The sequence below is a fragment of the Carex rostrata genome, chromosome 33 (assembly GCF_964058835.1).
Source record: "Carex rostrata chromosome 33, lpCarRost1.2, whole genome shotgun sequence".
NCBI lineage: Eukaryota > Viridiplantae > Streptophyta > Magnoliopsida > Poales > Cyperaceae > Carex > Carex rostrata.
In genome coordinates this window covers 1,668,504-1,739,580 of record NC_135950.1, presented here as the reverse complement: position 1 = coordinate 1,739,580, position 71,077 = coordinate 1,668,504, and the positions used below count along the sequence as shown (strand labels likewise).

The following is a 71,077-nucleotide window of genomic DNA, read 5'->3' as shown; positions in this document are numbered from 1 at the left end:
AGACCAAACGATCCTTGCTGACTGGATTTCTCTCCTCAAATTAGAGCCCAGTGTCCCAGTCTGGTCTAAAACTTTACATGCTTCTTACCGAGCTGGAACCAATTTGGGCTGAAGCACAAGTTTCCTTCAGGCCCAATATATTTCTATTGCTCATCCGCAATCTACTAGACGTCACACAACTACACAAGTACAACATAACCACTATCTAATTATATGCTAATCTAATCTTGCAAATAAGTTCAAGTATCAACATATAATTAAAAATATCACTAAAAGTATCAACATATCAACATCGTCTTTGATTGAGAAAAGATGCGGTTTTCATTACAGCCTAGATACATTTATTTATGGTGCTCCATCTCATTTCTTGTAACTAACTTCTAAGTAAGACTACTTAAATTAGATCTCAGCTTTTTATAATAATTCCCAAATTAGTAGAAAATTTAGGTTCCAGTTTGGAATGCATTGAGAAAGGTATTTGGCAGCTGGGTCCCAGCTTTTTATAATAATTCTCATAATGGTCTGAACTGCACCAGGGGCATTTTGGTCCGAGCAAAGGTCAGACAACAAGCTGTTATTGACTTATTGTATCTATTTCTATAATGGATAAAATGGAAGGAGTTGTATGAGTTGAGGGATATATTAGATAAATTTAAGAGTTAAGGGGTATATAAGAAATTAGAGAAGTTTTTATTAAAACACTTGTTTTGTATAATAAAAATAGGAAAAATGTAATTATAATGTCTATTCTCTTATCTTTGTCATTTTTAGCCATTTTTCCTAATTAAGAATTATTTATTAATATTCTTTTAACCTAATGATGCTCGTACTTTTCGACATCCTTCAATTTTCACTGACTTACAACCATATTTTGTTCCTTTTTTAATTTTTAATTATAAGGATTATATTGGAGTCTCAAGTAAATAAAGATTTTTCACATAAAATCAGACAATTAAAGTGATAATTCTGAACAAGGGTCTTAAGATTCTGAGTAAAGCTACCAATTAAATCTGATACCACATTAAATCTGAAGGAGAATCTGACACCAATTAATTCTGAGCAAGGATCTTAAGGATTTTGTAACGACATTTCTAAAAAAAAAATACAGGCCCAACAAAATTCAGCCCATTAAGGCATTAACTTTCATTATTCTTATTGGGTCCCACCTGTCAGAGTATCGTCGCTCTCCCAATTTCTTTTGCTTTTTAGTTTTCCCGCGAGCAGTCGCCTGTTACTCAAATCTCAAACCGTAAATCACAGATCCAGAAAAAAAAAAAATACCAAAATCGGCAGCGAAACAATTCGAATTGGACAAAAACTCAGTTGAGTCAGTCCGATTTCACCGCTTTTTCTGACAAAAAATGTCCGACCGTTTGAATCTGTCAAAACTCCGAACGGCATCGGCTGATCCCCTTCCAACTCGGCCGATTCTGTTCCCAATCTGTCAAAACTCGGAACGGTAGACGGTTGTTTTTAAATGAACCATGTTTCTATATAGTAAAATGATTTACACGGTTTCTTGGATTTAACCTTGTATGGATATAAGGTTTACGGTTTTTTGGAAAAACATATGTAATTTTTTTGTACACATTTATTTTTACCAATTTTTTTATTAATAGAAAAATAAATAAATAAATAAATAATGAGAAATATGAAAGATTTCAGAAATTTTCAAAATATAAGAAGATTGTGATAATTTATAACGTTGACGGGACGTTATGGACTATAACATTCAGATCATCCACTAATCTTCCAATATTGTTAATTAAAAAAAAGAAAAGAGTTGGACGTTATTGTGCATAACGTCCATAAATGGTTGGTCTAAAATATCCATTTATTTGATGGCGGCACAAGATCTGAACCTCCACAATAATAAACACTAAGCAAATGTAGATGGTCCAGCTTTACTTATTAGTTATTACAGAACAAAACCAATTTCTAACTTAGGAGGCAAGATCAAATTTAAAAAAAAAAAATGGGTGGACGTTATGCACAATAACGTTCAGCTTTTTTTTTTTTTTTTTTTATAATTAACGATATACGGAGATTAGTGGTTGGATTATCTGGATTTTATAGTTCATAATGTCCCGTGAATGTTATAAACTATCACGTTTTTCTTAGATTTTGAAATTTTCTGAAATCATTCACCTTTCTCGATATTTATTTATTTATTTTCTTATTAACAAAAAAAAGGGTTTATTTTTATGTGAACTGTGTGTGAATGTGTATTTGTTCTACTGTATAAGTCAATAAACTTAGTACACGGTTGATTCGTGGGAAAAAATTTCGTGGATAAGAATGGCATGAGGTCAATAAATTTACCAGATTCTAGTAGTGCAGACCAAATTTGTGGCAAAAAATTACTCAATAAACTTATCAGAAACGGCATGAGGCTTCCGGAAGAATCAAAACATGCGCAGTGAAAGCCCTTTATTGATCTCCAAGTCATGAGTCTTTCAGAGAAAATCTTTTGGTTCCACCTTCCTCGGACCGCTGTATGAAAATTCATGGATGTAGGCATGTAGCGAACTTTTCGTTAACAGTAAATTTAGCAGTTATGAATTTAATTAATGTTACTAAGATTTTTCAGGACATGATAACAGTCTTGCAGTCTCAATCTTCAGTAAAATTATCTAACTAGTGACTTTTGAATGGAACCACATTCCAAGAAAGCGTTGTCCCTAGCTAGCATATCAAGTCTTAATATATTAAATTTTTAAAATGTTTAAAATACATGTATTTATAATTTTATATATCAGTTAACAACCCAAAAAGGTGAACGGTTGCAAAAGGTAAAACAGTTAATCCGCTATAATTTTCGGAATTCAAGTGTCGAACAACCTTGCTATTTTTCTTTTGCCAAAAAATAAAATCTTCATTAATTTATTATTTTTTCAAAAGTTTCTTACAATTAATGAATGAAAATGAGGGGTCAAAGGTACACAAGTCCAGCTAGCTTAAAGCTTTTCTCCTCGTAACTTTATTGAAGCATATTGTGGATCGAACTTTCTATTTACAAATTTTGTGAACTTAGAAGGCTTATTATGTAAATGTGACATTATTCCTTGTCAGAAGGACTAAGACGCAAATATAATATCTGAGCATTTGTATTATAAGTAATAATTATTTAAAAAGAAAATCAACAATTGAGCCAGTTAAATCTGTTAGTTTGTAATAATCTAGAAGTCAATGATACGATAATTTATCATAAAGCTTTATTCATGAATTGAATGTTTATTTATATATCATTTTGTTGCCTTGAGTTTTATTGAATTTATGGATCATTTCGAATTCATGACTGAAATTGTGAAACTCCATAATATAGATGATATATACTCTTAAAAAGTCACTGACCAAGATAATTAGTAGGAACACTAATTACCGCGATAAGGTTAGTATGTCGATTAAAATATGGTTAAGTTTTACAAACCACCTGACACGAGATGTCATTTTAATCACATAGATACATGTTCTAGAAACATGGTATTTGACAGACCCCGAATGAAACATTAAATAGAATTGTGTTCGTGTCATTTATGTTTTCATTCAGTGTCAAGTTCTACAGTATGAGGTATTTATCGTTCCTACTAAGAAATATGTATGTTTGAGTGTTATCTAACGCTGTCCGTAAAAAGCAGTCATAATGGTAGCATTTCCATATGTATAACTTAGCTGAGGAAGTGATAGTTTACCAATAATACTATTTGTCCCTCGTATCTCTATACGAGCTATAGCATCACTAGGCCCCTTGATAGAGTAAGATTATCTGCTAGCGGTATAATTACAAGAGTAATTATATTTGATAATCTGCTCAAGATCAAGAAAAGATTCAGTTAGCAAGGATGACACACATCTACCTTGAAACTAATCTGATAGCTATGAGACAGAAGAACAGACACAAGTAAATTGTTTACTGGATCGTAATATTGTACTGTACAGCATCATCTGTGTAATTGGATGGTCATGATGTGTTGCCAGATGCCGCTCATGATTATAGAAATTAAAACAGTTTTAACTCTATTTACCAACATAACACAGATCCTATTAGGTCACACCATATAGGAGTTAATCGGAGAATCTTATTGTGATTGATTATAAATTGATTATGATCAATAGTAAGATGGTTATAATTAATTATACGTGTTATAATTCAATTATAAATGTTATGTAAAAATAACAAGCAAAAATATTGGTTAATTTATAAACGTGTGTGACACGTTGTATAAATTTAACCGGTTAATTTATAAATGTGCAGGACACGTTGTATAAATTACCGAAACAACAACCGCAAGAAATATAATTATTCATAATAATTATACGAATATTATTTGTATTCGGGCCGAGGGCATTCGGGTCTTTTTAGATTCGTCCTTATCCGCATGACGTGTCATCGATCCTATCCAGATGACACGTCATCAATCTTATCCACATGTCATCATCCTTATCCATTCAATTGCATATCTTGTAAATAGGCCGAACTTGGAGGGCATTTTGGTCTTTTGGCAACCGACCCTAAACCTTATAAATAGGGGTGGAGGGGTAGAGAGAAAAACTTACTAATTCACACGTATTGTTTCGTGCATAATCGAATCGGTATTTTCTCTCTTTCTCGGTTTCTCTCCTAAATAGTCTTTCGGTTGAGAAAAGAAAGTTATACGTAGTTGACGTATAATCTTGCAGGTTGTTGTGGAGTATATTTATGGGATTGATGAATAGTGTTTTACCAAATTTCGCGGTATGTCAGTTTTTCTCATTGATGAAATTGAGTAACCGAAAATTCGTGTTTACGGGTTTTCGTCTTTTTCCCCGTGAATAGTATTTTTGCATAATTCCGCGGTTTGTATTATTTCTAGCAAAAGAAATAAACCACTCTCCGGTTAGTCTTGGTGGATAACTAATAGAGGTATCACACGTGTGATACTCCGAGTCGATTCCTTCCCTGGTGAGGCTCTACTCGCTCGGTCTACATTCCAACTATGATTTGGAAATAAAGTATAAATATGTTATATTAATCTATTTAATTGTTTAGTAGATTAAAGTTTTAGAAATCAATCATGGAGTAGATCTGTAAAATGATTAAATTGGGTTTTGATGCCAAAGGAATACTGAAGGTGGACCGCCTTGGAAAGTTTCCTGACATACCCCGTTTAATCCTGAGCTTAAGTTGGCCATAGAAATTTTTGTTCTACGGTCATTCCGCAGCTTAAGCCTAAACGGGTTTTGGTTACCCTGAAACCCAACAAATTCAACGGTCCAACCAATAAACTATCAACCCTAAGTTGTAATCATTTAAGAAAATTAACAATTTAACCAGTTAAATCAACAGTCCAACCAATAAATTAACCGTCGATCTGAAGTTTTAGTGGATCATTATCTGGTTCAGTTATGATAATATTGAATCCGAAATTTGGTGCTTGAATGAGAGGGAGAAAATGAGGGAGATGAGGTGGCGAAAAAGAAGTTCAAAAATGAGGGGAAAAAAGACAGTTTGAAAATTAGTTAGCGACTTAATTGGGCTTATTGTTTCTGAAATTTTTTTAGTTACCACTCTAATAAATCGAATTAAATGATTACCACTTGATTAACCATAATTTCATTTCTACCACCCTCGCAGACTGGGTTTGCGCACGTATTTCAATCGGTTTGCAGACCCAATTTGCACATTGAATCCATTCGCAGACCCAGTCTATGCACGGATTGTAAATTACTTTTCCGTTTTACAATTCAGGTTAATTCCAGTTCTTAATGTTTGTCAGTTTAATGTTAAGCTTGATGTTTTTGATAAAAACCACACTCTATCTCCTTAAACCGGGATTGGAGGACTTCGACATAGTTTTGATTCCCTCTTTGAAACGCACTTTTGGCCTGGAGTTTATGGTCCTTTAATTCTGACAAGTCCAATGTATAGATCAATGTTCTAAATAGCGCGCTATAGCACCGCTATAGCGTTTTTCTTCCATAAAAGCTATGGCGCTATGTCCAAATAGCGCCGCTATAGCGCGCTATTTCGCGCTATAGCGCCATTATTTGGGTATAGCGCAATTTTTTTAACCCGGCCGCTATAACGCGATAAACGCTATTTAAAACATTGGTATAGATACAGACTTTTGCCTTACAATAACTATAAAATTCAAAGTTGATATAATATTATTTCTCCTTTAATTTATTCATTAAAATCAGTGGCGCAAAATGACGGTGCATGTCTTAGTCTTGATCGAAGCTTTTCTTAATATTTGAATTTTCTGTTCACTTTATTTCAAAACGACCAAACAGTGCAAAAAAACAAATAGCAAAAAATGAGCAATGATTGAGCGGTGAAAAAATAAATGGTTACTAGAAGAAGAAAATTGGCGGTTCTTAATAAAATTTCTCTGTTTTATATATATATATAAAATGATGTATCATATCTGTTATATAAAAGTGATTCTTTCAATTACTAAATGTGAAAAACGATGTCGATATATGTGACTTGGAATTCCTATGACTTGGACTAGGAATTCATGTACGGTGTCCAAAATTATACATGGATGTCTTCTAGGAACCATGTATATAGCCCTTCTTAATTATTGTGCATAGTTACTTTAATCGGGTAGAAATCAATATTATCAGTGCATTTTTTTACAAGTTTAGACATAGTTGAGTTTTATTAACCGTGTATAATAGTCCAATAAAGACACGGTTCGGTAATCATGTATTCTCACCGAACGTCATATCTACATTACCCTCACCTGAATGTGTCATCTTTCTTTCTACAATCTACAAAATTAGTCTGGACAATTTACAAAATCAAAAATTTTGTTATTTTTAGGAAAAATGTAAATGAAAGTCTAAAATACATGCTTGTCAAGTCCAAAATACATGCTTACCAAGATACAATCAGCATTGAAACTTTGAGAGAGAGAGAGAACCTGAGATAGAGAGGAGCGATCGAGCGAGAGGAGCTTAGAGGTTCAGGCGAGATGAGAGGAGAGCAACAGAGAGTGGAAATAGAGAGCGAAACACCAACAGTGGAAGCACCAAGAGAGAGGAACCACGGAAAGAGAGAGGAGGAGACGTGTGGGTTTAGGGTTTTAGAGGAGACGAAGGGATTTTGAAAAGAATGTGACCAGGTCAACCCAGCGCGCATTTTATTTTGCGCAAACCATTTCTACACGGATATTTAATTAAAAATCCGTGAAGGAAGACATTTCTACACAGTTATTTCATTAATAATCCATGTATAAATTCTATATATATGCGGAAAAAAATGCGCGCCTTGGGAAGTTCGAAATATAAAGACATCTTTTTATATTTTTTTATATTTTTAAGCTTTGCATCTAAACTCAAATATTTATAAATAATAAAATTTCAGAGTTTGAAGCGACGTCGTTCCGACTTCCATTAGATAATTATTTAAAAAGCACATTTTCAGTTTAAATAGCAAATCTTTTAACTTTCGTACACGGATGTTTAAGTAGAAAACCGTTTAGAAATGATAGAGAATGTCTCCACGGATATTTCATTAAACGTCCGTGTGCAAATCTTTATTAATTAAAAATTCTTAGAAGACGAAATGGCTCTTCAAAATTCTATTTGCAAGTAGTTAAAACTAGTTCGATCAAGATATTTATATAAATTTTATTTGCAAGTAGAAATGGCCGAAGTCCCTCCGGCCGGCAGTGCTCACCCCTCAAATGTGCCATGGCCATTGCCCTCCGGCTACGTCCCGCCCGAAGAGGTTGATGTTAATTTCGAACTCCCTCCCGGTTTCGAAGTCCCTCCCGGCTATCTCATGCCTCCTCCCAACTACAGGAGGACATGGCCGTGGCCGCCTTCAAATGTGCCACGCTGAAGCCCAACTCTTCATTCGCTCTTCATCCGGTTCTGACGGTCCTTCTCCAACTCTTCATCCAACTCTTCATCCGGCCGGCTCTGAAATTATCCAGTAGGGTGACCTTCAGAGCAGGTGAAGATACAAATTTTAATAAAGAAAGAGCTAGCTAAAACCAAAAAGTTGGATGGACCTTCAAAAAAAAAGGGAAAGAGATGGATGAAGAACCTTCAGAGTCGGATTAAGAGTCGTCCGACTCTTCATTCGACTCTTCATCCGCTCTGAAGGTCCTTCATCTCACCTCTTCCTCTTTTTATGCCGTAAATCTTCATCCGACTCTTTATTTGATCCGCTCTTTCTTTATTAAAACATGATCTTTATCTGCCTCCGAAGTGATCAGATCACACAGAGAGAGAGAATTGATCAAATCGGCACTGGAAGGAGAAGGCCTTTCATATAACCAACTTGGTGATGGAAAAGGCGCGCCCTTTAATAACCAAAACCCTAAAATAACCTTTCTACATGGCTTTTTTTATTAAACGTCCATGTAGCTCTCTAACAGCTTTCCACACTATTAATTAAACAAAAAACCGTGTATAATTGACACCTTTCTACACGGCTTTTTATGAAACGGCCGTGTAGCTCTCACAAGCTTTCTACACTTTAATTTAAACAAACATCCGTGTACAATGCCGACCTTTCTTCACGGTTCTTTAATTAAATATCCGTGTAGCTCTCTCAAGACTTTCTACACTGTTATTTAAATAATAATCCGTGTACATTTCCTAATAAACGTCCGTGTAGCTAATTGTATGTTTAATCACTAGCAAATAAATATGGGTGTTAGCCTATTATAAATCATTTAAAAACACACACATGTGGTTCTAAATAACAATTCATGTACGGTGTCCAAAATAATACACGGATGTCCTGTAGGAACGTTGTATATAGCCCTTCTTAATTATTGTGCATAGTTACTTTAATCGGGTAGAAATCAATATTATCAGTGCATTTTTTTACAAGATTAGACATAGTTGAGTTTTATTAACCGTGTATAATAGTCCAATACAGACACGGTTCGGTAATCATGTACAACATACCACCTACTCATACACGATGCCCGATCCCTGACACGGTCGTAACTGTGTTCATTAACTTTTCAGACAATGTATGGTCGCATTTTCTGTACTGGTGGTTATAGGAACAAAATTACCTTTTGGAAATTTTAATGGTGTGACCATGAGGCAAATTAATGAAAGAATATACAGGCCGAATAATTATGAAACCTATAATACAATAAATTAATGATATTTCTATATAACTAATACATTAAAATCCTTATATAGTATATTGAGTAAGCCGGATATACATTATATTACGATCTGTATGTATAATTTTTTTGAAATGTGAATATGCAGTGCATTCCTGTTTGTTACATTCGAAATTTTATTAATCTCACGAAATTTATTTTATTGATTAATTTCTATTTATGCTAACAAAACTAGTGCATATAGGCATAACAGTGTTGGAATATATCATCGCGGATACTTCTGTCGATAATATATAGTAAAAAACGATGTCGATATATGTGACCTGGACTAGGAAGTCTACGTAGGCTCCACAGCCATATGATTTGATCGACATTCTCTGGTTCCAAAAATTGAGATGAAAAGTATATTGTCATATTTTTTAATTAACAAAAGAAGTCTGAGAACATTGCTTTCTATTGATTTGATTTTGTAATATTACAAAACTGCGGACAGTGATTCAAAGTCTGAGATGAAAAGTACCTTATCTTTATGTTTTATTTTATCCTCATATGTGTACCTCCCAGGTCATAAATTAAAAGTTCTTCTTAGCACAAGTTGATAGGCGCTCTTTTTCCAACAGAAATTTTGAACGTACACTTGTTGATTGAATATGTCTGCAACAAGAAGGCTAGCTTGGATCGAGTCAATCAGAGAAAAATCAACATAGCGAGCTAGGGGCCAATTATATAATGAGATCTTCATTATAACCAATCGTTCACATTATTGATAAAGAAATTGACAATCCATATGATATTTTTACATTTAGAAAGTTAATATTCTCCACAAACTTCTCATCCACGGGAACATTCGTGTTGGTTGGTTTTGGAAAATTGTGCATCTCCTTAATTATGTTGGTGTTATCTGATCTCGTGCCTTTCAAGACAAGCAATTGTAAGTATCAAGAAATTTACATTCAGGTAAAACATGTTTTAAATTATGACACAATTATAACTCGAAAGTTATACTTCATGGAGCTCATTTGAAAGATAAAATCAGGTAAAAAATATTTGTATTTTTAGATTCGCAAAATTCATCCCGGGTCGTTGGAAAAATGGATGAGAATGATAAAAAAAAATGAAAAAAAGGTGAATGAAATGAATATTGTCGTTTTTGACTTGAAACCAAAAGTAGTTAAAAATTAAAACTATACATATTTAAAATTTTAATACTTGTAGATAGAGGTTTAAATACTTGCGAGTAGAATTGTAAAATAATTTAATATTTTAAATACTTTGATATTAGCGCTAGAAATAAAAGTTAGATAAAATTGGAAGTTTTTTTTGTTAAATTATTAGGAGGACGTACTCGGGGAGTTTGTTTGGATACAATTATCAGGCTCATATCATAATATCACTTCCAATTTGAAATAAATGATGACCTAACATTAAAAATAAGTATCTGTGTGTATATATTGTTTGTAATTTTCAACCGACTTAGATCAGATGAATAGTAGCGCTCCAAAAAAAATATTGGACGGAATGAACAATTACGTTCCAAAAAAAACAATGGACTGAATAAATCAATTTTTTTTAATAATTTCTTCGCTAAATATTGTTGCGAATTAAACATTTTCTTCGCTAAATATTATTGCAAATTTAACATTTTCTTTCCCAAAAATGTTCTTTCAAATAACATTATTAATGCGCAATCATTAGTTTCCAAAAAAAATGCATATAATAAAAAAAATCTGTATATATTAAAATTAAATAAAATATTAGAGCCCAAACTTTGAATATTTAAATGGTCCAAACTTTTCTATAAATAGGTATGATCTATAAATAACAAATTGTATATATCAGTATTATAAATAACGATATGCGCTTGTCGAACGGACGGGTACCGTCAAGTGATTAATCGGTATTCGGCCGATTAATCAAAATTATGCGGACAATTTTGTATTTTTATGAAAATTATGTGTATAAATCATAATTTATTTAACTCATCAAACTTATCAAATAAACTTAATTTAACGTAGTTTTATTATTATAACATGATACTACACTTAACAACACTACACGTATTTTAATGTGTAAGTAACGCATTTATTTAATAAAAAAATAAGTTTGAGAATTAAGCGTTTTCAAATACTAATAATATATTATTTGAAAGACATGAAACATTTCAATATAAAATCACTAAATTTAGTTTGTAATAACAACTTAATTTAATATATGAAGATGATGTACTAATTAAAAAATTAGTAAGAAAATTATATGGTATATAATAATAGAGAAATTAATGAATTAATTCAAATAAGTAAGAAGAAAAAACATATATAAAAAGAAATTGGATGTATAACCAAGCACAAATAAAACTGCAATACATAATTTATGAAACTTATTATTACAAAGTCACAGAACAAACAATGCAAAAATAAATATTCACTGGAATAGACTAAAATAAATGGAAATAAATGGATGATTAAACGAGAATAAACAGAAAAATTGAGAATAATCAAGAATTATCGGCCAACAGAATAATTCACTATAGACATCTAATAAGTGAATTCATAACGGTTTGACCGCAGTTAACGATAAAACAGAAATATAATTGGTTGTTAAAACTGTATTATACAACATTGATATATATAAAGAGCTCAAAATTTTCTTCTGCTCCGAACTCTTCAGGACCAGCCTTGATGTGGAGTTTCTTTCTCCCAGCGGTTAGACACAAACCACGAAAAAAAATTGTAATTTGGCGCGGAATCACGTAACTGCACCAAAAATAAAGGATATGAAAAATATTGCGGAAATATATATATATATAGTCTTTGTTGCCATAAATTATCCTCCTTATTGTTCTTCTCCCAGCAGCAAGTACTAATAGGCATGTTAGTCCAGCATTTTTTTTTTTTTGTTAGTTAGAATTGCTCAATCATGATTAATTATTGACTTGATTTGACACACAAAACGGTCATAATTACTGAAAAGAAAAAAAATCCGTGCGCAGATTGGGTTTGTGAACGGATTGTAATTTTTTTCGGTTTTTTACAATTTAGATTACTGAAAACAAAAATATAATCCGTGCGCAGACTAGGTCTACAAACGGATTCAGAGTGGAAACTGGGTATGCGAACGGATTCGGTGCGCAGACTGGATCTACGTACCGATTAAGATCCGTACGCGAACCCAGTCTGCAAGGGTGATAGAATAAAATTCTGACTAACTGGATGCTAATCATTTAGTTTCAATTTATTCGGGTCGCAACTAAAAAAAAGAATTGTTTGGAGAATTAGGTCCCTTATTTCTCTTTTTTCATTAGTACAATATTATCTAATATTTTACTCTGTCGACAATTTTAACATCCATTAATTACTTTCCTTAAATTACTTCATTTTCATACATTAATTATTATAGGATTTACTTTTTTTTACCACTGCAAAAATAGGCCACTATTTCTGAGAATAAAAAGTAACTATTCCTAATAATACAACAACAGAAATTGCTATATTTTTAAATATATTAGTATTACCGATAGAAATATCTACGAAAATACTTTTGACAAAAAAATATTTGTACCCTCACAAATAGAATACACTTACCTTATTTTTTTAGAAACTTTGATTGATGTATATTCTTGTAAACTTATGCTCCGCTATTATTATTATTTTGGGCTTTTAGATTATTATATGTCGTTTGGAAGAAATACCTATTTTGGACAAAATCAAAAGACAAGACAAAAGAACATCTAACACTTATAAAAATTAAATAATTAATAAATGATCACACATTAATTATATTACGAGAAGTTATGACAGTTCTGACACGTGCTGATATTTAATCATATGCTTGTGTAAGCATTGGAACTAGAGAATGTCTCATTTGTCATCGGAAACTAACTAATTAGAAGGCTAATATATTTTTTGAAACCCGCTACATATTTTTTACATTTATTAATAAAGAGTGAAATGGATACTTTGTAAATTTAAATGAATTTTAATAGAAAAGACAACAAAATGGGTAAATTTGTGTCTTTGAAATTAGAAGGGTAAATATGATATTATGAATATTAGAGTGGCAAGTACATAATTTTGAAGTTTTTGAGGTGTATGCATGAAATTCTCCTTTATTTTTATGCTCAAATCATACCTCACACTCTTATCTTTGTTTTCAAAGTTCAATAGTCGATATAAACTACTCAGTGCTTTTCAGAAGATTGTGAACCAAAGGCAATGATTTTGTACCAATAAAAAAAAAGAGTAAAGATGTTGTCTCCCTTGAATCTGTCCCCTATCTGTCCCCCTAACAACCTTCCTTTTTTGTTCCCTCACGTGATCAAAACCCATCATTTTCAATTTTCTCTTAGAAAGAAAAACAAAATTCAACAAAATTCAAAACTCACCCTGTTCTCCTCCTCTACTGCTCACCACCAGTTACCCATACTGATGGTTGTGATGGTGGTCGAGATCCGACGAGGGGAGCGTGGTGCATTGTCGAGATCCGGGGAGTAGAGCGTGGTGCACCGTCGAGATTCGACAAGGAGAGCATGGTGCATGGTCGAGATCCGGCGAGGAGAGAGTGGTGCACCGTCGAGATTCGGCGGGGAGAGCGTGGTGCATCATTTGAGGGGATCCATGCTAACCTAGCAAAGGTTGTCACAGTGGAACATATGAATATTTTATTAGTTAGATATGAATACTTTATTTGTTAGATATGCATACTTCATGTTAGATATGAATACTTCTTGGAAGAGGTGGGGTGAGAGAGATGAATCTGACTTTTGAATGTTCTATTGTATAAATTATTTCGAACATGTATGAATACTTCGTAATCGTCAGTATGAATAATTCTTTAGTTAGATATGAATACTTCATTGTTTTAGATATGCATACTAGTCTGTTGAGAATATTTCTTGGTCCCAATCTGGGCAGGTGTGAATATTATTAGTGTCAGATGTGAATATTGTTAGTGTTATGTGTGAATACTTCATTAGTTAGATATGAATAGTTATATATGTGAATATTTCATTTGTTAGATATTGAGTATTTCATTAGTTAGATATGAATACTTCATTTGTTAGATATGCATACTTCATGTTAGATATGAATACTTTTTGGAAGAGGTGGGATGAGAGAGATGAATTTGACAATGAATTTTGAATTGTATAAATTATTTCAAATATGTATAAATTATTTCAAATATGTATGAATACTTCGTAATCGTCAGTATGAATACTTCGTAATCGTCAGTATGAATACTTCTTGGAAGAGGTGGGGTGAGAGAGATGAATCTGACTTTGAATTTTGAATTGTATAAATTATTTCAAACATGTATGAATACTTCGTAATCGTCAGTATGAATACTTCATTTGTTTAGATATGAATACTTCTTTATTTAGATATGAATAATATATAGATTTACTGTAGTGGTCCCCAATCTTGACAAATGTCGCTTTCAGACGATTGCGGTCCCCAATCCAGGCTGTCACAAGACGTCAACTGTCCCCCTGGTCGTTACTGGTCCCCTCCAGCTTGTGTTTACATATGACGAATGGTTCTGATAATAAGTATGAATACTATAAATTCGTAGGTATGAATACTGTACGTTTTGACTATTAATAAAATAGCATTAATCTTGCTCTTTGGTGGTAGTTAGCACATTTTAACTATTTTTTTGTCTTTTAGTGCGGGGGACAGATAGGGGACTGTTAGTCGATCCCTAAAAAAAAAAATAGTAAAAAACTTTGAAAAATAGAAAATTTGGTCTCCAAACACATTTTAATATGAAGATCATACTGAGCAATTTGAATAGGCTGTTTGGATTTTAAAATAAAGATAATATTATAAGACATGATTGGGACATAGAAATAATGAGGCATTTTAATCCTACTCTACTGTCATTGCTGTAATTATTGGGAGTATGTAAAATGAGAAGTATATATATACCACTTATTTGGGCATCGTTATTGTTGTCAGTATTTTAAATGAAGTGTATATATCACTTATATGGTATGCACATTTATTGTGCAAAATTGTTATGTATAAAAGGATACACAACATATGGTATGCACATTTATTGTGCAAAATTGTATGTATAAAAGGATACACAACATATATTCAATAAAACACTGCTAGTATAAAGATGTAATGCGTGACATGCGTACAAGAAAGGTTTTTATTATTAAGATGGAATAAATAGAAATAAGTATAAACTGCATATTTTTATTTATATAATTCTATCTTATATCTTTTGCTTAATTATTCGTCATTTCAAAGTAGGCCCCGCAAAAATAATCCTAATCAAAAACCATTTTTGCAAGGTTTCACATATGTAGCAGATCTACTTAAAGAGATTTTTTGCTCTTGGGCCGTGCTAGGCCGGATTTGTCTTTATGTGAACCGTGTATTACAAAATTAATTGGACTCTCCCTTGAGATTTTATTTTCTTCCTCAAAATTTATTAACAAGAAATGGTTGTTGGGTCCCACTTTACATATACTATTGACTAAACGATCGCCATGAATTTTGAGTCGACAAATGCTCTCGATCCTTGACTTAGCAATCAGATACTATTGACTAGCGATCAGATTTTTTATTTTTTTATTTTTTACGGTCTATAGGAGTCTATTGACTAGTTCTGGACATTATCACAGCATCAATGGACAATGTGTATTCCTTTTTCTTAACGAATGTTAATTAGCACTAAGATTAACTTGGTGAAAATCGGAAATCTTCTGTATGTAACTTTCGAAAACTTATAAGGTCCCAAAATAAAAACATGCATGAATGACACTTTAACGGCCTATCATGTACTTTTAAAGTTATATAAAAATGTAGCTAGCTAAACGACACCGGTTACTATTAAAAAAATATGGTTAATTAATGTATGAAGCAATACGGATCTTGAAAAAAATGTTTTAGAATTAGGGACCCAAATTGCTAGCATTCTCCTCTTGCCTGGGAAAGAATGTTTTAGAATTAGTGCTCCAAATTGCTAGCATTCTCCTGTTGTAAGAATATTTTAGAATTAGTGCTAAAAAATTTGACTGGTCATACTTCATATTGTCTTTTTGAATGGTCCAGAATTAATTTTCTGAAAGCCAATGGTTTTCAAATTCTAAAAAAAAAAAAGAGTAAATAAACTCCAATAAAATGTAAAATTTAGTCTCCAAGCACATTTAATAATATGGATATCATGTTGAGTGATTCAGAACGATATTTGAACTTTAAAAATGGAGATAATATCGTAAAGCACAAGCTAGAGGGTGTGTGCTTTATAAAACACCTTAACCCATCCCTATATATACTTAGTTGAACTAAGAGATATACTTAAAACATAATTAGTTCAACTAAGAGATATACTTAACCGAAATAAATAATTAGTAAAATGATTTAAATGAACCATATTTCTATATGGTAATTAAAATGATTTACAACGTTTTTTGAATTTAACCGTGTATGAGTAAGATTTAGGATTTTTCAGAAAAATATGTGTTAATTTTTTTGTACACGTTTGCCTTTATGTGAACTGTGCAGGTGTGAATGTGTATTTGTTCTACTATATAAGTCGATAACCTTTGATTCGGGGCAAAAAATTTCGTGGATAAGAATGACACATGAGGTCAATAAATTTATCAGATTCTAGTAGCCAGTAAGTGCAGACAAAATTTGTGGCAAGAAAATAGTCAATAAACTTATCAGAAACGGCATGAGGTTCCCGGAAGAATCAAAACATGCGCAGTCAAAGCTCGTTATTGATCTCCAAGTCATGAGTCTTTCAGAGAAAATCTTTTGGTTCCATCTTCCTCGGACCGCTGTATGCAAATTCATGGATGCAGCGAAGTTTTCGTTAACAGTAAATATAGCAGTTATGAATTTAATTAATATTATTAAGATTTTTCAGGACATGATAACAGTCTTGCAGGCTCGATCTTCAGTCAAATTATCTAATTAGTGATTTTTGAATGGAACCACATCCTAAGAGAGTGTTGTTGCTAGCATATTAACTCTTTATATCCAGTATTAGTATATTAAGCAATATATACTAATATTCTGTCTATTCGACATAATATTCAGTCGAATATTTCTATTTGATTGCAATTCAAATAGAAAATTTATATTCAGTCCAAGTATGCAGTTTAGAGCATATTACCGGTTTATAGTATATTAACAGTGATAACTACAGTTTATAGTATATTAACAGTAATTTATACCACATATTACTGGTTTAGAGTATAGTAACAGTGATAAAAGTACCGGTTTAGAGTATGTTAACTGTAGTTTATACCACATATTACCGTATACTTGTTTATATATATGTATAGCATGGCTAATTTGCTGCCGGCAGCACTTCAACCGAAGTGCTTATGGAGCCATAATTTAGTATTTGATGTTCAAACAATAAATGCAAACCGTTAGATGTTCAATCTATATTAAAATCTGATTGGAGACCAAATTTTACATTTTTTGAATTTTTTTTGCTATTTATTAAGCTGATTTGAAAACTGCTGTTTTCAATGCTGGAATCGTTTAATAAAAACAACGGTTTTCAAATTAGCTTAATAAATAGCAAAAAAATTTCAAAAAATATAAAATTTGGTCTCCAAGCAGATTTTAATATAAATTGAAGAGTGAGTCTATGGTACTATGCATATTACAATTTGGCACCGTACTACAGCTCAATATTTGAGTTTTCAAATTTTAACGGTCGATCCGAACCGTTCATCTTGTTCTCCATATTAATATGTGTTTGAAGACCAAATTTTACATTTTTTAAAAAAATTTTACTATTTTTTTAGATATTTAGAAAATCACTTGATCTGAAAATCACTTATTCAATGTTTGCATCCTCTTTACCCCTCCTATTACATAAAAACTCTTCCTAGCCCCACCTATTACAATGAAAACATTGAATTAGTAAAATCAATATAATTTATCCTTCCATCCTAATATCCTATCCATTTTTTGTAGACCAGATCTGTCAATTCATTTTGGAAACTGTCTCTGTGTTTACATTAGAAATCTTCACCCCCCAAGTTATTGAAAACAGAGAGTCAAGACTTGAATATCTTTTATTTTATTAGCAAGGACAATGAAAAGTTTATTTATTCTATTTATATCTTTTATTTTTGCCGATGAATAAGAAACAAGGGCCACGTATCTAATATACTTGAACCCCACAAATATTATATGTATCTATAGCTAGCATAGAAATAGTCAAAGTTCTTCAGTATAAGTAGCTATCCAGATGAACTCCACAACAGCTAGCAACATGGTAACATTTAACACAATTCTTATCTTCCTCTTGTTTCTGTCATCATTCTTTGTTAAAACCAGTGAGCTCACTCTTTCGATCGGAGCTATCTTGGATACGAACTCCAGGGTTGGCAGAGAGCAAAAGATTGCCATTGATGTTGCAATCAGATGGTTCAACTCCTCCTCACAAGTCATCATCCTCAACGCTATCGACCTAAGAAGCAACAATCCTCGACAAGCAGCTTCATACGGTATATATATATCACTATACTTATTTTGAGTTCCACGTATTTTTTTCATTAATCTCCGCAACTTGTATTAAGCGCCTTCTTGGTATAATTTTGAGTTCCACTTTATTTTTTCATTATTCCATTTCATTCATGAAATGTTAAATACATTGCTGATAGAAAAGAAAAAGGAAAAACTGATCATTAAAAATGAAACCAATCTCCTTTCCCAAGCACTGCACCTCTTCTTCTCCAAAATACTTGCGATATTTTGTCCCAAATCGAAAACCTATACAAATTTCTAACATAATTCCTTCTTCAATCTTTACATGCTCGGTGAGAATCATTAAAATTGATGAAAAACGGGTGCTAATTAACTCGGTTGAACTGACCGAGTCAAACAAATTTTACTGAAATTCGACTCAATAATTACCATATCTGAGTAACTCGGCCATAACTTGTCTCGGCCCCTGCCGATTCCGTTTCAACCCGGTCGAGTCAACTCAAAATCAGCCGAGTTTTGGAACCATGGATAATTCCATGTTGTACATGAGAAACCATCAATAAATATAATAAAATATTTAAAATTATCTATTGCGGCTGAGTCCCACATATCGCAGTGCAAAAAGTTACAAAGAAGTACTAGTTTTATATTGAGAATTTGACAAAGAAAATCTCGTTTGTTTTGCATAACAACAAACATCACAACTTAAATTTAAATTAAAGAATCACTCTTTAATCTAGTGGTAAAATTACATGACTCTCATGTGGGAAATCATGAATTCAAAATCTACCAAGTGAAGAAATCCTCCGTAATATAAACATGCAACCCACAATTTCAAAATAAAAATTGAATTTAAATTAAGTAATATGAACCATTTTTTTAATACATTATCTGATAGATATTCCAATCTAGAATACCATAATTTATCTTTATTATAATATTTTGTATAACATAAGCTTGATTTAATGACTACTATATATGGCCCATCTTCAAAAGAACGCCAACTTTTGTTTTTTTTCCGTGACTATGTCTTGAAATATATATTGTTTGACGTGAATATTATGTTGCAAACTTGCAATTCAATCTCTTTGGAGACATTGATGCACTCTGCTTATAGTACATATTTTTAATAAATTTCCTCATTTAATCACAGCACAAGGATTGATCCAACAAGGTGCACAAGTTATCATATCAACCGGCACATGGCCTCAACTGCTCAGCATCTCAGATGTCAGCGAAGAAACGAAAGTTCTCACAGTCTCTTTGATACCTTCTACTTCTTTTAGAAAGCCTTTCTTAATTCAACTGTCGTATCCAGATAGTGCTATCATAAATTGTCTAGTTGATCTTGTGAAGTCCTATAAATGGCGTCAAGTCATAGCAGTGTATGAAGACGATATTTATGGAACTGTATCGGGCACTGCACAAAAGTTAGCCTTTGCGCTTGAGGAAGTCGGGACCCTGCTAGAATACTCTGCGGTGTTTCCATCCATGGACTCAATTTCAGATCCACAAACTACCATTCTAGCAGAACTGGATCGAATGAGACAATGTCTGTCAACGGTATATATCATTCTTAGAAGCTCTGAAAACCTCACGTTGTCTCTCTTTCGAGAGGCAAGTACACATGGCATGATTAGGAAGGGCTCTGTATGGATTTGCGGACCCGATATCATAACTCTCCTTGATTCCACCCTCAACACTTCCTTCATCTCGAACCACATGCAAGGCATCATAGGTATCGATCCATATATAAAGGAATCAGAACCTGAGTACGGAAAATTTTTCACTGAGTTCCAGCAAGCATTCAGGAGTGAATACGAAAAGAATAGAGAAACACGCTTTACTCCTGGTGCATATGCAGTCAGAGCGTTTGACGGGTTACATGCCGTCAGTTTAGCTGCAAATAGATCCCAGTTAAATGGCAATACTTTCATGGATAACTTGCAAATAAGCAATTTTGTGGGACTAAGTGGTCTTGTTAGGCCTGGAACGGATCAGAGAATGAAAGAGGAAGGTGCTTATTCGATTTTCCGGGTTATTAATGTAGTTGGAAAGAGTTATAAGGAGATTGGATATTGGTCAGAGGGTTTTGGGTTTTATAAGGACGAGTCTCAGTTGAGTCTACGTGGATCAACATTACCGCAACTTACTGTAGTACATTGGCCAGGAGAACTAAATAAGATCCCTGGTGGATTGAGGGAGCTAAAAGTAGGTGTACCAGTAAATTTTCCACCAGGTTATGGATATGTGACATATGATAATACAACAAATAATTATAGTGGCTTTTGCATTGCTGTATTTAATGCTGCTATAGATAGGCTGAACTCTTGGATCCCCTTCAAGTTTGTTAATTTCACAATTAACGGAAGTAAAACTTATGATGATCTTATTGACCAAGTGTATTCCAAGGTATCTCACATAGGCTTCTCTTAGCACAAATTCAGTACATATAATTTGATCCTATCATTATTTTATCATATATATATAATGCACAACAAGATATTTGACAATGTAATCTATATGCATTCAAACAGAATTACGATATGGCCATCGGTGACATAACAATAACCAGCTCTCGCTCCGAGAAGGTATCATTCACTGAGCCATTTATAGAATCCGGTTTTGTGATGATTGTTCCCTTGAAGCACAAAAATCCTAGTCTTTTGCTCTTTAAGCCTTTTCACTGGACACTCTGGATTTCCTTTGCCATCGTGTTCATTTGTAACGTTGTTGCCATTTTGTTGTTGGAGAAAGACCATAATCTCCAAGCTGGATTCCATGGCCCTTTGTATAGACAGCTTGGCGCAACATTTTGGATAGTCGGGAACACTATCTTCCAAAACCATGGTGAAAGTAAGTTTCTACTCCAACTAAAAGTTAATTATACTTCACTACCATTTTCACCATATTGGCTTTTTCTTCCATTGGATCATTGAAATCTAGATTATTTTCATGTCAAGTATAATTAACAGAGGATGGCCATGAGTATATGACGGTAAAACATAAATAAGCCTTTCCTGCTCCTGAGCGTTCACAAAATAATTCCCATAATCACTACTATTTTCTTTTCTTTTCACAGGGATTGGGAGTTATTATACAAAGGTTGTAATCATTTCATGGCTTTTGGTTGTTTTAATTGTGAGTAATTGCTTCACGGCTAATCTAAGTTCCATTCTAGTAACAGAGAAGCTAACGCCAGTTGTCGACAAGTCTAAGGTTGGCTGTCAGAATGTTTCATTTGTTGTTAATTATGTCAAAAATGTGCTCAATTTCAAGGATGTTGTGCCGACCAAAGGTCCAGAGGAACTTGCACACGCATTTAAGAAAGGAACTATAACATCCGCAATAGTGGAGTTGCCATATGCTCAAATTTTTTTATCTAAGTATAAAAACTATGCTGTCCATGGAGACACACAGATGCATGGAGGATTTGGATTTGTGAGTTAAATTCATAATTTTTTTTTTATTTTGCTTTTGTTCTTGGAAGATTTGGCTTTTGATATGAAATGTTCAGCCCTTGTGTTACCTTTTGTGTTTGATACCTTAATAGGTAGTCAGTGGCCACGTCAAATTATGTCATTTGTTTCTTGGAGCAGGGCATCCATCTGATTTAATTGCATTGAGATTCATGCGGACGGATTTAGTTTCGCATGAATCTCAACGTGAATTAGACGATTTAGACCGGACATCACATTAAATTTAGTTTGATGCCCATCAAAATCCCCCTCCCCCTCTCCCTATTTAAATTTTTGTTTGAACAACAATTTTTTATAGTCCCCGTTACTAATTGATGATTTAGTTTACCTTTCTTGAAGTTACTATGCTTGTTTACCTTCTTCTCAATTCCTCTATCTTGTCTTGAATCTGACAAATGTACACTATATCTATGTATTAATTAGGCACTTCAGAAAAGCAATCCATTGACAGCTGAATTATCAAGAGTAATACTGGAGTTGCAAGAAGATGGCACAGTAAAAGATCTGGGGAGGCAATTGTTTCTCCCTCCCTTTTACGGATCTGACGCAACAGCAAACAGCCTTGATGCCCAGCAGAGCTTGCGGGCTGATGCATTTTTGGTCCTCTTTGTTTTAAATGCCGTAGTAGTCATTATTGTAGTAGCAGCTCGATGCTTTTTTGATCCTGGAGAAAGTGAAGGTGGTGATGTTCATCACAGACCAGATGCAGAAATTGGTGTTCATCACAGACAAGAAGCAGCAGTTGATATTCCTCCCGGACCAAACCCAGTAATTGATGTTACTCACAGACCAGACCCAATAGTTGTTGTTCCTCTCGGACCAGACCCAGCAGTTGGTGTTAATCATGGACCAAACCCAGCAGTTGGTGTTTATGAAATGACGAGACGCAGAAGAGTCAGGTCATCACCTGAGAATGAAATATCCAGAGAAAATTGGGATGCTGGCACTGCACCATTGTTTCTTTCCTAAATGTTTTTTTTTTTTTTTTTTTTCATTTGTTCTTCTTGTTTGTTTATATTCTCTGTGTATTCACATGAATATGTCACCGTCGGACAAGGTATAGACTAGATGGAATTTTCAAATTAAGGGCATGCCCCCCTAGAATTAATCAACTTAAAAGTAACTAATTTTGTATGTGACAGACTGTAAAACTGTAAAACTGAAGTGGTTGGATGATAACTATTTAGATACAACTTAATAGTTGTAGGGTTTTAAAAAAATGGAGATTGATAGAAGAGGTTTGATACTTTTCTTCAAAACAGTTACGGTTTCTTTAATAAAATCGATGCACAAAAAAGAGAGAGAGAGAATCCTAATACCCAACAACTTAACACATATGCTTACAGATTTGTCAACAAAAAAAGCGAAATCTAACATCTATTACTACTTGCAATTTAATTTTCTTATTCAACATTAAATTATTTTCTAGTAGTTATAATCTAGACTTTCAAACCATAGAGGTCAATCATACCTCATATTTACTCTAAATTATATAGAAAATTATTGCTAAATACAATTTAAAAAAAAAAAAAAGTTAACTTCAAGTGACCCATTTCTCCTTAAATCGTCTCTGTTATAATAGTGGCAGTACACTTGTGCTTGTGCTTGACTTTTGTGGCATCTGTTAGCTTTCTGTGATTCTGTGAATGACATAATTTAATGTTGCATGCTTGTAGCCAGGAAAAAAGAGTAGAATGTAAGCATTCTGCGGAACGTTTTTAGATTTTGAAACTAAGGCCCAATTTATTAATTGCTAAAACCTTTGTGAAATTCAGGAAGATTTGCATGGTACCAAATTTGAAATTTGGAATTCAAATGTTAATGCAAGTTGGCTCCCCAAACACCAGCTTTATACGGCTTAAGATTAAGGGCCAGTAGTGGAGTAGCTGCTGGTACTGGTACATTAATTGTACCTGGTAAGTACTTGATCAGCAAGTTGGATGTAACACGACTGCAAGTGAAAAACAATGAAATCACACAGAAAAATAAAACTAAATGCAGAATGAGCAAATAAAACATTACAAATTATAACAGAAAAGAACAGTGAAACAAGTAAAGAAAACATTACAAAAACATCAGTTAATGGCGCAACAAGCTGCCCCAAGAATAATAATTGATTATCTACATTAGAAAAAGCCATCTTCAACCCGATTTAGCACATCAATCATTTGTCTTACCACTTGTCCAGTCCATGAGATCTCTCGCATCGTCATCTCGTCCCATTTCCAAAAGCAGTTCTAATATAGGTGCACAAGCAGCTAAATCGGGTTTCACCCCTTCTTGCTTCATTCTGTTCAGCACACACATAGCCTTGTTGACTTTTCTCTTCTTAACATATGCTTTCAGCAAGGAAGTGTAAGTTGAGAGATCTAGCGCTAGATGATTGAGATGCATTTTATCTAGGATAGTCATCACATCATCAATATTACCATCATTTACATATCCGAGAAGTAAAAATCGATATGATAGAACACCTGGTTTTATACCTCCCCTTACCATTAAATCAAGCAACTTTTGAGCCTCCTTTGTTTGTCCTTGTTTGCACAAAGAATCCATCATTGATCCATAAGTAACCTCATCTGGAAAAAAGCCTCGATCAATCATATCCTTGAAAACTCTAATCGACTCTTTCCAACAGCCTAGTTTCGAATACCCATTTATAACAATATTATATGTGATAATATTAGGTGTGACACCTTTATCAAACATATCATACAATAGTTTCTCTGCCCTGTCAGGTTCCCCCCTCTTGCAAAGCGACTTCACAATTATAGTGCAAGTCACGGGGTTAGGCAATATTCCCTTTGAAACCATCTCGTTCAGCACCTTCTTTGCCTTTTCTAGTTTGTTCATCTTGCAGAGCCCATCTATAAGAATACTATAGGTAAAAACATCAGGATGCTTACCTCTAGAAATCATATTACATAGCACCTCCTCTGCTTTTTCAGCTTTCCCCTCCTTGCATACTGCATCAATTATGGTATTATAGGTCACAACATTGGGATCATGCCCTTTAGAAACCATGGACTGAAACAATTCCACTGCTTTGTCGAATAGCCCTTTCTTGCACAACCCATCTATGAGAGTAGTATACGTCACAACATCAGGTTGAATTCCCTGAGAAACCATGTAGCACAACAATTCCTGTGCCTTCTCAGTTTCGCCTTCCTTGCACAGGCCATTAATCAGTGAGCTGTATGTGACAACATCTGACACAATACCCTCTGAAAGCATTTGCTCAAACAAACTAAATGCTTTACTAATTGCACCTTCTTTACAAAGGCCATCAATCAGTGAGCTGTATGTTACTACATCTGGTGCAATACCCTCCGAAAGCATTCGCTCAAACAAACTAAACGCTTTACTAATTGCACCTTCTTTACAAAGGCCATCAAAAATAGTGTTGTAGGAGATGACGTTAGGTGCGCACTGCAGCTTAGGCATTTTATGTAACACCATGGCAACAGCCTCACTAATCCTATTCTCATAACAGAGGCCCTTGAGTAGTGGATTGAAGATTCTAGGATCAGCTCTCTGCCCACCCTTGATATACTGCCCCAAGAAAACCAAGGCTAGTTTCAGCCGATTCATTCGGATACAGTAGGAAATCAAGATACAATAGGTGCAGTTATCGGGTGAGGTTGAGACCCTTTTAGGTTGGGTCCAGCGGTTAAAAAGTGAAAAGACAGTTGCATAATGGTTGTTTGAGTTCTTCATACGAGTTAAGGCTGTAAAGAGATGATTAAAGGAATAGATGGACGGTGCCGGGCTCTTAGCAGCCAGCAAGCAATCAAAAAGTTGAAGAGCATCTTTAATAGTAAGAGTACCTGACCGGTAACGTTCTTGTACAAGTAATTCCAGCTGGCGGGTCCCCATGGCCTTGGGATGAAATGGTTACAACTTCACCTTTTGTGCTATACTCTTCCAGAAGGGCTTTTGGGTCAATGAGTAATCCAAGGAATCAATAAGCATTAAGAGACTGCAAAACCTAAAAAAAAAATACAAATTATGCTAAATAAAGCAAAAGGCTAAATAGAGAACTCATATTTACTTCATTAATGTTTTCAGTTCAGTACTCACAAACCAGTTGTTACAGAGCTGTAGTAATATGCATCAAACCAACTTAAACTTTTAAGGACCGGAGTTTAGTTGTTAATTGGGGCTGTTTTTGTTTGCTTTTTGTTCACTTTACACATTGGTTCTATGGTTAAGAATCTAAAATATAATTCCTATTACCATAGTAAGAAGCTCAGGCCTCTACAATGGCAGACGTACAGCATTGCCAAACTTGATGGGTACAATAGCTTAAAAACCAGAGCTGGTGATCCTAGGTTGGAACTTGAACTGTAACATGCTTATAGAATAATAGTAATCATTATGCTTAAGAGATATGTGATCTATTAAAGTATACAGTTTCACCACTATGCCTGTAACCTCGAAATAAGTTTAGCTCCCAGGTGATAACCACCACAAATCCTAATTACTTTCAGAACAATAATTAGCTCATACAACTTGTAAATATGCGAATAGCATTAACTAGTAACTAATAAAAAATATAGTTCACAATGGTATCCCTAGTGTACTCTCATTGTCCTAAATTAAACATGACTAAATTGATTTCGTATTTCAATTTTGCTCTAACCCAACTTTTCAAATAAATACTAGAGAATGATGCATAATTACCATCCTAAGTGTAGTAATTTGGTTTTATTCCTTGTTACCAAGTACCTATTTGACAAAAAGAAGCAAAGGACACTTTTCATGAAAAGATTTGACAAATTGAATTCCAGACTGTACCATCTCTGGACATTTTTCCAAGCAACTTACATCCACAGTCACCACGATCTACCAAATTGCTAAATTATAGGCCTAAATGCAAAGCACCTGAAGAAACTGGCACAAGAGCGAAGAGCACTTACCACAGTTAGAGAGAGAGAGAGAGAGCCTAGTCACAGTCTGTCTTCTATAATTTAAAAGAAGAGGTAGAGCGCTTCTTAGGCAACAAGTATGAAGCGTGGCTACAGAAAACTGGTGGTTGGAGTGACAATAATTCTCAGGAGCATTTTGACAAACAGCTGAAGTGCAAGAGAGAGTTGAGAGAGGAGGTAAGATGAGAGTAGAGAAAGACAGGAGAATGAGGCGGCAGTGTAGCGTTAGGAGTGATTTATTTGAGTGGGGAAGAAGTAAATCCGATTTTAAACCCCTTCCTTTTCCTTTAATCCTTTTATCGGAATGAAAGAAGGTAAAGCCAATTTGGTCGGTGGGATTTAAGGTTGCGTCGTTTTCATAAAAGATGCTCTAAATTAAGGAGAAGGAATTGAAATAAACGACAAGTTAGGCTTTTTAGAAGGCTTTGGAGCTCCATACAGATATTGTTACGAAGCCTGGTAACGGGCCTCCAATATTAGAAATTCATATCATCTCCATTATCTGAAAAGGAAACTTTTACAATTAGAACTTGGCACGAATCTCAAAGCCCAATAATACTGTCTGCACTAGCTCGAATCCCAAACCAGCTGGGATTAATTTCAAACCGTAAAGTGAGGAAAATCGTCTAAGCTACTTGGGAGGACACTTGCCCCAATATTGGGAATTCGTATCCTCTGCGTTAACTCAAAAAGAGAATCTTTTGAGTTAATGCATCAGGACCATCCGATCTGCTTTAAAATATGTGCGGACTAGATCCGCACTAATATTAAAGAATCCCTGTGATAAAATAGACGTTTGGATTGGTTCCGTTTAAAATCAGATGGCCAAAAATCATTAACTCAAAAGATTCCTTTTTGAGTTAATGTAGAGGATATGTGTTCCAATATTGGTACCAGGGCTCTATTGGTGAATTTTAACCTCTTTTAAAGGGATCCGATATTATAAAAACAATTTTTTGTGCAATTCTGTTGTAGACTTTCCTTACCTGATAAATAAAAACAATTCATAAAATTTATCTAATTTACAAGAACAAAATATTAATTGTCAATTTATGCATTTTGAAAATATAACATATAATTTTTTTTTTTGGGTTGATGTAGGCAACAAGATCCGACGGATCGATGCAAAGCTCCGGTAGATGAACATACATTTTTACCTGAACTAGCACACGGCGAACTCGAGTCCCTTATGCTTGTTGCAGCAGAAGTATTGCGAAAAGCACATTTTGAAGTCACTAGAGCCATCGAATGCACTTGAGGTTCTTGATGCATTGGATGTTTGTCAAAACATGTATGTTGTTGAAAGAGTAAACAATGGAGATATGGTTGTAAAGAATGCTGAAACAGTTGTTTTTTCTGATTTTCTATACGAATTAAGCTGATTTTGTGCTTAAGAATGCGCATTAATTTGTGTATGAGAATTGTTAGTAAGGATGAGAGATGGCAAAATCGAATATTTTATTAAGGAATAAGAGGGGTTATGGTATTTCATTTTTATTTTTATTTTTAATTATCAGCCTTTTAGTTTCATTTCATTTCAGTCTTGAACTCACATATCCATAGAAAATTCACATACCCGCCTCAATCATGGCTGAACCAGTTCTAAATCAAGCAGTACAATTAATGCAGGGCTCTCGTACATGTCACATGGATTGTACAGCTCGAAAGGTGATAGCAGCAGTGCTTAGAGTATTGATTATACCCGCTGCGGGTAGCCCGTGCCCTGCCCGCCTGTACCCTATGCCCGGGGTGCCCGAGTCCGGGTATAGGTCGGGTAAACGGGTACACGGGTACGGGCAAAAAACGGGCCGGTCACCCTTTTTTGGACAAAAACCCGACCATACCTGGACTGACCATATCCGTACTTGACCATACCCGTACCCGCGTACCCCTGTACCCGTACCCGTGCCCTGCCCCTATACCCGACCCACTTTAATTTAAAAATCAAAATTCGAAATTCCCCCTTCCCTCCATCTGGCACTGTTAAAAAAAAAAAAAAACCGGACCGGACCGGACTGCCCTACCCGGACCGCCCTGCCCCTCAAGGGTACAATGGGCACGGGTATAGAACGGGCAGGGCACGGTTTTTGAAAAAAAATACCCGGGATATCCTACCCGAGATACCCGTCATACCCGTGCCCAACCTCTACCCGTGCTGTAACAAACAGCCATTTAGGCTGATTAGTCATTGCCGGCGATCAAACTGTCATGGATTTTTTTCGACTAATCGGTTGATTATTCTCGATTATGACCAATTGTTTCCGATTATTCTCAATTAATCGCTTGGCGGTACTCTATCCGTCCGACAAGCGCATACCGTTTTTTATAACACTGTACTGCTAGTTAGGGAAAGCATGTGCCAGTTAAGGATGGTGTTAATGGAGATAAAATAAGGGGTGTCAAGAGGCGATACCAGTGGCTGAATGTTTTACAAATGAACATGCAAGGCTTGGTGAAAAACATTGATTCTTAGAAGGAATCCGGAGTTTCTAAGCAAGTTGCAACTACACAAGAATCTAACAAAAAGTGAAGTCATTTGGTTTATTTTCATTGTGTCTGCACATGACAAAAACCTCAAAGCAGACTTTCCCATGGCAAGACTGGTAAAATTAAAATCCCAAGCTACAAGGTTTCTTTCAGACATTTCATCAAACAAGTTCTGAGCACAAGTTTCTGCCTTTCTGGCACAATCAAGGAGGAGGTGACAGACTGGATGCCAGAGGATATTGGATTGCATATTTGCGCAATTGCAATCCCCTTGTAGTATACAAGGAGGTGTCTCTGGTGGTCGTTGATATTGATGCTGATTAAGGGAAAATTTTTGTAATTAATTGACCAACTACCTGATATATGGTTACTACTACATAGTTGGAAATTGATATGGAAGGATGCATGCATTGTTTTATGTGGTTTTTGCAAACATGGTTTGGATGTCTTTTGTGATCAGATGTTGATCTGGGATTTAGCTTGTAAGAATTGTATGTTTCTTTATTGAAACGGGCTTTAATGCATTTTCTTCAAAAAAAAATATAAAAGCAAAAAATCGAGGTGCATTAATAAAAGATTAACTTGGAAAATATTGATATTAATTTCGAATTAAAATAAGAAGTTTTTAAAAATAAAATAATAGTTTATTGATATATGGTTCACATTATATTTTTTAAATAAATCACCAGCGCAGTTTAGAAGTACATTTTATTGATAAGTAGAAACAAGTAAAGCTGCTATGCATATGACAAGGCATTCCGTGTTATTACCTCAAAAATTTATTGTATAAATTTCAAACTTCGATCTAAGTAACTCATTAAATTTGGTTATATAATGAACTTGTAGAATATCAATTTTAGTATTTTTGAAAACTTTTTACTATTTTTTATGATTTATGGATAACAAAAAATAACTTAAATAAAAGAAAATTACTAATATCTTAGATCATTTTTTTGCCATCTTTCATAAATTATAAAAAATAGTAAAAGGGTTCTAAAAATATTAAAAATAAGTATTCTACAAGTTCATTATATAACTAATTTATTGAACTACTCAGATCGAGTTTGAAATTTATATGATAAATATTTCAGGCAATATCATGAAAAAACTTATGCTATTGATAACATCTAAATCTTACTCAGTACAAATTCTCAGCACAACACATTAAAGTGGACAGATATTTCACAAAAATCTCTTTGTACAACATTTACATCCAGTTCTATTGATAACAGAACACATCAAATTGACCCGTTTGCTTTATTATGTGAGGGGCTCGCACACATTGACCGAATTTTTTATTAATAGAAATAAAATAAAAGAAATATCGAAAAACGGGGTTACTTTTGAATATTTGCGAAAAGTAGGTAGATCGGGTTGTCACAACCCGTCCCACCGGACGGGTCTAATTAACCCGTCCCGGTTACTCCCTCCTTAATCAAATTCGCGAAAAAAAAAAAAACCCGGACGGGTTTACAGGACCCATCCCGAATTATTAAAAAAAAAAAAAAAAAAAAACCGGACGGGTTTACAGGACCCGTCCCGAACTAAAAAAAAAACAAAAGAAATATGCAAAGTAAATATCTGCTGGGCTCTACGACAGGTAAATCCACGTTTTTTTTTTTTTTTTTTTGGGACGGGTCTTGTAAACCCGTCCGGGTTTTTTTTTTTTTTTTTTTTAATTCGGGATGGGTCCTGTAAACCCGTCCGGTTTTTTTTTTTTTCGCGAATTTGATTAAGGAGTAACCGGGACGGGTTAATTAGACCCGTCCGGTGGGATGGGTTAACACAACCCATCCTATCTATTTTTCGAAAAGACTCAACAGTACTCTTGAATTTCGATATTTTATTTATTTTATTTCTATTAATAAAAAATTCGGCACACATTGAACCCAATTAATTTATAGGATATAAAATAAAAGTTGGGAGGATGGGACGCATTGACTTGTGAAATAAATTATGGTTGAAAGCTCATTTCACAAAGAATTAAACAACAATAAAATCCGTTAATAGAGTAATATGCAGCAGAGCAGTACAAATCCTTCAGTTAAATAGAGTAGTGAATGCCCAAAGTACATAAAATGATTATATACATTCAAATAAGCTATCTTCAACTCGATCAAGCACTTTAATCATTACTTCATTAGTCTTACTAATTGTCTGGTCCATGAGATCTTTCGCATCATCATCTCATTTCATTTTCAAAAGCAGTTCTAATACATTTTACTTCACCTAGTTACTAGTTTTATCAGATTATTAGGTGATCCAAATGATAAGTTATTTTCCAATGATCATGATGACGACGACAGTAACGATCACGATGACAGCAATGTTTATTCCATACCAAGACAGCAATTGACGACGTTTGGATGCACTCTAGAATAGTTAGAATAGCTACTATTTGAGAATAGTAGATGAGAATAGTGATTTTTGGAAGAGTGTGAGAATAGTGTTGATGTGGTGCTATTTAGAATAGCGAAAATGTTGTTTGGATTGAACATTTAGAATAGCGATGGAGGGATTGAACATTTGAGAGAGCACCAATTGCTATTCCGATTTTTTGTAGGAATAGCGAAACAACGCTAATCTCACTGTTCCGAATAGCAATTTAGTATGTTTGGATGGATCGGAACAGCGCTATTCTCGCTCTTCTCAGTTCATCCAAACATAATGTTAACAGTTAAATTTTTAACAAATTAGCAACAATATACTAAAAATGCTCATATTCTGTGAAGGGACGTATTGCACAAATTTTACCTCAAGCATGGAAGCATCCCAGTAATCAATATACTGTACCTGTCATTCACAAGGACAGTACCATGGACAAAGACAGCTAATATTTTATTCATTCAAATATTTTATATCATTATTTTATTGCACACACTGAAAAAAATATATGTGTGTGTGTATATACATAAAAAAAATATTTCCTGTGAAAGCCATAATATCATACGAAAAAACTGCCTATATCTACACTCTACAGCTTGTGGTTATCCATAACAGCAATTCTCATGCATCTAATAATACATACTGGTAAATCAAATCAACTACTGATATTTGGAGTTGTGAACTTACTCATCCAACCACTAATCACTGTGTTTGGAGAAAACATTGCCTCTCCTTCCAATAAATGCGCCTCTTCTTTACTCGGGCTAATCTCTGTTATTTTCTCTCTCTCATAACCGCCATTCTGTATCACCGTCAACACCTCTAAAACCTCCTTCATAGACGGTCTCATATCTCTAGCAGACTGTAAGCACCGAAAGGCCAGTTTAGCCATTGAAGTAACCATCTGCCTCACCTCTAAATCAGACTGGAACCCAAGAGCTGGGTCCACCAACTCATCTACCTCATCCCTTTGTATTTTATTCAATGCTAGATTAGCTAGATTAATCTCATCACAACTCCTTGCCATATCCACAGCCGGTTTTGATGAAATCAACTCCACCAAGACGACTCCGAAACTGTAAACATCACTTTTATCAGTAAGTTTATAGCACTGGTGATACACCGGGTCAACATACCCGGGTGTTCCCTGGGGAACAGTGGACACATGAGTTACATCCAAGGGGAATAACCGTGACAAACCAAAATCACCGACTTTGACATGAAATATATCATCAAGCAAAATATTATTCGTTTTAACATCTCGATGAATAATCTGGGGTTCCACTGCATGTAGATAAGACAAGGCATTGGCTGTTTCAATGGCAATTGATAGGCGGATGGGCCAGGTGAGGATGTTCTCAGACAAGCGGGGCCCATGGAGGTGATCAGCAATGGTTCCATTGGGGACAAATTCATAGACGAGAAGTAATTCTTCGCTGGTGCGGGCCGTGCAGCCATAGAGAGTGACAAGATTTGGGTGGTGGACATGGGAAAGGATTTCAACTTCATTCAAAAATTGCTCGGTTCTTTTGTAGCTGTTCTTGTAGAGACGCTTCACTGCAACTACACGCCCATCCCTTAAATTTCCTATTGATATCTTACATTGTTATTTCCTGATTGTAATAGAGGCGGAAGCAGACTTTCAACTTAATAGGAATAACAAACCCAACTGATCATTAGTCACTAACTGAATCAGTTGGGTTTGTTATTCCTATTACAACTTATAGGAATCAAACACGCAATGGGGGTCAATCATATAATTTTCACAAAAAGTTTGTGGGGTCAATTTTATAGTACCTATAGCATTTTACTCTAAACTATACACTAAAATCATGTCTAAGCACCATATTTTTAAAAATAAATGGGGGTCAGTTGATGAAGTAATCAGGCCAATTTTACAATGCAAATGCTTTAGCAATAACTCAGTAAGACGAGTTCTACCAGCACTCAACTGTATACTAGATGCTGGTAGCACACAATTTTTTTTTTTTCTGGCTTCCTGGAATGCTATTTGTTTTTCCTTTTTTCTGATGTAGTATTTTTTTTTTCCCTTTTATTCATCAGTGATATCTAACTTTAAAAAAAAAAATAGACAAAAATAAGCAATGTAGCCAAACTAATAATAATTAGGGTAAAAATGCCAGAATTGATTATACTTACCTTTATATACAGTTCCAAAGCCGCCATCACCCAGTTCTTTTGATGCACTAAATCCTTCAGTTGCTTCCTCAAGTTCTTCATAAGAGAAAATCTGAGTGCATTGCAGTCCAGTCATGTCTAGGTCATGAAAGTACTGATCAGAAGTGCTTCCTCTTGTAAGAAGTTCTGATGAAGACGAGATGGACTTCAATTTCTTGTGCTTGTACAGTGTTAGACAGATAAGAAACAAAACAAGTAGTCCAGCAATTCCCACTGGTACACCTGAAAAACGACATACTGCATGTGTAAAGTAGCATATATTTAAATTATAATAGGTTTTATTAAAAGTGCTCCTATCCAAAAAAGAGAGGATGAAGAATGGTCCCAATGATGAATTTAATGTTATAATCGTTCATCAAATCTTATATTATATGCAACCAGGCAGAGTAATTACAATATTTTTCACAATAAGATCAATCATGACAGAGAAAAACTATCCTTACCTATCAAAATGTTTTTCCTTGTTGCTCGATTTGTCTTTCCTGTATTAGTACTGGTATCTGAAAATTACAGAGTACATCAGTGTCAGTTATGTGTTACAAACCAGAAGATAAAATAAACGCAAGTATTATGCATTGGTAACATAATATGAGCTTCAAGAAATAAACAAATTAAAAAAAAAATTAATGTGGTCTTTCTTCCATGAGCCACTAACTTTTATAGTCGCCTCCGAGTATGTTTTGATTGAAGCATCCTTGCTGAGATAGAAATTTATAGGAATATTTAGCTGACAAAAGAAACACACTCCCATCATCATCAAATGAAAACTCCAACTCAAAAGATGCTTCTGGAGCTTTCCTAGAACAGTTGCTAGGAAGATATTTGTTAGTTGTAGCTGAATAGTTTAAGGTATACTCTTCATCCAAAATTGGGCTTTGAGAGGACAAATTTGGAGATTCACAAAAGGACTTGATGTTTGTACTAAAAGACGAAAACAGATCAAAATCAAACTGTTGGGGTGTTAGGAGGGAGAATAGGAGGTTTCCACAGTTTGATGAATTTATTTCTTTTTCAAGTGTGGGATCGCTAACTATTAAGTTATTTGTGGAGTAGCGAATTTTTTCCAAAGAAAACCAGTAGTTTGCCGTGTGAAATGGATAGACTCGTGTACGATTTTCATGAAAGCACTTGATATTTATTGCACTTTCACAAATGTTTTTTGTTTCATTTATTAGGAAGAAAGGAGATTTTATCTCAAGAGATTTGTTGCATTGTTCTTCATATGGTTTTAGCAGGGGCAGGCATGAGGTAGATAAGCAGGGGTGAAGGAAGAACAGGGAAGCAAAACAAATAAATGAGAGAAACATTAAGAAAAATTAAGCACACAAAAGGAAAAAAATATTCTTTAATTAATTAAAAGATGAAGAAGGGAGAAGAGGTCATAAAACAAATAGAAAAGGGGAAGTTTTATCGCAAGGTTCCTCTCAGGAGCTCCCCTAAACTATTAAAAGACTAAATATCAATGAGCAAAGCAAAGAAATCTCTAGCCAAGTGAAAGACAAGTATTATATATGATATATCTTCTCTGAAAATATCTAATAGATGACCAACTGATCATAAAGAGCCCTATATAGCGTGTAAGGAATGATTGCACATACTCAGCTACACAACCCTCCTTTGAGACCTTCCAGAAATACCTAAAGGCAATCTCAGCTGAATCAATCATGAATTGTTGGGTTATCAGTATATGGAAGTCAGGGGGTGTTGCGAAATTCAATGGAAGCCTTGGCTCTACTGACAGCGGTGGGGTTGGTTAATCGAAAGGGATCCAAGCATGCAAATTTTTCACTGATTGTAGTACTGTAGCTGAGATTGCAACCCAGTTGATGCCGCCTCAAGATGGTGATTGGAGAGCCTACACGGAATTATTTGAGATTTGGAGGGTCTTTAAGGAAAACAGCTTTTTCTCTTGTCAGTACATCAGTCGAAACCAAAATGAATTGGCCGACTGTCTGACAAAGAAAGGAAGGCAATCGAGTGAATTAGTCATAGGCTTTACTTTTCCAATCTAAACTGTGTTTTGAAGGTTTGGTAGACTTTTGATGAGGGATTTCTGACTTTATACATGTCTCTGTTGTAATCCCAATTTGGTTAATGAAATGCAACGACCTAAGGGTCTTTTCCGCAAAAAAAAAAAAAAAAAATCATAAAGAGCCCTTAAGAATTTTAAATATCTAATAGTCAATTCAACCCATGAAAAAGCAAAGTCATTGTTAATATTTAATAAGACATCCTTAGAGTGTCAAATAATTCGACCGAAGTCACAATAGTGTACTTAATAATAGACATGAGCATAAAAGACAGTTGACTTGGTCAAAGTCTTTTCCTGTCAACATCAGGAAAGCATTATTATTAGTCCATCACATTGATTCCAAACAAATTCAAAAGACAAATGTTAGGAGACGTTACTTTCGGTGTGAAAGCTTTTCTTAAAATTAACTTGATAGTTGATTAAAAAAAACAAGCTAATGGGAACACAAAGAAGATATGCACTACTACATAAAACGCAGCTATACATGGTGCTAAAAGCTAATCGCACACGGTTTCTGTTCATGTGCGTCGTGTATGAAAATGTTGATACATTGTACATCTACGGTGAGAAGCTGCTAATTGATAGCGAGCATGTTATAAGATAATGACTTCTCGAGTATGGTTCTGAAAATTAAAATCGGAATTAGATTCGCTCATTTGACTGTAGAATTGGAATCAGGTGAATCAGTCTGAGTCAAACAAATTGAATTGAAAACTCATATTTTTTTAACAGAAGCATGTTTTGTACTAAATTTGTCAAATAACATACTCCAACACTCATAATAATTAAATTTGAACAGGTAACAATCAATTTTACAGTATATTACTTATAAAATTAATATTTACCTAATTTAAAAATTAAATAGACTTCCATAAAATAATAAAAAATAATAATAAATTCACAAAAGACAAATAAAATGTTTAATACTTTTAAATTTTCATATTTTTATTTTGTATTCATTAATTTATCTTCAAAGAATTTTTTTTATTTTCCTTAATTCAAAATAAAATAAAATAAATAAAATTACTATTGTCAACAACTACACCGTTTACTTTTAGTCAAATAATAAAAATAATAATAAAATAAATCACTGTCTATTTAATAGCATAATCAATATTGAATTAAATAGGACAGCATTTATTAATAGCTAAGTTTTGTACAAACGAAAAAATAGCATTAGTAATCAATGCCTCAATAGTGGTTTGCTAACGGGTTACCCGTGACCCGTTCCGGGTAACCCGTTAGGGGTAACGGGTAGGGCGGGTAGACGGGTAGGACGGGTACGGGTACAACCCGCAACGGGTAGACGGGTAGTTTTCCCAAAACCTCTACCCTACCCGTTTATTACCCGTACCCGTTGCGGGTTGACGGGTACGGGTACCCCGGGTACGGGCGGGTTTTTTTTTTTTTTTTTTTTTCTTTTCTGTTTTTTTCTGAATTTTTATGCTTTGAGATTCGTGCCAAGTTAAAGGACATGGATGGATGGAGTTTAGATATAGGGGTCCGTTTTGAGATTCATGCCAAATTAAAATTGATGCCTCAGATCTCATTCTACTAAGTCAGGTATTGCACTGGATCTGAATTCTATAGGGGTGCCGCCAAAAAAATTTTGAAATTCAAATTTTGTAACGGGTACGGGTAGACGGGTACGGGTAGGCGGGTATAGGGGTACGGGTAGGCGGGTACGGGTTGGCGGGTAGACGGGTACGGGTACAATGGGTTTTTTTCAAAATAGGGGTGTCCGGTCCGTTTATTACCCGTACCCGTCTACCCGTCTACCCGTCTGTACCCGGGCAACGGGTACGGGTACCACGGGTAACGGGTACGGGTCGGGCAAAACGGGCTCAACCCGTTAGGGGTTTAGCAAACCTCTATGCCTCAATATGACATTTTGCTGTACATCCGCTGATTCCACTCCATTTTTATAACCGGTCTGGACATGTTCTACCGTAAACCATGTTATGTTTTCAAAATAAAACTGTACAACATTCATACACCAAGTCTATACAATATTTTATAAGGATTTAATCTTCTTCTTATTCGTTCTGAGATGCGTTTTCCCCAAACCATTTCAACTGTCGTTGCAAAAAATCTAAAATTGATCCGACTGAAACAATATACATTTGCTCCAGAAAGAAGAGAATGAGTGAAATTTTGGTCAATTGTTTCGATTACGCTTCAATTTTATTAATTTTTTTAGAAAATTTACAAAGTGTCATTCTTTTTTAAAATATAGAACAAAATACACCTTTCAAAATTCTTAACAAAATGCTCTTGTAACCCTCACTTGTTACCTCTTTTTCTCTCCCTCTTCCTTCTTTCTATTTACACTCACATATTCTTTGTTTATCTCTCCTCCTTATTAAGGAGCTTAATGTCTAGATCCTACAAGGGTCTTGATTTACTGTTTTTTTTTTCGGAATGATGCTCAGCCGTTGAATTTTCAGATCGCACATAGATGAAATTTTCAAATTATGAGCTTCAGCACTTAAGTATGCATTGGTCGCACCGCATATGATCCCAGTGTTCGTAGACCACGCGCCGCACCCGTGGACCAAGCCTGTGTACCGCACACCATTTTTTTTTTTTTTCTGCTGAAGGCGGGATTCGAACCCATTGGATTCTGTTGGTGCCAAAATTCTTACCACGCACGGTACCTGTGGGCCAAGCCTCTGAACCAAAATTCTTACCTCTGAACCACGCACGGTACCTGTGGGCCAAGCCTGTGTACCGCACACCATTTTTCTTTTTTTCTGCTGAAGGCGGGATTCGAACCCATTGGATTCTGTTGGTGCCAAAATTCTTACCACTACACTAGAGTTCACATGTGTTATCTTGTAGATAAATATAGTATTTAACTATTTTTCTCTACAAATTTGATTTAAATTATCTCTCCTCCTTATTAAGGAGCTTAATGTTTTCTACTACATAATTTGCTCCCGTTGCTGTGCACGAGCACGATTACTAGTCTAAAATATATAATTGTGATTTTATTTAAGTTTTGAATAACTTTTATTTTTTTATTTGTATAAATAATTTATACACATAAAAAATAAAAGTTATTCAAACCTTAATAAAATCACAATTGTATATTTTACATAAGCAAAATATAGATGAGAGTAAATAAGAAGAATGAAGAGGGAGGGAAAGAAAAAGAATAAGTGGGGTCTACAATGACATTTTATTAAAATTTTTGAAAGTAGAGTATTTTGTTCTATATTTTAAAAAAGAATGACACATTAAAAAAAATTTCATTTTCTATATATAACTTATATAGCCAAGTTAACTCAGGAAAAAATCAGATTATCTCCGGCCAATTCCGTTATAACTCGACTGAGTCAACTTGGAATCGGCCAGTTTTCCAAACCATGTTCTACAGTTCAATTCAGATCAGCTAAAATCATCCCCGAATTTCAGCGACTCTATTATCCTCTCTCTATTTCTCTCTTTAATTTCTCTTTCTCACTCTTTTGAGAAGAGATGGAGAGAGAGAGGAGAAGAGAAAGGAGAGAGAGAAAGAGAAGATAACAGGGTTGCTGAAATCCTCCCAGCAAATTTGCCTCTGCACGCGAGTTGAATTGTGCACAGCCGCACAGGCGCTAATTCATCGGACAGTACAAGGCGAGACTGTTCCGTCCATTTTGAATCAGACGGTCCATATTATATCTGACCTAATAAGTTGTCTGTACCAGTCGATTTTGCTTTGTTAAAAAAAAAGCGACACAAAGGTGCTATTTAAACCGATTATCTAATAATCTCTACTATACGATTATGCTAGAATTCAATTTTAATCCAACTGCATACTACTTTTTGAATTTTAATTTTTTTAAATGCTACAAATAAAAAACGGCTTGAACAAAGTCCCACTGTCTTTCAAGTTTTATACATAGTCTTTGCTAAAAAAAAAGAAAAGAAAAGAAAAGAAAAAGAAAATTGAAACATAGTCAGTTTGACTCAAACTGTTTGAGGGTATAAATGAAAGAGTAATGATTTCATCCCCCGCTATCTAGTCCCCTATTTGTCCCCCTAACTAATCAGTCTCACTAACTGTCAAAGTCAAAGTCAAAAGACTTTAATAAAAAAAGAAACCAGCTTTCTCTCCAATTGGATCTAACCCCTCTTCGAAAGAAAAACCTTCATATCCCGATCAATCTCAACAGCCTCCGCCACTCGAACCCACTCCCTGCCTCAATGACCTCCACCTGAGAGCTTCATTAGCGCTCGTAGAGTATTCCTTGGATCCCCTTTTGCTACCCCTGCTCACTTCTTCTCCAACCATTCTTCTCGAATCGGCAACCTGGCACCGAAGGTGGATCCGAGTTCCAGACTCAGAAGTTCCTCATTGACGGCAAGGGCGCGATCAATTGACTTGATCGTGGGGTTACCTACGAGAGGGAGAAGAGATGGCGAGAGTGGCAGCAGCCGGGGCAATGGAACCCATCGTCACCACCCCACCGCTTCAGCTTTCACCATCGATGCCTCTCTCTGAGCACCACTACCTCACCTACATCACCTCTTCGACCTCTGAATTGCAACACTGTGATGACAAAATCCTGAAATTTTGAGGCAATTTAGAGAAAAAATGAATGATTCTTTTGTGATTGAGATGGTTAAGTGTCAAAAACCCCAAATTATGTATCAAGTTTTTCATCTGGGTTGGCCGGCAAATCAAGTATGCCCACACGGGATCCACAAACGATGCCCTAATTGAGATTCTAGTGCTTGATGAAAGAACCAGGGTTTCTTGCCAGTTCCTTAAGGAGATCAAAGATAATGACCATGAGGTGCTCGATAAAATGCTCAATGTATTAAAAATTTATTTAACATTAATATTCGTACATATATTCATAGGTATGAATACAAATGTTAATATGGTTACTATTATCTATAAATATCAAAATAATTAAAGTCAAATATTGTTTCATAACAATACACACTTTCACGCTTAAGTATGAATACTAAGTGTTTTAGATATCAATAAATCAGATGATGTGTGGATGAAAAAAATAATAACACAAATGAGTAGATATGAATACTTCATGTCTTAACTATTAGTAAAATATATACATCACAGTAACAGTAAAATTTGACCAAGTAGATATGAATACTTCATGTCTTCAAATTGGTAAAACATATGCATCACAGTAACAACAAAATTTGACCAAGTAGATATGAATACTTCATTTGTTAGATATGCATACTTCTTGGAAGAGGAGGGGTGAGAGAGATGAATATGACAATGAATTTTGAATTGTATAAATTATTTCAAACATGTATGAATACTTCGTAATCGTCAGTATGAATACTTCTTGGAAGAGGTGGGGTGAGAGAGATGAATCTGACTTTAAATTTTGAATTGTATAAATTATTTCATACATGTATGAATACTTCGTAATCGTCAGTATGAATACTTCATTTGTTTAGATATGAATACTTCTTTATTTAGATATGAATAATATATAGATTCGCTGTAGTGGTCCCCAATCTTGGCAAATGTCGCTTTCAGACGGTTGCGGTCCTCAATCCAGGCTGTCACAAGACGTCAACGGTCCCCCTGGTCATTACTGGTCCCCTCCAGGTTGTGTTTACATATGACGAATGGTTCTGATAATAAGTATGAATACTATAAATTCGTAGGTATGAATACTATACGTTTTGACTATTAATAAAATAGCATTAATCTTGCTCTTTGGTGGTAGTTAGCACGTTTTAACTATTTTTTTTGTCTTTTAGTGCGGGGGACAGATAGGGGACTGAAGTAGGGGGACTGTTAGTCGATCCCTAAATGAAATTCAATCTACAAACAAACATAGTAAGTTTTGACAATGAAGTAAAATTCAAGGATTGAACACACCGAACAGAGAGTATGATTAATGTTCACATTGAACAATAACTACATTGAATTGAATAACAAAGTTCCATTGCCATATTTAGTACACTGTATTACTCTGCACCATGCATTGCCATGAATTGAAGAACATAGTACGTACCTACCATACTAAAAGTAAATTCAAATTACAAAATAAAATAAAATAAAATCACTTCGCGTATCTCAACTAACAAAATTAAAAGGCACCAAGAATAGTGAAGTGTATTGGAAAGCAAAAATTCAAAACATCTTTTTTAAAAAAAAAAAAATACTGTACAACAGTCGCGCAATCATACAAATGTATTCTCATGTAATAATTTACTCTATTACTCTATATTCTATATGTACACCCATGGTTCTGAAAATCGGAATTGAAATCGGTCACTTGACAATGGAATCGGAATCGGATAAATTGGCCAGAATCAGCTATATTGGATCGAAAACTTGAATTTTTTTGACATAAACTCGTTTTGTACTAAAAATAAATAGAAAAAAATTGGTCTGACCTGGGTGAAACACGATCTGACTTGACCTGAAAATCGGATAACTCAGCCGAATCAAAAACTGTTAAACTGAATTTTGATGAAAAACTCGCATGGGCGCGATACTAGGGTAAAACTCAGATCGGACCCGACTGATATCGAGTTAACTCGACCGAACTCAGCTGAGTTTCCAAACCATGAGTACACCCCCCCTAGAAAACATAAAAATAGTTGTAATTAAATAGCAAAATGTTAGTACCTTATCCACTAGTATTAGGTGTCGTCGAGCTGCTCTTCCAACTATCAGTCATGGAATCAGAAGAAAAGTAATTTGTTTCACACTTTAACAAATAAGTTTCTTCCTTTGTCATATTTTCCTTAACCATTTTATCTCCATTATAGTCCCCTTTTTCGATCACTCTCAGTGTCTCTAATACCTCCTTAATAGATGGTCTCATTTCCCTATTAGGTTGCAAACATCGAAATGCTAGCTCAGCAACCAAAGAAACCACGCACCTCACCTCCCAATTTGACCTGAATGCCGGGTCCACCAACTCGTCCAACTGACACCTCTGTATTTTGTTTAAGGCCATATTAGCAAGGTTGATCTCATCTTTGCTCCTGCTCAAATCCACAGCCTGCTTTGACGAAATCAACTCAATCAAAACAACCCCAAAACTGTATACGTCACTCTTGTCAGTAAGATGGAAGCACTGGTAGTACACCGGGTCCACATACCCAGGCGTACCTTGAGGGACAGTCGAAACATGTGTCACATCCAATGGGAACAAACGTGACAAACCAAAATCACCAACCTTTACATGGAAACAATCATCTAGTAATATATTATTCGTCTTGACATCTCGATGAATTATCGGGGGCTCAACTGCGTGTAAATATGCAAGAGCATTTGCCGTCTCGATAGCAATTGACAAGCGAATCTGCCAGGTTAGTGCATTCTTGCTAGAGCAGGGTCCATGGAGATGGTCAGCAATGGTGCCATTGGGGACAAACTCATAGACAAGAAGCAGCTCCCGGCTGGAGCATGCGGTGCTTCCATAGAGGGTAACGAGATTTGGATGGTGGAGACCGGAGAGAATTTGGACTTCGTTCATAAATTGCTCGGTGCTTTTGAAGTTGTTCTTGTAAAGACGCTTTACTGCCACTATGCGTCCATCTTTGAGTATCCCTAAAAAATGTCCAATTGTTAATTACTAATTAACAACCTCATTAGTATCCAAAATTACTTTCTTTAAAAAAATTATCATAAGTGCTCCAATAGAATTCAAGGCCCTGAGTTAGTAGGTATATATCAAACTTTGCTAGCTCACACTAAAAACAGAGATATTTTTCTTCAAAATAATAATTTTATTTTCAAAAGTTGAGAAAGCATTTTGAAAAAAAGGAGAAGTTAATAAATGAGATCAATATTGAATTAAAAAAAAAGCCAAAACATTTACCTTACATCACTAGTGATAGTATTTACCTTAATATCCAAAAATGATTTCTTTTAAAAAAATATCATTCGTGCTCCAATAGAATTCAGACTGACATATTTTTCTCCAAAATAATAATTAATTTTATTTTCAGAAAGTTGAGAAAGCACTTTGAAAGAAAAATAATAAATGAGATCAATGTTGAATGCCAAAACATTTATCTTACAATACAAGTGATAATATTATTACCTTTATACACAATGCCAAAACCTCCATCACCGAGCTTTTTTGATTCACTAAATCCTTCAGTTGCCTCCAGAAGTTCTTCATAAGAGAAAATCTGAGTGTGTAACGACCCAAACATCTCCGGGTCATGAAAGTATTGATCAGAAACCTCTCTTTGTACCAGAAGCTTCGATGATGAAGAGATCAATCTCAGTTTCTTGTGTTTGTAGAAGAAAAACAACAAACCACCAAATGCAAGCACAAATGTGAATCCCACAACGCACACTGAAGGGTAATCAAATCAAAGTTAGAATCATATCAAAGGGTAATAAAATGTTTAAAATTTGAACATTCCATGAGCTAGATGAAGTTAACTTTCCAAGGAGCTTTATCTCAGTTTCCAACGCAACCATGCTAAATTTTCTTTATCCCAATTGAGAGTCTCAAAGTATTTGTTTGCCTCCATAAGAAATGGAGCAGAGAAAGAGGTAGGTTGATTGAGAAAAATTTTAGAAATCAATTAACTGTAGTCAATGGAATTGGTTTTAATGTTCGAGAAATTTTTTCGATAAATCGTATGTGCATTTTTAGTGTTTGGTCATAGATATTTGGTTGATTAGTATCCAGTCTTGTTTAATTGATATTTGACAAAACCAAAATGAATAATTGATCTAGTTAAATATATGGGTCCAACACCAAATCCAATTATAAATTAGTTATTTCAACTATAAATCTCAGAATATTATTGAAGCCCTCCATGAAAGAGATGTCTTAACTCTTCTTCTAAATGAAAAAAATCATAATTTTATATATTATAAAATGTAATGATAATACAACACGTACGTCTACTTTACTGTAAAACAAAAAGTGAAGTTATACTTACCTATTATGATTCTCGTTCGCAAGTGTTTCTCTCTTGTTCGGGAGTGTTTCTCTGCAATATGGATAAAGAAAGAAATGTCACAAATGAATCATCAATTTAGATAGACTTCATACATTCTTTTCACTTGAAGGAAAGCGAATAAAATTTGCAAGTACAAATGTACAATAACTATAAAAAATAGAATACCGTTCAGTAGCAAAGAATGGAAAGAAAACAACAAATAAAATGTGAGCAAGTTACACTGTTGATCACAAGCGAATCCAGATGTGTTGTTAGCAAAGCGATATATTAGTCTTAGCTATAAGATTATTTCAATAATTAGCTGATATCAGAAAATATCTCGGTTGTCATGATTGATTAGTTTAGAATTATTACAAGGAAGTGTAGTTTGACATGAGATAGAGAAGCAGGGGGAGGAAGATAGAAGTTATACCTATGTCGTATTCCTATAACCTCAAATACTTTTCCATTGTTTGACAAAGACCTTGACATAAATTTTGGAAAGGATAGAAATATGGAAATTTCCTAACAACACCTCCAGTAAAAAAAATTTGGAACTACAAATATTGATGAAAAGCAATAAAGAATACCAGTACTAGAAGTAAAATGTTATAGAATTCTTCTGCTAAACATTGAGTTAGGTATGGAGTAAAAGGCATTTTTTATTTTAGAATGGAACAGAATAATCTACTCTAGGAAAAAGGTAGCCATCCTTTTCGTAAGATAAGGAAACTTTGCAAAAGGAAATTAGAAAAAAAAAAGTTAGCCATTATTGTGATAATTTTGAACAGTCATGTATAGGCTTAAAGTTTACTTAATCTGTCAAAGTCTCATATCTTGTTTCTATTAGAGCTGTTATGTCAGGACCCCATTAATTATGCCAAAGGGGAAAGAAAAATTTACAAAAATAAATGGAACTGTTCATTATTTACAAAAAGATTAAATATATACAAGCTACTAACCTTTACCATCTTCAGGATCAAAAACCTCTGTCCAGTTTGCAAAGCAACCGGGCCGCGCAACAAGATCATTTGAGTAACTAAAAGATAGCAGAGTAAGCGGTGAACTGTCATTTTTGAATGAGAAAATGGTCTCCAAAGATGGGTCAACGGAATTCTCTCCCCTCGAACAATTCTGCGAAGGCTTATCATCTTCACCGAGAGAAGTCGAGTAGCTAAGGTTGTAATCCTTTCCAAATATCTTGGGTAGTGATTGTATATGATCAGGAGGGTCACATCTCAAAGAAGAGAGGCTACTAGTCAATGAACCATACAACCCAGGGTGCAAGTTAATAGGACTAGAGAAATTAAAATAAAGATTACGACAGCCAGATTTATTCAATGAACTACTAAGATAAGGATTTTGAACAGTAATGGTGTTGTTATCATATGAGATGCTTTCCAATGGTAATGGCTTATTAGAAAACCACAAGAGAAATGGCAAATTATTGTAACATTCAATCGGACAAAAACGATGACAATTAGGATCAATTGTAACGTCTGATTGGAGATAGAAAGGAGGTTTAATTTCAATAGAATTATTACATGGAAGTCTATCTGTACATGATGAGTTGGAGAAGCTGGGAAGGAAGAAAATGGAAAAAAGACAAGCCAGTACTGAAGTGGCCATTAAAAATGGAACCAACTGAGATATTAAGTTATAGCTATTTCTAAACTATGGAGAAGATATGTATACAGACGTGCTATTCTTGCAACCTCTTATATAATTTCCCATGGATTGACGATAGCACAGTTCTCTTCACTTTGGGGAATTAGCTGACCTTGACTGGTATATTGAAAGATAAGCAGTTAGGCCCTACAATTTTGAAAAATGTCACCAAGAAGGTAGTTTATAGTTTCTAGTTTCTACACTATCTATATGCATCTCTTTAACTACCCAAAGTTTGATTACTGTACCAAAAACATGACTTATATCCATGGTTAAATTCATGACAAAATAATAATCACAACATTAATTTGAAGAATTCTCATGGATGCAAGTCATATATAGTGGAAAATGTCCCTGATTTCATTTCAGAAGAAAAACAAACAAGTCAGTTTAAATTTTAAAAGTTTTCTCACACAGTATGTAAATTTTGGAATATTTCATCAAGGTAGAATAAGTTTTACTCTGGGTAATTTTGGCATGAATGTTAGAAAAAGGTAAGCTATAATCTTTTTCCCACGACTTCAGTCTGTTTTTTTGGTGAAAAATCCCATGTTTTCTGTAAACATAGTGTAATTCTTTGGGCTTAAAAGATAGTTGACTTAGTCAAGGTCTTCTCCTGTCGCCATGTACAAGTCTTTCACCACTAATTATTCTATCTTCACATCACCTCGATCCCACCATTGACTGCGAAGTAAACTCAGAAAAATTAACTAAGAGAATAAACCATAGAAGGAAAAATTGAAATCGGAATTGGAATGGGAATCAGTTTTTTGACCGTGGAACAAAATTAGGATGGATCGGTCGGAATCGGCCAAATCAGATCGGAAACTCATATTTATTTGCCAGAAGCTTGTTTTATACTAAAAAAATAATTTGTGAACAATTTTTGTTTAAACAAATAATTACAATCAAATAATCCATTAATATAATATAATATAAGCATTACTTCTCTTCAATAGTTATTTAAACACTTATATATAAGTGTAGTTATGTATTCTAGCAACAAAAAGTAGTATGATATGGTGGTAGTTGCTCTCTGGTTTGAGGCACACAGAGATGAAATTGGATTGGTACAGCCTGATTCCAATCCGAATAAGCTGATTCCGGTCCGAAACGGCCGATTTTTCATTCTATGGAATAAACCCATGTATGACAGGTCACTTTGAAATGGACAGTTCAGATCTTTCTAAAATCTCCAATGACCTTTTTACGGTTGGAGAGGACAATTACGCAAGTTATTTAGACCAGAATAAGAAATAAAATAAACTGAAGCAACACGTTGTAGAAAGAAAAGAGAAAAAAAAAAGATGGCCATACAAATATCTCATTTCACTATCCCGTGACCTCATCGAGTGTTAAATAAAGCTTGACCTTGACTTTTGACTTGTCATAAATAAAATAAATACCAGTTAAAATACACCATGGAAGAAGCTCCCTACAAACTTCTATCTTTATGCATGCTCCTATTATATTTTAAAATACACCGTGGAGCAAAAATCTTCCAAGTCTTTGCAAAAGACTACAGAACTGACCTCATTTTCCTCTGAAATTGACAGAAAGATTCCTAGTTGTGTTGTTGGTTTTTAAAATGTAATAGGAGCATTAAGGTAGAAGTTTGTAGAGAGCTTCCTCCATGGTGTATTTTAACTGGTATTTATTTTATGAGTGATGCTTCTATGGACATAAGGACCTATTTGTAAAATGAACATATTTTTATTTTCAAAGTTCAAACAGTCTATCCGAACCGTTCATCTTGTTCTCCATATTAATATGTGCTTGGAGACCAAATTTTACATTTTTCTGAATTTTTTTACTATTTATTAAGCATTTTACAAAAAATATCAAATTCAGACCATTGAATTTTGTACCCATCTTAATAAATAGTAAAAAAATTCAGAAAAATGTAAAATTTGGTCTCCAAGCACATATTAATATGAAGAACAAGATGAACAGTTCGGATCGACTGTTTGAACTTTGAAAATAAAAATATATTTATTTTACAAATAGGTCCTTATGGACATAGAAGCCTTTGCCTTATTTTATTTATGACAAGTCAAAGTCATGGTCAACCTTATATAGCACTGGATGAGGTCACCAGGATAGTGAAATGAGATATTTGGATAGCCATTTTTTTTCTCTTTTCTTTCTAAGACGTGTTGTTTCAGTTTGTTTAATTTTTTATTCTGGTCAAGAAAACTTGCGTAATTGTCCTCTCCAACCGTGAAAAGGTCATTGGAGATTTCAGAAAGATCTGAACTGTCCATTTATATCTGAAGTTTTTTTTTTTTTTTTTTTTTTGCAATGATATCTGAATTCTGAAGTTGTAAACTGCCATACATGGGTTTATTCACTTGTTAGTTTTTCTGAGTTTGTACGTGGCGACATGAGAAGACTTTGACTAAGTCAACTATCTTTTAAGCCCAAAGAATAATTATGTTTACAGAAAACATGGAATTTTTCACCAGAAAAAAACATACTGAAGTCGTGGGAAAAATATTATATCTTACCTTTTTCTAACATTTATGCCAAAGTTACAGAGTAAAACTTATTTTACCTTGACAAAATATTCCAAAATTTACATACTGTGTGAGAAAAAATTTAAACTGACTTGTTTATATTCCTTCTGAAATAAAATCAGGGGCATTTTCCACTATATATATATGACTTGCACCCATGAGAATTCTTCAAATTAATGTTGTGATTATTATTTTGTTATGAATTCTACCCTGAATTTAAGTCATGTTTTTGGTACACTAATCAAACTTTGGGTAGTTAAAGAGATGCATATAGTGTAGAAACTATAAACTACCTTCTTGGTGACATTTTTCAAAATTGTAGGGCCTAACTGCTTATCTTTTAATAACCCAGTCAAGGTCAGCTAATTCCCCAAAATGAAGGGAACTGTGCTATCGTCAATCAATGGAAAATTATATAAGATGTTGTAAGAAACTAAGAATAGCTTAAGTAGATCTCACTTTGTTCCGTCTTTAATGGTCGCTTCAGTACTGACATGTCTTTCTTTCATTTTCTTCCTTCCCTACTTCTCCAACTCATGTAGACCTACAGTACTTCCATGTAATCCTTCTATTGAAATTAAGCCTCCTTTCTATCTCCAATCAGAGGTCACGATTGATCATAATTGTCTTGGTTATTTACCGATTGAATGTTACAATAATACGCCATTTCTCTTATGGCTTCCTAATAAGCCATTACCATTGGAAAGCATCTCATATGACAACAGCACCATTACGGTTCAAAATCCTGATCTTAGTAGTTCATTGAAAAAATCTGGCTGTCGTAATCTTTATTTTAATTTTTCTAGTCCTATTAACTTGAACCTTGGGATGTATGGTTCATTGAATAGTAGCCTTTCTTCTGTGAGATGTGACCCTCCTGATCATATACAATCATCACTACCCAAGATATTTGGAAAGGATTACAACCTTAGCTACTCGCCTTCTCTTGGTGAAGAAGATAAGCCTAAGAAGAATTGTTTGAGGCCAAAGAATTCCGTTGACCCATCTTTTGAGTCCATTTTCTCATTCAAAAATGACAGCTCACAGCTTGCTCTGCTATCTGCTAGTTACTCAGATGATCTTTTTGTACAGCCCAGTTGCTTTGCAAACTGGACAGAGGTTTTTGATCCTGAAGATGGTAAAGGTTAGTAGCTTGTATATTTAAACAATTTAGTCAATTTATTTTTGTAAAATTTTCTTTCCCCGGTCAAAATTTAATCTTGACATAACAGCTCTAATAGAAACAAGATATGAGACTTAACAGATTAACTAAACTTTAAGACTATATATGACTGTTCAAAATTATCACAATAATGACTAACTTTTTTTTTTTTTTCTAGTTTCCTTTTGCAAAGTTTTCTGGTCTTAGTTTCCTGTGAAAAATTCCCAATTTTCCCATACTTTTTGAAAAATATGTCTACCTTTTTCCTATATTCGATTATTCCGTGCCCTTCTAAAATCAAATCAGAAGCATTTTACATTCATGCCTAACTCAATGTTTAGCATAATAATTGTATAACATTTTACTTATAGTACTGGCCGAAATTTTTAAAAATATCATAATTCAAAAAAATATAAACCAAATAACTACTAATCCTGAAAATTTTCAATTTTGACACGGTCGCATCCCTATGCTGTGGACCCCCCTCTTGGGAACCGCATCCCTTAGCTGCGGCCCCTAGGAAAAGAGAAAAAAAAAATAGGGTCACTACTAGGGCTGAGGCCTCCTTTTTGGGGCTGCAGCTAGGGGATGCGGTCCCCAGGAAAGGGGTCCGCAGTATGGGAATGCAGCGAGGGCATTTTTAAAATTTCTAGCAAAAGATGGCTATTTGGTTTATTTTTTTTGGGGGTATGATATTTTTAAAAATTTCGGTAGTACTAGTATTTGCTATTCATCAATCTATGTAGTTCTAATTTTTTTTTGTACTGGAGGTGCTAGCTGGTAGGAAATTTCCATTTTTCAATCCTTTGCAATATTTTTTCAAAGGATATCATTTTTTTATCATTTTTCTATCATTTTTTCTAATTTTTCTATCCTTCCCTATCTCAGTCAAGTGAAAAGGAAGTATGAAGTCTATCTAAATTGATGATTCATTTGTGCCTTTTCTTTCTTTATCCATATTGCAGAGAATCGCTTACGGACAAGAATCATAATAGGAAAGTATTACTTCTCTTTTAGTTTTACTGTAAAGTAAACGGATATGTTGTCTTATCTTTACATTTTATTTATGAAATTATGACTTTTTTTTTTCATTTAGAAGAAGAGTTAAAATATCTCTTTCATGCAGGCTTCAATAATATTCTGAGATTTATAGTTTAAATAACTAATTTAGAATAGGTTTTGGTCTTCAACCCATCCAAACCGATCAATTACTCATTTTAGCATGGTTTCAATAATATCCTCTGCTCCATTTCTATTAGAGGAAAATTAATACCTTGAGAATATCAATTGGGATACAGAAAATTTAGCATGGTTGCATTGAAAACTTCGATAAACCTACTTGAAACTCAACTTCATTTATACCTTATGGAATGTTCAAATTTAAAACATTTTACCCTTTTGTACTCTATTTCTGTGGATTCTCACTTTGATTTCATTACCCTTCAGGATGTGTTGTTGGATTAGCTTTTGTGCTTGCATTATGTGGTTTGTTACTTCTAATCTACAAGCGCAAGACACTAATAAGGTTGATCTCATCATCGTCAAAGCTTCAGGTACAAAGAGAAGTTTCTGATCAATACTTTCATGACCCAGAGATGGTTGGGTCAGAATACAATCAGATTTTCTCTTACGAGGAACTTCGGGAGGCAACTGAAGAATTTAGCAAATCAAAAGAGCTCGGTCATGGAGGTTTTGGCATTGTATTTAAAGGTAAATACTATCACTTGTATTGTAAGGTAAATGTCTTGGCATCCAACATTGATCTCATTTATTAATTTTTTTTTTCAAAATGCTTTCTCAACTTTTGAAAATAAAATTATTATTTTGGAGAAAAAAAATCTCTGTTTTTAGTCTGACTAGCTAAGTTCGATATATATATATAGAGATGGGCTACGGTGAGTTGTGAAGTAAAACGCGTTTCTACTTCACGCCGTATTTTTGTTTTAAAAGTCTAAACGACCGATCCGAACCGTTAGATGTTTAATCCATATTGAAATGTGCTTGGAGACCAAATTTTACATTTTTTGGAATTTGTTTACTATTTATTAAGCATTTTTGAAAATTGCTGTTTTGCTGTAAACAGTAAAAAACAGTAAAATTTTCTGGACCATCAGATCAGTGACTTTCAAAATTGCTTAATAAATAGTAAAAAAATTCCAAAAAATATAAAATTTGGTTTCCAAACACATTTCAATATGGAGAATAAGATGAACGGTTCGGATTGACATTTTGAACTTTAAAATCGCAAAATATGAGCGTGAAGTAAAATAGTCGCTTTACTTCGCAACTCACCGTAGCCCACCTCTATATATATATATATATATATATACCTACTTACTTGGGGCCTTGAATTCTATATTGGAGCACTAATGGTATTGTTTTTAAGAGAAAGCATTTTTGGATATAAAAGTAAATACTATCACTTGTAATGTAAGGTAAATGTTTTACCTATTCAAAATATGTACTTTTTTGTTCAACATTTATCTCGTTTATTTTTTTTGTTTTATCCAAAATGCTTTCTCAAATTTTTTAAATAAAATTATTATTTTCGAGAAAAATATCTCTGCTCTTTAAGGCCTTGATTTCTATTGGAGCACTTGTGATATTTTTAAAAAAAAAATTGATATTAATGATGTTGTTAATCGGTGATTAGCAATTAACAATAGAAAATGCTCTAGGGATACTCAAGGATGGACGCACAGTAGCAGTAAAGCGTCTTTACAAGAACAACTACAAAAGCATCGAGCAATTTATGAACGAAGTCAAAATTATCTCCAGTCTCCACCATCCAAATCTCGTTAGTCTCTATGGAAGCACCGCATGCTCCAGACGGGAGCTGCTTCTTGTCTATGAGTTTGTCCCCAATGGCACCGTTGCCGATCACCTCCACAGGCCCCGCTCTAGCAAGAATGTACTAACCTGGTCGGTTCGTCTGTCAATTGCTATCGAGACAGCAAATGCTCTTGCATATTTACATGCAGTTGAGTCCCCGATAATTCATCGAAATGTCAAGACGAATAATATATTACTAGATGATGGATTGCATGTCAAAGTTGGTGATTTTGGTTTGTTGCGTTTCCTAACAGTCCCTCAAGGTACGACTGGGTATGTGGACCCGGTGTACCACCAATGCTACCATCTTACTGACAAGAGCGATGTGTATAGTTTTGGGGTTGTATTGATGGAATTGATTTCATCAAAACAGGCTGTAGATTTGAGCAGGAGAAAAGATGATATTTACCTTGCTAATATGGCATTAAACAAAATACAGAGGTGTCAGCTCGACGAGTTGGTGGACCCGGCTCTCGGGTTCAGATCAAATTGGGAGGTGCAGTGCATGGTTTCTTTGGTTGCTGAGCTAGCGTATCGATGCTTGCAACCTGATAGAGAAATAAGACCATCTATGAAGGAGGTTTTGGAGACACTAAGAGTGATTGAAAAAGGTGATTAGAATGGAGATAAAATGGTGAAGGAAAAATATGATAAAGGAAGAAACTTATCTGTTGAAGTGTGAAACAAATTTTTCTCCTGATACTGTGAACTGATAGTTGGATGAGCAGTTCTACGACACCTAACACAAGCGGATGAGTACTAACATTTTTCTGTTCAATTACACCTATTTTATTTTTGCTAGGGGGATGTACATATAGAATATAGAGTAAATTACATGATAGTATATCTGTACGATTGTGGGACTGTTGTACAGTATTTCATTTCTTTTGAAAAATATTTTTTGAACTTTTGAGTTCTAATACACTTCACTATTATTGGTGTCTTTTAATTTCATTAGTAGAGATTATCGAGGCGATTTTTTTTTTTTTTGCAATAACTCGGATCCTCTCCAACTTTTGACTTCTTATCATAAGATTCTTATATAGGCTGTGCTTCACAAATGCAGCGCAAAGAAGAAAAGGAAGGAAGAGCTCGAGCGCAGTTTCTCTCGCTACAGTGAAACCTACACTCCAATTTAGGGGTTACGAATTTCGAAACTTTGTACAATGCCTTCTCCTTGCCACAGTAGCGCGTTTCTCTCCTTCCCTCTCTGATTACCTTCTTCTGGAGCGAGTGAGCAACGTGGGCAGATCGTGTTCCTCTTCTCTTCCCCTTTGTTCCCATTCCTTTCATTTAATGAAGGGGTTTCTACCACCCTCTGAAGCACATAAGAGGGAGGACAGTCTTACATATTTCCTTCACCACTAAAACCAGGCACCTTGGTTCTCAACTGATGTGAACATTTTTGGTTGCGATTAATAACCTTTTATACATGGTTTGAAAACTCGTCCGAGTCCGAGTTGACTAGGTCCGGTATCGGTCGGGTCTGATCTGAGTTTCACACTCATACAATTTTTGAACAGTGTTTGACTCGGCCGAGTTATCCGATTTTTAGTTCGAGTTAGACTGAGTCAGACCGAGCCAAACCCGAGTCAGACCAAGTCTTTCGGTTACTTACATTATTTTGGCAGTGATTGATCTATGATTTCAAATAAAAAAAATCAAATTATGCAAACAAAATTTGAACTAGAAAAATATTTAATTAAGATAATTATGCACTAAATTTATGCTGTAATCTCGCTTTTCTAAACATAATTTATAGCTAGTTTACATAAAAGGTGTGTTCTATTTATAATGTCTATATTATATTATATTATATTATATTATATAATTAGTGGATTATTTGAGTATAACTTTTTATTACATACTTTTCTTACAAATTATTATTTTTACAAAAAAATTTTCTATATTTTGGTTACAAAACAAGCTTCTGTAAAAAAAAAAAAAATCAGAATTTCGGGTCTATTTCTTTCAATTCCGGCCGATTCACTTGATTTCAATTCCACAGTCAAGTATCTTATTTTGATTCCAATTTCGAATTTCAGAACCATGCTTTTATATAGACCAACAATTTATTTACTATATCAAGCTAATTGTTCCTGACAGTGTTGTAAAAAATATCAGTTTAGGCTGATTAGTCATTGGCGGTGACCAAACCATCATGAATTTTTCCGACTGATCGACTGATTATTTTTTATTATGGCTGATTAATCGCTTGACGGTACCCTGTCCATCCGATGACCGCATACCATTATTTACAACACTGGTTCCTGATGTGTATCACCACTGAAAGGGTTTACAATTGCGCCAGATGACAAAATTATCCCACAAATAAGATAGTGTACTTTTTCTAAAATTGCAAAAAGTTAATTTTACTTGAAAATTATTGAAATTATATTACTTGAAAGTTAATTTTACTTTGGCATAAATGCATAGCATAGAGCCCCTCCATGCAACGGCTCGGATTTCAAGTTTTCAAAATCCTAACGGTCGATCCGAACCGTTCATCTTGTTCTCCATATTAATATGTGTTTGGAGACCAAATTTTACATTTTTTTGCAATTTGTTTACTATTTCTTTAGATTTATTGAAAATCGCTGTTTTCAGCAAATCTGGACCATAAAAACAGCGATTTTCAATAAATCTAAAGAAATAGTAAAAAATTCCAAAAAATGTAAAATTTGGTCTTCAAACACATATTAATATGGAGAACAAGATGAACGGTTCAGATCGACCGTTAGAATTTTGAAAACTCGAAATCCAAGCCGTTGCATGGAGGGGCTCTATGCTATGCATAGCATGCTAGCATATTCCCAAGTATATAAACAAAACAAAATTTTATATGCATCATTAAACATTTTTTTTACACCACGTGAAGTAGAGATATTGACAATCATCTCAACATCCCTCTTGAATGATTGAATCCACCACCACCTCTGACGATTGTGGCCGTGAAATGCCAGCATGCACACCTGTGCTTGCAGAGCTTTGCTGCCAATCAGTCAAGTAACTTGGCCTAGAAATAACTTTTCTGACTTCCAAATCTCCAGTCAGAATTGACACAACACGCGACATGGATGGGCGTTGCAGAGGAGATGCCTGGGTGCACAATAGAGAGACTCCTATCAGCCTCAAAGTTTGATCCTCATCATATGAAGCCAGTTTTGGGTCCAATAACCCAATTGCGCGATTTTGCTCATATAAGCTCCAAGCCTGGTGATAGAATGTTAGCCTTTTTCACCACTGTTGCTATTATTTCAGTACTGGTACAAAACCCAGTAAAACTACTGACCCATACTAAGAAGGATCACATCTTTCCTATAAAACTATTTATTTGAGTTTTTATCTGTTTTTGGTTTGAATGTCAGTATGTGCCGGGTCAGGGCATGAATGGTCCAACACAAGTTTGCTATTTTTTATTATTTATAGTTTATGAAAAGATAGAATTATAAATGTGTAGTACCCATTCAAGGAGATATGTTTGATCCGCCATTAGTTCCGGGTCTGAATTTAAGCGACCTGTTACAACTTCTAGGGCAACCACACCAAATGCAAACACATCCGTCTTTTCTGTCAAATGGCCTCTCATTGCATACTCTGGTGCAAGATAACCTCTGTATAATTTCAAAACATAGTTACTGCTTGTTGCTGTCAGTAATATATTTTATTAAATTGTACATGAAAAAAAAGGGAAGAGACAAAGGGAGAAACTCTTACATTGTACCAGCCACTCTTGTGTTGATATGGGTTTCCTTGTCATCATAAAACCTGGCTAACCCAAAATCAGAGATTTTGGGGTTCAGATCACCATCTATTAGTATATTGCTTGCTTTAATATCTCTATGAACAATTCTCACACTAGATTCCTCGTGCAGATATGCTAGGCCTCTTGCAACACCCAGACATATATCGAAGCGGGTCGCCCAATCAAGGCACAAAGTATGATTCCCTGAAATCAAAATAAGAAAAATATTAGAAACATTTCTCATTGAGAAATAAAGTCAGAAGAGGTAAAATTGGGCTAAGAGATTTATTGAATAATTGAAATTTCTTGTGGCATATTTGGTTTAATCTGAGATTTAGTTTCAGAGTTGCAAAACATGAAAAGTTTGGTTTAATTGATGTTCAAGGAGAATTAGATTCAGGCATAATTGTGAAATTTTGAGTGTCAATTACTGGCCGGAATTTATAGAAGCATTAATTATTTACGCACCAAAGAGGTGTTTGTCAAGGCTTCCATTCTCCAAGTATTCATAAACCAAAAGAGGCGTGTCTCCTTCCACACAACAACCATACAATTTAACTAGGTTTTTATGTTGCACAGCTGATATGGTGGCTATTTCTGTCAAGAATTCTCGCTTTCCTTGGTGTGATGTAACTGCTAATTGCTTCACTGCCACAATACGGCCATCAGACAATTTTCCCTACAAAAAGATATAGAAATGATCGATAGACAAAATGAATAATAAGATTCCCCTATTTTCTTACAAGTACAAAACAAATTTGTATAAAGGAAAGGATAAATATATAATTATATACCTTATAAACAGTGCCATATCCGCCTTTTCCAAGGATATTACTAGCATCAAATGCATCAGTAGCAGCTCTCAGCTCAGCATAACTAAAGACATTTGGTCGATCAATTATCTCCAATAAATCTGACCGAATAAAAAAAAAAGGAACTGGAAATTTAATGAAGTAAAATAAAGTCCCACTAAACAAACACCATCTAGTTGAATAATTCAAATGAAAATGTGAGAATATAGTAATTTACCTTTGTCTATTTCTGACATCTTCTTCTTGGGTGTCCAATATAAAATTGCGAATACTGCTATTAACCCTAATATTGTGACTGCTGCTACAATTCCTACAATGACACCTGTTTTGCTCTTACTTGAACCTGGTTCGCTATTTGAGAACATAGGCGTGAAGTCTGAATAATAAATAATTGGAACATAAGAAAAACAGGAACACAAATTTTGTTGGTATTGCTTTGACTGTTTAAAGGAATATATAGAAGCATGCAGACACGAGAAAGAGAGAGAGCAACTTAGCAACCTCTGACAAGGTTTAAAAAAAAAACAGAGAGTGAAAGAGAGAGAAAGAGAGGGGTACCAAAAGGAGAAATACTAATAGCTGAGATGAGAGGGCCATAATATCCATTAGATGGTACGCAACAAGTGCCTTTGCCAGCCCAAAAGAAATGTATCTCAATGAAGTTATTTGTTACTGGTACAGTGTAGTTTCTCACAACTGCTACAAAGGATCTCCCGCTAGCATTTTTCCTTATATCAAAGTCCTTCTCTTTTAAAGCTCCCTACAACAATTAGTTAAAAATTGTGCAAAAAAATCATTGGTTAATAGTAAACATATTTTACCTATGATCTACACAGGAAGAACTTCCAGAATAACCAAACTGAACAACTTTGCCAGAATTGTATGCTCATACTGGTACGTATAAATTAGTCTCAGTAGTACAAACAAGGTTACTTCTACAGGTTTTGTAACTCAAATATAATTTCAGATAACACTAAACACTTAAAACATGCAATTGAAAAACAAAACCTCCATCACACAGAAGTGAAACAATGATTTTAAACGTATGCTGCACTGGTACCAAGAGGCGGGTAATATCATGATGAATTGATGATGGCTGCATTTACTGGACGAAGACCTGATCTGCCCCTTCCTCTAACCATTTTTGTTGTTGTTTATTAACTTCTGTTGCAAAATTCCTTTTGCAGTATGTTACCATACTATCAAGTATAAACTAGTACTAGGTGATACAGTAATGTTTGCAAAAAAAATGATATTGCAGAAACCTGGATAAAGATATCAAAAACCCTTCTCCCTGCACTCTTCCAAGTAAGTGGAGGCTTGTTTGGGTAGCCAATCTCAGCAAATTGGAGCCTAACAGTATAGTTTCCATTTTGAAGTCCGAACCCATAATATCTCAAAGAAGATGGTGACATTCGTGCATTCTGAAACAATTCAGAATCAAGTGTATTTTGAAATTGGTCGGCTCTTCCAGTTGAATTGTAACTGTCAATTATGTATTTGTCACCCCAAGCATCTTGAAATGTACCCACGTTGCTCACTCCCCATTTGGTATCATCTATAAAAAAGAAGAAACACAAAAAAAATGTAGAATGGTCTATTTGTTTCAGTACATCTATTAATTTCTTTGTACTGGTAAATAATTGAAGGTGCCAACAGTCAAGAATGTTATTCCTTCAATTCAAATATCAATTTATGACAGCATTTCATATTAAGTTTTTTTGAATTGTGCTTATGGGTATGGAGCACATACCTGTAACATAATAAGAAGCGGCTGACAGGTCGACATTATCTGATTGGTACACTGTTCCATCTTGAGCAGTCAAGGTCGTGAAGGACGTAGCTCCGCATTTTATTGCTAAGGATGAATCTGTAATTTAGTTTTTGCTGTAAATATTTTACTTAGTTTTAAAGCATGCCTTGTTTGCCATTTTGGTCTGTAAATTTTTAAAGCAACATATGGACCAGAGCTGCTAAGAAGTTGAGTCGCTGCAGTGTAGCTGCATAGGCCCTACTAGTCAGAACTGGAGAGGTCCGTAGAAGATTTGTGAATGAATTAGTTAAACAGATCAAAAATTATGCGATGATCTGGCTCTGTGATGTCAGCTCAGTATTCAATCGCAATATCTGATCGACAGATTTAGATGATTCTTTTTGGTAACAACATCACCTATAAAAGGCAAAGACTTGTAACCGGTTGGATTATGAAATGAATAATCAATCTATTGTGTCCACTTACACGTTTTCTAGCTTCCGCCATTTCGGTTCTTGGTTTTCTATCAAATTACATCACCTCATCTAATTATTGAGTTAATAGTTTGACGTTGACACTGACATAAATAAAAAAAATTATTCTTTTTAAAGATAATGTCAATTTGACACAAAATGAAAATTTTAAGTATTAAATGATATTTTAAGAACCATTTGTATAATTTACTCAAAACTAAAATATGATAATGTAGCAGATGGACTCTGATCAACTTTGGCAGCAGCTGCCAACGCTTGCAAAGAGATAGAGAGATCGAGAGGGAGAGAGAGAGGGGGTTACAACTTACAAATAGGAGAGCCCTTGTGACAGGGAAAATCTCGCTGAAGGCATTCTAAACCAGAAGGCAATACACTGTAATATTGTAATTATGAAAAATGGCAAATATGAAACTGAACTATAAATAAATTTCTGTATTATAAATCAAGAGAGTCCATTAATCATATGGAAAACTTGAAAAGAATAAACATTCCAAGCACCTGCTATTGGAGCTCTGTATGACAAAGTTGTTTGCCAATAAGTTCCTTAAAGCAAAAAATAATAATAATAATAAAAAATAAAGTCAAGTTTTTCATAAACAGTGTTGAATGACGTAACAAAGGTTCTATTGAATTCATGAAATTTCTAATTATAGGGATCAATGTAAGTAATAGAATTCCTTGGAAAATAACATTACTTACAGATGTAAATCTTGATGACTAATCCAAAAAGGAAAGGCTCCTGACAGCAGATTGTATGACAAATCTCTATGTACAGAAAGCAATGGGTAAACTTGAAACGATAGTATAGTACTATATCGATAATCTTGGAACTTTGGTTTCATGATAAAGCCAAAAGAAAATACAAAACAAGAATAGCGCACATGTTGACGAGGCCATTGATTTTCTCAGATGGCAAGCTGCCACTAAGGCTATTGTTCCCAAGAAATCTGCCTCAAAAATACAGTAACATGAGAAATAAACATCAATAAAAGAATAAATCTATTTGAAGTTATAAAAATAAACAGGGAAAGGATTCCTCACAAGTATGTCAGAGAAATTAAATTGAAAAGAGATTGCGGTAGCTCTCCAGTTATATTGTTGAAACTCAAATCTCTACAGGATGCATGAAAAGAAGATATAAAATTAAAACAACTGCAGGCAAAAGCAGTAAAAAATATTACCTTCATTACAAAAATAAACAAAATAGTCGAAATTCATACAGTAATGTTAAATTTTTGAACTTAGAGAAGTCTGTCAGGAGGGTATCTGATATCTTGCAATTCCTTAAGATTCTACAATGTAAAATTCAATTAAATATATATAATGAAGGTGCTGCATATCTAGAGAAATGAAATCCTCAATAAGAATATAAAATAAAAGGCATATTTACAAAGTTTCCAAGGATGTCAAGTTGCTGACAAAATCCAATTTAGAACTAGTGCCATTTGCTATGTCCCCAATCCGCCTTCATTCAAATACACACAAAAGCACACAAATCAAATTTTACAATTTAGATATATAAGAAAAAAGTAATGGTCAACAAAATTTGAACTAGCAGAAACTTACAAGCTGGTTAACTTGACAAGGTTCGAAAAACTAGATGGAATTGGCCCTTGAAAAGAATTTCCTTGAAATCGCCTGAAAATTTAATACTCATGGTTGTTGAAACGATCACAATGAAACACACAGATATATATAGAGAGAGAGAGAGAGAGAGAGAAACTTGGTAGCTACTACCAAGTATTTTCAAAACAAAACAAAAAACAGAGAGAGAGAGAGAGAGAGAGAGAGAGAGAGAGGCATACAGGTCTTGTAAACTTGTCCAGGTACCAATATAGTCAGGTATTTTACCAGTGAATGTATTGTCTCCTCCCCACCTGGCCATATGAATAAATAATTAACTCACATTATATAGAACTAAATTAACATGAATTATAAGAAAAAGACTTGAGAGAAATTACAGTTTTTCCATGTTTATAAGATTTGATAGTGTTTCTGGTAATTCATCGCTGAGACCCGAACTATCAATATAACTGAAAAACAAGAAACTATATTGTTAATTTATTAGTTTTCTTTCAGTTTCTAATATTATGACAAAGAAAGTAAAAAAGATAAACAGTTCTTGAAGATTCGTCAAGTTTCCGAATTCATCAGGTATCGGCCCACTGAAGTTGTTTGTTGTGATTCCCCTGCAATATAAAGTAATTAACCGGAAACCAAAAATTAGAATTGAAAATCTATTACATTCTTCGAGTTCTATTAGGAATCAGGGAAGAGAAATATTACAGCCATTTGAGGTTTTGAAGATTTCCCAATTCCTTTGGAAGTGAACCCGATAATGCATTAAAGCCAATATTCCTAATTTGTTTAATATCAATAGGAAGCTATGTAATATTAATATAACCGATCTAGCTAATATATTAAAATTTATATAATTCACCATTTATCAAGGAAGATGGCATTACAAGTATTGCATTCGAGTCATTTTCCCCATGAATGCTGGTATGGGACCCGTTAGATAGTTTTCTGCCAAGTTCCTGATCAAACAAATAATAGCTAAGAAAAATACACAATTAGAGTATATAATTTATGACTATCTGGTATGCTCTTCAGTATTCTTCAAAGAAATAATTCAGTTATTAAAGATTGGCTGGTAGTAGCAAACATTAGTTATAAAAGATTGAAAGAAGAAACCCTTTTGGTTGCTTTTAACTCATTGAGGAAATTACAAGAAAATGGATATTAGGTACAAAGACATGTTTCAGGATACAAATTGTGTTTTGTAAAGAATGAGATAAGGAAAAAATACAGGCCTGTCAGTTAAATTATTACAAGTTACTAAGATAAGAAAGGTTTTGGAGCTCATCTGGTATAGTTCCCCCCACATCCAATGAATACACCCTCCTGTGTTAAAAACAAAAAAAAAAAAATGCCAAAAAAAAGTAGAAGTTATAAAACAAATAAATAAGTAATATATCTAGTGCATAAACAAAAGATACAAAAATAATTAACATGAAATTAGAGTGACAATTTTTTTCATGAATATATAAGTATTCTTTTGTTTCTCCTTTCACAACTATTTTTAATTTCTCCATGTTATAATATAGCAAGTGTATATATTTATGAAGGATCTGTGATTTGCAAAGCATTTGGGACCACATATTCATAAAATGTAAAGTTTAGTCTGCAAGTACATATAATATTTATATGAAGATCATGTTGAATATTCGGATTGACTATTAAAATTTAAAAAACAAAAATAATAATCTATATATAGTACGTACGGACCACTCTTTTCAGTTCGTTAGATTTGTTTACTATTTATTTGGACTGAGAAAATCCATTTATTTTAAGATTTTGAATCATATAACAAATTATTTTCCCCACATCATAATGAATAGTAAAAAAAATATATAAAAAAATAAAAATGATTTCCTACATACAATATATAAATCATGTTAACGTACGTAGGGGTGCAAACGGATCAGATATTATTCGTCTGTATCCAAATTTGTATTCAAATCTTATTGATTTGTATATTCAGAGACGAATAGTTTGCGGATACAAATATAAATTTAGTTTCACAAGAAAATATAGATACGAATACATATAATTATTTATATATGTATTTTTTTTTTAAATATCTATTTGTGTGGATACAGATACATACAGATATAGATAATTATTTATATTCGTACTTTTTAATTTTTCGGATAACTGTTTGTACATATACAAATACGGATCATAATTATTCGTATCCGTTTTTTTTTTTTTATCAACTAGACAATGTGACAAGTTTTGTTTTTGCAGATATATACACGAATACAGAATCAGATGATGCATATACATATACAGATACTGATAAACTTACAACTTGACAATGTGACATGTTTTGTTGGAGTTGTAGGTGCAGTTACACTTGATTCCTGGGTTGAAATTTAGATTTAAGTCAAGGTCTGTGGAGTCTATAGCCCACCCGCTACACGGTTCGCCACTTATGTTCCAATTCGAATTTGCACTCTGGCCCCACCTTCCTAGTATGGTATTCAGTGCCACCACTACAAAAAAATAAAATAAAAAATAATATGCATAGTCAGGCAAGTTATTTCTGCCAAGGACAAGTTATTTCAGGAACAAGTTATTTCTTCCAGGGACAAGTTATTTCTGCCACGGACAGCCCCTGTTTCAAAATAAAGGGAGACCGAATCTCCAATTCGGTTCAGAAAAAAGTAAAATATGGAGACCGAATTGAAGATTTGGTTCTATGGTTTTTGTAAAAAAAAAAAAATAATCATGCTGCTTTACTAAAATTAATTTAATTAATTATGGTTTATAAAAAAATATCTACTAGCTAGATGGAGTGCATATCCTCTGAGATATCTCATATTTTGCGTGATCAGCAACATGTCCGGTGCTTACTCGGGGATAGCGCAGGGGTGCAGTATTATATATTTGAGCTTTGAGATTTTTGCAGAATGTATTTGAACTGTTGAGATTTTTCAAGAAGTCACGCAAACTATGAGATATAATTCATAGAGATGTATCGATCAATGCATACCTTCAGATGGGTCTGTCGTAGCTTGAGCTGTTGCTGTTCTGGCACGAGACAGGATTAAGAGGCATACTATTAGTATCACACCTAAGTCTTTCAATAATGGCGAGTCCGGCACCACCATCGATCTCTCTCTCTCACACACACACACCTCTGTGTGCGCGCCTCCGGAGGACTTGTATATATATAAACTGGTACAAGTTAGGAAATGTCAAAGGAAGGAACCTAGCTATAGAGAGTAGAGATCGATCGATGGTCAAATGTCAAAGGACGAAAGAAAGAGAAATTTTGAAGGGGGGATTTTATTTATATTTCTCAAAAAAATTAAAATTGTGTATATATCTTTATAAAATTTATAATATCATATTTATCCTTCTAAATTTTAAAACTAAAAAATTATTAAATTGATTAATAACTATTAAAACATACTTTTAATTTATAAAGTATCATTTTTATCATTTCTTAAAAAGTTAAAAAATATGTAACATATTTAAGATAAATATTAATTATTCTTGTAGCATCTTCCTCATTAGTACATGGAATTTACATCACAAAAAAAAGTAGCTTGCATAAACTAATTTAAAATTTTAAAACTACTTTGAAATTCATCAGAGGTGTCTGAATCTTTTTTTTTTAAAAAGAGGCGAGAAGCTCATACCATTGCTGAAATATTATAATTACAAAAGTACCATCAGCCAGATGATCGAAGAATTTGAGCCATAGCAACAGTAAGAAAAGATAAAAGAACAACCATCAACCTACGATGCAACCAGCCTCTGTTGGAGGCAATAGACCAAAAGTAAACACAGATAGCAAGATTTAAGCCACTCAAAAGTATACTAAAGATTAGGATAACTGTAAAAGGAAAGTCATTGTCAATCATTCGGAACCGGAGGGAACGCCAGTTCTTATCTTAATTAATTGATACAAAAAATGTCTGGGTCTGGTTTCTTTCCTGGTTTGACTTGCTCATCATAACGATATCTAATATATATTAATTATCAACCAGTTGTAATAATCAAGATATACAATTGATTGGGGGGGTAATTTTCTAGTATATATATATGTAATACAACCAGTCGCACCAGCCCATCCATTGATTGCATTCTTGACATATATAAAATTTTCTTTCCGGATTCTGTTTGGTCTTCAAAAGCTTCACAATAGTCAGCTTAAGACATCTATTGAAATTATAAAGTTCTGATAAATAACGACTACTTTTGCTACTCATTTCGCCTGTACAAAACAAAAAAATAACATTAATTAACTAAATTATAGTTTAAATTAGTTGTTCCCTAATTTAAGAAACCATTCAAAGTTACGATTAAAATAAACAGAAATTAAATGAGGGAAGAGTGATCTAGCATACGAATTAATGACTCCGGGAGAGGAAATGCTGCTCTTTCTCAGTCGATCAATTTGGAAAGTTAAAATTCACAGCGAGCAATATAGCAGAATACTTAATTTGAGGATATACTGGAAGGCTCTGGAGGAGATGAATCGATCGACCTAGGATTTATTGGAATATATAAAATATATAACAGCATCACCATCGGTTCAATATGGTAACGAGTTGTTATTACTTGTACTAGACCAACGAATCATCAAACAGTCAGATGGTAAAAGTAACCCCCTCAGTGCCATCGGCCGATTAGCCGAACAGATGTTCAAGAGTCACTCAATACTAACTATTTGTGAAATTTAACCGATGGCAAAGGAGGGGGTCACTAGGGGGTCCATCAACGTCATCAGTTTGTTATCCAGAACCGATGGTAGAAAGTTCAACGTAATTACAGCGCTGCCACTCACGACGTACACCATCTGTGCGGAAGCACATTCGATGATAAAGGGGCGATGAGAAAAATATTTTTTGTAGTAATGCGTCACTGGAAAAGGTTTTTGTTTTTCAAAAAGGGTGGCCCCACAAATTTGCAAACCTGACAAAAATAGAAAAATTTTAAAAAAAAGTGGTTATAAGATTTTTTTTTTTCTTAAATATTAAAAATAAAAAATTGGATTTTTGCATGGCATTTGCAGGTCAACACAAAATACAGGTTTGTAGTCATTCTTAATTTTGATATTAATCAAGAGTCTCATTAATTACAATCCATTTACGTGATTATCAGACTTGTATCTGATGAATATAGCCGATATGAATATTATTGTTTTCCGTAGTTTATTTGCTTATTAGAAAAGTACAAAAATTAAAATTAAATTAGCTTAATGGTAAGCATATGGATTAGAAAATTTTCTTCGCTTGTCACTTAATTAATGGTGTGTGCGCATTATGATTCATTTTCGCATTCATTTTTGTTCAAAACCCTATAAATTTATTCAGGTGCCAGCGCCATCGATAATATTAAAAATATACAAAGTCCGAATGGATCCTATTGTAGCAGGTCAGTACTATAATGACTCATTAGGGAAAATATATATTGTGGTCAACTTCTTTCTAACCATGCATGATGCATCTCCCTTTAACTATGAGACGAGCACTCTGTGAGAGAAAAAACCATTCCACTATTGTAGTGGATGAGCACTGTTATAGACCGTACCAATGCAAAATTTCCTTCCTTACATGTTTTGATGTCGGGTAGGTCATGTCCTAAGGTTCGGATCTAATAATTAGGCTCAGGTAACTCATCTCATGACTTATTGTTATGGTCAGTGTCAGACGACTTATACTACCAAAGAATGATTGTTGGAATACATTGTATTGACTGAGCACTAATGTAGTGGATGGATCACTAAAGTAGCGGGTGAGCACTATGACTCATGAGAGAGAACATCGAGGCCATGTTCGGTTGCACCAGTGGGAATAGGAATGGGTACGGGAATTAAAAATTTTGAACTGAAAATTACTGTTTACGTGAGAAAAAAAAAATTCAGTCCGAGTGAATTTTCATTTTCCCACGTGAACAATAATTTTCACGGTGCAGCCGAACAGGCCCTGAGTTTGACCCACATAGATAATAGATTTATTATTACTTTGACCCAGCTCGCTCTTTAGCAACTCGTTACCACCCCCAGTAAATAACATGGAAAAGATATTAAACACAGTACCAATACCAAGAAAAACAAATAAAATAACCGGATAATAAGATGATGACAACTTAGGAATCCTTCTTTAAAAAAAAAAATAAGATAGGGTTAAAACTTCTAATCTTACATTTTATTGATAAATTAAAATTATAACACTATCAAAAGAACAAAAAAAAAAAAAAAAAAAAGGAAATTGAACAACGAGTATATATTGAGCACAAAAAATTGGAATAAAAGCATGATTTCTCAAACTCGGAATCAGAATTGGAAAGATGTATCTGCTGGGATTAGAAGAACCGGATTGGAAATTCAAAAAAAAAAATTTTGACAGAAACTTGTTTGGCAACAAAAAAAAATAGTAAAAAAAAATATTAAGATAAAAAATTATACTCAAACAATCCACTAATTATATAATATAATACAAGTATTAGAAATAGAAAACACTTTTTATAGATAAACTAAACTATAGCAACGCACTACTATACTAGCTAGTCACATGCATTATTTATGAATAAACTAAACAATTCACATACAGCCAAATATGTTGTCTCCAGCTATATTTGCAAATTTGGTTTGTCTCGCTCTCCAGCTGTATGCAACTCTCCTTGGCAGAATTTTGGTCAAATCAAGTAAAAAGCTTGCTTCATACTTGTCTTGTTTTTCATTATTGATTTCACTACTAATATACTGAAGCAAGTTTGGTTTCCATCTCTTAAAATTGTAACCTGTAAGAACAAGCTAACTAGAAGAGCAAAATTACATTAGCAAACATAAATTTAGTACAAAAGTTTAAGTTTTTTTTTCTAGCTCTAATTATATTTGTATAATTTGATTTTTTTTTTTTTTTGTGATTTGAAATCATAGATCAACAATTATCAGGAAAAAACGTAAAATAACCGAAGGACGTAAAATAACCGAAGGACTCGGCCTGACTCGCATCAATAATCAGATAACTCGACCCAATCAACACGATTCGAACGAGTTTTGATGGAAAAACGAATGGGTGTGAGACTCAGATGAAACTTGACTCGAACCCGACCAATACCATTCTGACTTGGCCGAGTCAACTCGGACTCGGCTGATATTTCAATCCATGAATAAAAGTTACATCTATGATAATACTTGACCAACCAACTAAAAATAAAACAAAAACTGTCACTAAGAAATCATTTGTACATCTCCATAATACGAAAATTAGATGAAAATATTGTCTTCCAATTGCAGCTCGATTTTGTAGCAAATTACAGAATTTAGAAAACTTGAATTGGACTAAATTCATAATTAAGAGATGCAGTCTACTCTTATTGAAGTCTTCGTCCGACAGGAAAAAAAAAAACGAATACCTGTCTGCAATAAATTCTTCTTGGAAATTTTTGCACGAATTTTTCGGAAATTCTTGTAGAAAAAACAAATAATCACTTCTTCTTGAACTTGCAAACCTGACAAAAATTAAATTAAAAAAAAAAGTGGTTAAAAGATTCTTTTTCTTAAATATTAAAAATAAAAAATTTGGATTTTTGCATGGCATTTGCAGGTCAACACAAAATACAGGTTTGTAGTCATTCTTAATTTTGATATTAATCAAGAGCTAGCCTCAATACAATCCATTTACGTGATTATCAGACATGTATCTGATGAATAAAGCCGATATGAATATTATTGTTTTCCTTAATTTATTTGCTTATTAGAAAAGTACAAAAATTAAAATTAAAATTAGCTTAATGGTAAGCATATATATATATATGGATTAGAAAAATTTCTTCGCTTGTCACTTAATGGTGTGTGCACATCTGTTTATGATGCAATTTTGCATTCTTTTATGTTCAAACCCCTATAAATTTATTCAGGTGTCAGCACCATGGATAATATTGAAAGGTTAATTAGAGCATAGGAGAAAAAAAATATGCAAAGTCCGGATGGATCACTATTGTTGCAGATCAGTACTATAACGACTCATTAGGAAAAATATTGTGGTCAACTTCTAACCATACATCTCCCTTTAACTATTGTAGTAGATGAGCACTCTGTGATAAAGCAATGCAACATTTCCCTTCCTTGCATGTTTTGATATCGGGTCGGGCATGTTCTAGGTTTCGGATCTAATAATTAGGCTCAGGTAACTCTCATCATGACTTATTGTTATATAACGATATATATCTAATATTATCAACCAGATGTAATTAATAATCAAGATATACAATTGATTGGGTGGGTAATTTTCTAGTATGTAATAAAACCTTCATATATAATTTGGTGGATTTGCTTTTGAACTGTATTTAATATTTTTATTTTAACCGAAGAAAAAAATATAAACCATCTAGCTAGCCGGAAAAAAGACGGCCAGCTAGCGCTCAATAATTTGGGAATGGCCAGTGCAAAGAGAAACTTGTGTTTGATTATACTATGCTTAACCTTAATTATTTAATACCTTCTTATTTTATTTTTACACTGTATAAAATGAATATATTTAATCCATTTAATACGGAAGAACTGGTCATATTTAGTTTTTATGGAAAATTTTAATTTACCATCGCTCTTCTTCTTCTTTTTAAAAAAAAAGAAGAGGAAATCAAAATATCACAATCTGGTACTGTTTCTTCATGCCATCTCAATATGTACATATCATATATCGATACGCGTCTGATACATTCGATACGGCTGTAATGTGTATCTAATACTGTCACACCCCCAATCCGGAGGTGCGACGATGCAACCGCATCTATTTACCATTTAATTAACATAACATAAGGCATGGATCTTTTTATGCATTGCTAATAGCATCCATTATTTTTGCCACATCCCAATTTATTTACAACAATTATCTAACATTTTATAGTGAATGATGTTAGAGATATATTCTCTGCACCCTGTCAGATATAATAAACCCAAATTCCATTCCTTTAGGTGACCTTGATGTCAAATATTACCCGGAAGCGTTCTTTATCTTCGAATAATAAACCTGTAACCCACAAGGGGAAACGAGTGAGAAATAATAAATTATTTCTCAGTGCTGATTGCCACTCAGATTATTGGATTCGAAGGAAATCCATATTCAGAATGAAATCACCGCACGAGAAATAAACAGTTCATTTCATAATGACGAATGCAAATGCTCAATAATAGAATCCAATTGAATAACAAAAATTACAGGAATAAATCAAAGCTCCAAGAATCTGATCATAATAAATGGTTTGGGTCAAACTCTTTTAATCCTTTAAGTCTGGTAACATTTGGGACCTAATCTTTACGACCACTAAGTCTGGTAACATTTGGTTTCTTAACTTTACAATTTCTAATCTGGTAACACTATAGATACAATAATATGTATCTGTCGTGTCAGGGCTTATACCATTCTAACTATTTGTTAACAGAAACAATACGAAATCAATATAACAATACTGTCATTATCGGAAAGAAAATCAATGATAAGACAGTAATCACAGTTCATTAGTCTCACAGTTACAATTCACAATTTATTCAATATCCCCTATCCAACCGGTACTAGATTCAGTTGGGGCCATTCACCATATGCGCATAAGAATCCTAGAGTAA

General features: G+C 34.1%; 6 protein-coding genes across 12 annotated transcripts; 2 read left to right on the top strand and 4 right to left on the bottom strand.

Moving 5' to 3' along the window:
- Positions 1–18,329: 18,329 nt before the first annotated feature.
- LOC144548473 (glutamate receptor 2.3-like) lies at positions 18,330–23,105 on the top strand. The gene is made up of 5 exons (XM_078297149.1): positions 18,330–18,564; positions 19,698–20,956; positions 21,082–21,400; positions 21,627–21,985; positions 22,447–23,105. The coding sequence occupies exons 1-5, from the start codon at positions 18,330–18,332 to the stop codon at positions 22,990–22,992; spliced, it is 2,718 nt and encodes a 905-aa protein (XP_078153275.1). The 3' UTR covers positions 22,993–23,105.
- An 801-nt stretch (positions 23,106–23,906) lies between these two features.
- On the bottom strand, positions 23,907–26,958 carry LOC144548474 (uncharacterized). 3 transcript variants are annotated; one of them, XM_078297150.1, is made up of 2 exons: positions 26,260–26,406; positions 23,907–26,011 (listed from the first exon to the last, which is right to left on the bottom strand). In XM_078297150.1, the coding sequence occupies exon 2, from the start codon at positions 25,897–25,899 to the stop codon at positions 24,184–24,186; it is 1,716 nt and encodes a 571-aa protein (XP_078153276.1). In that variant the 5' UTR covers positions 25,900–26,011; positions 26,260–26,406; the 3' UTR covers positions 23,907–24,183. The 3 variants fall into 3 exon arrangements, with proteins under 3 accessions (XP_078153276.1, XP_078153278.1, XP_078153277.1); XM_078297152.1 differs by having other exon boundaries at positions 23,907–26,002; XM_078297151.1 differs by lacking the exon at positions 26,260–26,406 and adding an exon at positions 26,943–26,958 and having other exon boundaries at positions 24,169–26,011.
- Positions 26,959–32,265: 5,307 nt separating this feature from the next.
- LOC144548706 (LEAF RUST 10 DISEASE-RESISTANCE LOCUS RECEPTOR-LIKE PROTEIN KINASE-like 1.2) lies at positions 32,266–35,411 on the bottom strand. Its single transcript, XM_078297436.1, has 4 exons — positions 34,678–35,411; positions 34,466–34,522; positions 33,984–34,244; positions 32,266–33,410 (listed from the first exon to the last, which is right to left on the bottom strand). Exons 1-4 carry the CDS (start codon positions 35,327–35,329, stop codon positions 32,479–32,481), a joined length of 1,902 nt encoding a protein of 633 aa, XP_078153562.1. The 5' UTR covers positions 35,330–35,411; the 3' UTR covers positions 32,266–32,478.
- A 6,626-nt stretch (positions 35,412–42,037) lies between these two features.
- Positions 42,038–46,799, bottom strand: LOC144548644 (LEAF RUST 10 DISEASE-RESISTANCE LOCUS RECEPTOR-LIKE PROTEIN KINASE-like 1.1). Of its 4 annotated transcripts, none has more exons than XM_078297359.1 (5): positions 45,912–46,799; positions 44,950–45,000; positions 44,091–44,351; positions 42,665–43,594; positions 42,038–42,052 (listed from the first exon to the last, which is right to left on the bottom strand). In XM_078297359.1, exons 1-4 carry the CDS (start codon positions 46,576–46,578, stop codon positions 42,666–42,668), a joined length of 1,908 nt encoding a protein of 635 aa, XP_078153485.1. In that variant the 5' UTR covers positions 46,579–46,799; the 3' UTR covers positions 42,038–42,052; position 42,665. The 4 variants fall into 4 exon arrangements, with proteins under 4 accessions (XP_078153485.1, XP_078153483.1, XP_078153484.1 ...); XM_078297357.1 differs by lacking the exon at positions 42,038–42,052 and adding an exon at positions 42,149–42,455; XM_078297358.1 differs by lacking the exon at positions 42,038–42,052 and adding an exon at positions 42,149–42,281.
- Positions 46,800–49,594: 2,795 nt separating this feature from the next.
- LOC144548611 (LEAF RUST 10 DISEASE-RESISTANCE LOCUS RECEPTOR-LIKE PROTEIN KINASE-like 1.1) lies at positions 49,595–54,068 on the top strand. Of its 2 annotated transcripts, XM_078297324.1 has the most exons (3): positions 49,595–50,277; positions 51,261–52,005; positions 52,974–54,068. In XM_078297324.1, exons 2-3 carry the CDS (start codon positions 51,891–51,893, stop codon positions 53,744–53,746), a joined length of 888 nt encoding a protein of 295 aa, XP_078153450.1. In that variant the 5' UTR covers positions 49,595–50,277; positions 51,261–51,890; the 3' UTR covers positions 53,747–54,068. The 2 variants fall into 2 exon arrangements, with proteins under 2 accessions (XP_078153450.1, XP_078153451.1); XM_078297325.1 differs by lacking the exon at positions 49,595–50,277 and having other exon boundaries at positions 51,250–52,005.
- Positions 54,069–55,856: 1,788 nt separating this feature from the next.
- Positions 55,857–64,658, bottom strand: LOC144548713 (putative LRR receptor-like serine/threonine-protein kinase At1g56140). Its single transcript, XM_078297441.1, has 25 exons — positions 64,490–64,658; positions 63,803–63,989; positions 62,764–62,835; positions 62,397–62,468; positions 62,218–62,289; positions 62,049–62,120; positions 61,893–61,964; positions 61,737–61,808; positions 61,498–61,569; positions 61,322–61,396; positions 61,152–61,223; positions 60,973–61,044; positions 60,813–60,878; positions 60,631–60,696; positions 60,430–60,474; positions 60,240–60,304; positions 59,438–59,554; positions 58,950–59,242; positions 58,243–58,444; positions 57,902–58,060; positions 57,667–57,785; positions 57,341–57,551; positions 56,845–57,076; positions 56,591–56,741; positions 55,857–56,340 (listed from the first exon to the last, which is right to left on the bottom strand). The coding sequence occupies exons 1-25, from the start codon at positions 64,605–64,607 to the stop codon at positions 56,026–56,028; spliced, it is 3,069 nt and encodes a 1,022-aa protein (XP_078153567.1). The 5' UTR covers positions 64,608–64,658; the 3' UTR covers positions 55,857–56,025.
- Positions 64,659–71,077: the final 6,419 nt, after the last annotated feature.

What these genes read in the sequence shown, in the direction of transcription:
- LOC144548473 (XM_078297149.1), top strand. Translation starts at nt 18,330, where the DNA reads ATGGTAACATTTAACACAATTCTTATCTTCCTCTTGTTTCTGTCATCA. An exon ending in CTTCCAAAACCATGGTGAAA is followed by an intron (nt 21,401 to 21,626) that starts GTAAGTTTCTAC and finishes TTCTTTTCACAG; the next exon opens with GGATTGGGAGTTATTATACA. An exon ending in TGCATGGAGGATTTGGATTT is followed by an intron (nt 21,986 to 22,446) that starts GTGAGTTAAATT and finishes TGTATTAATTAG; the next exon opens with GCACTTCAGAAAAGCAATCC.
- LOC144548474 (XM_078297151.1), bottom strand. Translation starts at nt 25,899, where the DNA reads ATGGGGACCCGCCAGCTGGAATTACTTGTACAAGAACGTTACCGGTCA.
- LOC144548706 (XM_078297436.1), bottom strand. Translation starts at nt 35,329, where the DNA reads ATGTTTCTCTCATTTATTTGTTTTGCTTCCCTGTTCTTCCTTCACCCC. An exon ending in ACTCGGAGGCGACTATAAAA is followed by an intron (nt 34,523 to 34,677) that starts GTTAGTGGCTCA and finishes TGTAATTTTCAG; the next exon opens with ATACCAGTACTAATACAGGA. An exon ending in CTTTGGAACTGTATATAAAG is followed by an intron (nt 33,411 to 33,983) that starts GTAAGTATAATC and finishes AGATATCAATAG; the next exon opens with GAAATTTAAGGGATGGGCGT.
- LOC144548644 (XM_078297359.1), bottom strand. Translation starts at nt 46,578, where the DNA reads ATGGCCACTTCAGTACTGGCTTGTCTTTTTTCCATTTTCTTCCTTCCC. An exon ending in TGATCCTGAAGATGGTAAAG is followed by an intron (nt 45,001 to 45,911) that starts GTTAGTAGCTTG and finishes TCCATATTGCAG; the next exon opens with AGAAACACTCCCGAACAAGA. An exon ending in TTTTGGCATTGTGTATAAAG is followed by an intron (nt 43,595 to 44,090) that starts GTAATAATATTA and finishes GACATTTTTTAG; the next exon opens with GGATACTCAAAGATGGACGC.
- LOC144548611 (XM_078297324.1), top strand. Translation starts at nt 51,891, where the DNA reads ATGGTTGGGTCAGAATACAATCAGATTTTCTCTTACGAGGAACTTCGG. An exon ending in TTTTGGCATTGTATTTAAAG is followed by an intron (nt 52,006 to 52,973) that starts GTAAATACTATC and finishes AAAATGCTCTAG; the next exon opens with GGATACTCAAGGATGGACGC.
- LOC144548713 (XM_078297441.1), bottom strand. Translation starts at nt 64,607, where the DNA reads ATGGTGGTGCCGGACTCGCCATTATTGAAAGACTTAGGTGTGATACTA. An exon ending in TTGACGAATCTTCAAGAACT is followed by an intron (nt 61,965 to 62,048) that starts GTTTATCTTTTT and finishes CTTGTTTTTCAG; the next exon opens with TTATATTGATAGTTCGGGTC. An exon ending in AGTCATCAAGATTTACATCT is followed by an intron (nt 60,475 to 60,630) that starts GTAAGTAATGTT and finishes TTTTGCTTTAAG; the next exon opens with GAACTTATTGGCAAACAACT.